This window comes from Ambystoma mexicanum, chromosome 11 (assembly GCF_040938575.1).
Source record: "Ambystoma mexicanum isolate Mex_15411 chromosome 11, UKY_AmexF1_1, whole genome shotgun sequence".
Taxonomy (NCBI): domain Eukaryota; kingdom Metazoa; phylum Chordata; class Amphibia; order Caudata; family Ambystomatidae; genus Ambystoma; species Ambystoma mexicanum.
This window is the reverse complement of record NC_090934.1, coordinates 410,058,957-410,131,045: the sequence shown is the minus strand read 5'-3', so window position 1 is coordinate 410,131,045 and position 72,089 is coordinate 410,058,957.

Genomic DNA, 72,089 nt, shown 5'->3' with positions numbered 1-72,089 from the left:
TTTTATGTTTCCAATATGCGGAGGTTTCACAGGCTTGGATCGGAAAGGGAAAGCTCACTTCTTGAACTGCCGTGCTAAATTAGCCCTCACGTCATGCGGTCTGCCTTGCTCATCCTGTGCTCTTGTGCTTCACCTTTTATCCCTATGGGGAAGGGAAAAGGGCTATCAGGTGTGTGTGGTTCTGCTCAATTGCCTGACTTTGCCTCCCCCTTGTATTGGGATATGTCAGGTAAAAAGCTCTAGTGTTAGTGCGTTATCTTTCATGTTGTGTGAAAGTGTTTGTGCCTGAAAAGGGGTGAGGGGAGTATTTTGGAATACCCTACATGGAAGGGCGTTGAAAGTAGGGGGATACCGCGTCTGACCGATCAGTGTCCCTCTCCCCAAGAACCCCATCCAGGTGATCTTCCCTCACTGTTCCACCCCCAGGAACAGGATCCAATAGCGATGGCTGTGTCCTGGCCATCAGGATGACAGATCCCCAGGGGCTAGCCCGGGAGACACCTTCAGGTTTCTCACAGCTGCTAAAGAGCTGAAAATCCAAGGTTGGGATAGTGGGTCTAAGGGGCACCCTAACATACAATGTTACATAGACCAATCTGCTGCTATTTTTGTGTGCTATAATCAGTACTATATATATTTAGAGGTAGATCAAGGCGTGTCCTACAGATAAGGGGCAGCTAATGATGAATTCATTCTTATATATTCTATAGGTATACATGTTCTGTTAACCAATCATTTCCTTCAATAGGTTTTATGATTTGCCACATAGAATGTCATAGATGATGCATATTCGAGTATAAGACCTCTCTGTAATCAAATTGGAGTGTGAGTGTGCATGCATATGTCCGATGCCTGTCAGTTCTCCATGCTTTATTAAATGAGAATAAAGTAGTATTTTGCCATTTTCCTAGCGTCTGTCCGGTCATATGGTCTGAGATTGTTATTTATAATTCCATCTAGCACAAGAGACGCTTCAAGGTGCTAGGGCACAGGACCTTCAAGGCAGACCCAGTAAGGTAAGGTCTAAAATGCCTAAGTGCCCAAATTATGCTAAAACACTCCTTTTCAACAGTGGCCCACCTACGTTCTCTACCCTTGTGTTGCCTATTGATGAAGATGATGGTGTGCTATCTCCCTTTGTTGTCCAACTGGGATAAGACAACTCCAATTTAGGTGTCACTGGCATCAGTATGCACAATAAAGGGTTTGCTGTAGTCAGGAGCACACAACGCAGGTGCCTTGAACATACTTTCCTTCAAGCCATCAAAGGCCCTCTGACAATATTCACTCCAATGAACCTTCTTAGGTTGTTTGGGTGATGTCAGAGGCATAGAGGTGTATTTCAAAGTTATAGGTATTTCCCAGTTTTTGGTTTTCAGGGGGACCAGTTTCAAGAAGGAAAGGAGTGAAAACCCACAGTCAATATAGAAGGAAACAAGTTAACCCTTCCTTTCACACTAACACTATTTGTGATTGCACCACATCTAGCTGAATATATGACTCATCATCAGCTTTAAATAACAGAGTATGTAGTTATTCAAAATTTGAATTTATAGTTTTTCCTTAAATTTTGTGATAGCGTACAAAAATGGGACAGTTCTACAAAAAGACTTGTTCATTACAACACTTCTTTCAACATACAACGAAACTACAAAAATGCACCTACGGGTTAGTACAAGGTGATCTATTAAATGCAAAACACCTTCTTTTAATGATAGATTTTGAAATTGTTCATAATGGAAAAAAAAAACACACGTCATCTGTATCTGTAACCGAAGAGAATAAAGCAAAGTTCAAAAACACTGACTATTCTTAAAAATGTTTTTTTTACAGAAAACTCTATTGTGAAAAAAACACAACAATGTTTATGTCCTTTGTGGAAGACTAGTCAGCCCTTGTTTCCTAGTCATAATGTTGTCGATGTGTGTTTCAGCTCTTCTGCTGTGGAACAATTTCCAAACATTCTCACTTGATTTTTTATTGGGCTTTCATCAGGTCGAAAAGTTGCTAGATGAATAAGTCAATCTGGTGTACTCCTGGTTACTCAACGAAGACACTAGAAAACAAAAACATATACCACTACTTAAACATGCTTAAAAACATACTCTGAGATTCTAGAGACAGTGCATTCAGTCTCTTTTTTTAACTGCAATCTCCTAACCCGAGTCTTGTTACGTGGTGTGCAGGGCGTGCTTGAAATCTTTGTTTATCAAGATATGACTATGTTCCACTCTGTTGAATAAACAAATAACACTTGTTATCAATGCTAGTTCAGTTAGCTTACTATCCAGGAGTCATACTGAATCGTGTCATACTGACCTGGGAGTGGAAAAAGTGCTTGTATTCCACTTATTAACTTTTTTATCAGTAAGTCGGTCACTAATGATTTTAAAACTTCCCTTTTCTTGAAAGCTTTTTCCTTTTTTCTATGATTGTGCAATGAGAAAAAAGGGGGTATATATCTATACTTCTTTACCTGCCGACGCGTGTGATTGTTTGTGTTTCAGGAACCGATTGTTACTGGGGATTTTACCCCGTTACTACTACATGGACATAAGTCTTAAGAACTGGTTACATCCAAATTCGGCCCGGATTTGAAAAAGGCTCAGTGGAGCCGAAACATGTTATCATTTATGGGCTCAACGGTCTTTGATGATTAATAAATCAGAAACTATGATTTAAACTCAACTTTATTTGTTGGCGCAGAGTCCTGTATTTTCATTAATTAATTTCTTCGGTGTATGGGACGGTTAGGCTTTTCACCGTCCTTATACAGTTGACCTGCGACTTCATTGACCGGATTTTGAAACTTTTATCTTGTACGTATAACCATTGGGATTGTAAGGAGTCGCCCTTGTGGAGCAAGGTTCTTCAAAGCCACAGTTTTTCAAAATATATATCTATACTGTTTTCAATCTTACGATATTTTAGTTTATTTATCCACGCACATTTGATTTTTCAGCTTTCAACAAATAGAGCTCCTGGGTTCCCATAATTATTCCACAAGAGCTAGTTTCTATTTATTTCAAAAAATGATATTCACTAAAGCCCATGCTTCAATTCACCATCTGTGTTTCGGGTTACCTCTATCATTTTCTCAGAGCACCCGGTGCCTGTGTGTAAACGCTTTCTAAAGTGACCACCACATCTATGAAACGCAATGCCACATACCGGCAAGATTTATACATTAAACGATTTCTGTACTGCTACACTGTTCCATTGTATTTGGACTCCACGGTTTCACAAATAATATGCTACTAAGGGTGATTACACTTCCCCGCGTTCCATTCTGCGTTGTTCCATCTCGCTGCATCTTCGAGAGAAGCAGCGTCAGCACTAGAAAAAGTGCTTGGAGCAGACAGTCTCTTATTTATAATGAGGCATTGGGCCTCATTACACGGTAGGCGCTAAGGGATTACCGGCACCAGTAAGGTCACTGGTACCGGTAATCCCTTAGCGCCCTACTACGAGGTCCCTCAGCGGGTTCCGTCCTTAACGCCTGGTCTGACCAGGCGTTAACTACGGGACCCGCTGAGGGACTTCAGAGCTAATAACGGTACCGCAAATTGCTCAAATGGGAATGGGGAAGGCTATTTGGAATGGGGACTTACCGGGTCCTCCAGGGTCGGAATGAACCGGTAAGTCCCCATACCGCCTACCCGGACCCGGTATGCGGTAAGGTAGTAGCCATGCCGCTAATAGTGGCATGGTTACCTCCTACCGTGTAATGAGGCCCATTGTGTGTACCCACGGGGGCATCTTAGAAGGCCTACTTCTTATAAGAGCCTCTTGCCTATAGAAGCGTTGTCTTTAATTTGATATTGTATTGAGAATGTACATACCAGGATGAAAGACCTTTTCACGGTCTTAACGCTTCATGTCTTATAAGACCAATTAAGTTGAAACGCAAATGTTTTATTCACTTCCCGCATCACAATATATGACTGTCATCATTGTGAAAACATGTAGGGTGTTAATCATTATCGTTCAAGGTTTCCAATTTTGTGCGAGCATTAAACACAATTCTGGGTGAGGCTCCTTCATCCAGTCCGTATACATAACGGCCCCCATCAAGGAGAATATTTCTACACATTACAGTGTATGTCTGTGGATCTTGCTATTCTTTGAAATTTCTGATCTATAGATGAAGTCTTTCTGATTATTCTTGTGACGAAACTGTCTCCATGCAGTCCGTTTGATCTTCCTATGGTTTTTCCTGTATATTTATTAGAGATGTTGTATTACAATTAATTCCATTGAATTACACTAAACTAAGCTGGTACTTTACTAGGGAGGGGTTGGATTGCATCTCTTCCTACCTCAATGACCAAGGTAAGTGACCTTCCCCTGGGCTTTCTGGCACTTGGTTCCCTTGATTGTGAGGATGGCCCTTTTCATAGCCTGCAACACCTTTTCCAAGTGTGTCAAATACTCTTCCCAGGTGGCACTGTAGACAGCAATGGCATCTAAGTAGGCAACACAGAAGCCTCTAGTCCACTGAGGGCATGATTGACCAACCTTAAGGTCATGCCAGTATTTGTTCAATTCTTGGCTTACCTTAAGATTGGCTGCTGCCTGGCCCATCATATGTGCCATTCTCCTTCTGAGATCTACCACATAGTTCCCCACTTGCTTGGCAGGACCTGGAGGGGTGGCTTCCAAACCTTCTTGTACTAAGGCCTGGGGCCCCCTCACTAGATTTCCAAAGAGGAGTTCAATGGGGCCGAAATCAACACCCTCTTGAGGCACCTCTCTGTAAGCAAACAGCAGGCATGGTAGGAGGAGATCCCATTTCTTCCTTAGGGGCTCTTCCAAAGCACCCAACATGCCCTTGAGAGTCTTGTTAAACCTCTCAACCAGGCCATTGGTCTGCAGATAGTAGGAGGTGGAGACCTTGTAAGTCACACCACATTCCTTCCACATAGCTTACATGTGTCTAGACATGAAGTTGGTTCCCCTGTCAGAGATCACCACTTTAGGAAATTCAACTTAGGTAAAGATGCACAGGAGAGCCCTGGCAACCATCTTGACTGTTAAGGTCCGAAGGGGTATAGCCTCAGGGTACCTGGTGGCATCATCTACCAGTACCAGGATGAACCTGTGCCCACCCAATGTAAGAAAGTCTCAGGGACCAACAATGTCGATGCTCACCCTCTCAAATGGTGTGCCAACCCCTAGAAAAGGCTGCAGTGGAGCAATGACAGTGCCTCCAGTTTTGCCAGACAACTGACAAGTGGGGCAAGTCTCACAATGAGCTTCCACTTCTACTCCCATCCTGGGCCAATAAAAGTGGGCTGAGAGCCTTTTCTCTGTCTTCTTAGTGCCAAGGTGACCAGCTAAGGGAACCTCATGTGCCAGCTGCAAAAGGAAGGGCCTGCATACCTTGCTATCTGTCAAACGTTTTAGGTTTAACCATGTCTTAGATGTTTTAGATGTCTATATGTTTATACATATTCTACATTTTACATGTTTATATATCTTATATGTCCTATATTTTCTTTGTGTTTTGTAAAGGTTCATATTGAATCAATACAAATAAATACATAAAATAAAAAAATATACCTTGGGCACAACCAACATCTTGACTGCACCAGGTTCAGGCTCAGTGGGCTCACTGTAAAGGAGCTCATCCTCTCAATAATTCTTAAAAGACCTAGGAACTTCACATTGTGCCTGGGCCTGTTTCCACAGACCCTCAAGAGACTCTCTGACCCTTACAGAAATCCACCTTAGAGGGCTCGTCTTCAGCAAACAAGCAACAGAGGTCAGAGTTATCCTCTGGGTGAGTACTTCTCATCGAGGAGAGTCCTCTGGCTCTTCTCCCACATGAGTTGAGTCTAGGGTTACCACTGGGCTCAGGAGCTTGGACCACAATGGGTGCTGCTGAAGCAACAGGTAGAGAAGGAGCCCCCTTCACAGAGGTGGCCTTCTTACTCTTTCTCTTTGCCTTGGGTTCCCCCTTTGGCTTGGGTAACTGACTTTCTCTTTCAGACCATATTTGGCTTGATACCTAGTGACTGCAGCAGCAGCAGTCAGGGGTAGCCCATCAGAAATTAACCCCAACTGAACTAGGTTGGATGCTGACTAGGGCTACATGAGAAGGTTTGGGGGGCCCACCAGCTAACCTGGTGGTTCTCAGAGGAGCACCTACATAGTCCTCTGGCCTGAGCAGGATCATGTCCACCACTGTCATGCTAGCCCCAGTGTCTCGCAAACAAGTGGAATGCTGCCGTTAATGAGGACACGTCTCACAAATCCTTGGGTGTTCTGTGGGATAGTAGCCAGTACTTCTGAGTACTGGTCTCAGGCCCCAAGGGACATTAAAGAAATCTCTACAGGAGCACCAAAGGTAATTCCTGTAGAGGTGGGGAGGGCAGTGACCTCCACCTCAGGCATAGGGAAAGGGTAGGTCAGGCTGGAAGCCTGGACACCAAGTGCTTTACTCTTACACTTGGGGTCACCCTCCTTGTGGTTCTGGGCAGCTCACTCCCAACAAGTGTTAGGAATGCGGGGAACTGAGTTGGATCCACTGGGAGCCTGCTTTGAAGCAGGAGAAGAACCATTCTTACTGTCACCCCCATGGGACTTAACCCTACTAGATTGTTGGACCTTATAGGGAGAATGCTTAGGCGTATTCAAATGTTTCTGCTTCTTGGACTCTTCAGCCTTCTGAGAAGTCTCTTTTTCTTTGTCCTTGTCCTTCCCACTGGGAACCTAAGGGGACACCTTGTGGGAGACCCATTTATCAGCCAATTTGGCCAACTTAAAAGGGGTTGAAGATATTCGGGTCAGCAATGTACTGACGCAGTTATGGTGAACAAGCCTCAGAAAAATGTTTAAAAAACAAGAGGTGACACAATTCCACAAAAGACTTCATTTTGTGACCATCAATCTACCCCATCATATTCATATGTGCAGCCCTCACCTAATCAAGCCAATACATATTCTCTCTCTTCTTATAATCCCTGAACCTCTTAAGGCACATGGTGCCTTGCCAAACTTGGCAATCAAAGCAGCTTTCAGACACTCATACAGGCCCCTCTCACCCACACTCAACTTCAGAATGCAGTCATAACCAGTCTGAGGTCCTGTGCTTAGCAAACACTTAGCCCAATCATGTTGGTCAACATTATTGATCTCACAAGCCAATTCAAATGCTACCAACCACTGGAGAATATTTCAAGTCTCCACACACATACCAACTAATTATTTAAAGAACTTAGCAGTAGAAGAGCTGACACGCTCCACCGTAGCTTTTTCCAGCTGGAGTATTTGACATTCAGTGACTCTGTATTTGAGCTCAAGGTCTCTTGAGTATACATTTCTGTGCTGACTCCTCTTTTTTCAACTCAGCTTCAGTCTCTAACTTTTTGTACTCAAAGGCTAATTTCATCTTCAATAACTCACATTCTAGGGTATTTCCCTGAGAAAAAATGCTGGGTTTGGGAATACAAGTGGCATGAGAGGTGGCAGTTCCATTAGTAGCATCTGTAACTTCACTAGGGGAAAGGTCCCCATCAGAGCCCTCCCCACTGTCATCACGTGTATCACAACCTGCCTGGAAATCCAGAAGGGTAGCTATACGCTCTGCCCTTGACTTATCCTCAAATACTATTCCTCTCACCTCACAAGCACTCACTTTGTAGAGCTTCTAAGCTCATTCTTGCCAATTTACCATTTGCAATAGGTTGCATTGTTTGTAGTGAAGTTATACTAGTATACACCACTAAAAGCAAAATTACCAGAAGTGTGGATATTTTGTAGTAGCAAGATTAAACACTTAGGGCCTCATTACACGGATGGCGGTAAGGATTTACCGGTACCGGTAAAATACCGGTACCGGTAAATCCTTACCGCCTTACTACGAGGTCCCTTTGCGGGTTGGGGATTTAACGCCTGCTTTTTGCAGGCGTTAAAAACCAACCCGCAAAGGGACCCAGGGAGCTAATTACGGTACCGCAATTTGCGGTACCGTAATTAGCGCCTTCCCCATTCCCATTGAGCCCTATGGGGCAAAAATGGGAATGGGGAAGGGCAATGGTGGAAGGGGGAATTACCGCCCCGCCAACCTTGGAATGGGGCGGTAATTCCCCTTTCCGCCAAGGCGGTGCCAGTATTTTACCGGCATGAACCATGGCGCTAATAGCGCCATGGTTCTCCGCCATCCGTGTAATGAGGCCCTAAGTCTTAACAACAGTGATCCCACTTCTGCCACCAGTGTAAAGACAAGAGGAGGTATATATACTTCTACCTTTATATGGTTGGGGTAGAGGCACAGAGCACCCAAACAAAGGCTCCCAATTGGTAAACATCGTGAGAAATCAAGGCTGAGACTCTCAGGAGGTGATGCAGGGTTGTTTTTAAGTATAGTGAATCGCCAAGCCCCCACAAAGGAATGTCCACACACTTTGCTCTGTGCTACCTCAGATGTTTTATATAACAAAAAGGGTTCAGATAAATATACAAATATAAATAACACACTTTGTAATCAGGCAACACTATTCTAATAATGGCACAAATATATATATACTCTATGTGTTATAACACTATACTTAGATTCATTAAAAATGCACCAACTGCTGACAGTTTTTAAAAAGCATAAGCATTTCTAAGCAAGGTGTAACTTCATAGATCACTGTAGAAAGGCAGGTTCATTCAGGAGCTGTGGCAGAATGCTTTTGTCAGACTAGATATGCAAGTATGTGTGAGGATCCCCACACTTGGGCAACCTGTAAGGGAAAAGTGAAGGTGTACTTTAGATTGTCTATTACAGCCTTGTCCATATATGTTCAATAATTCTCTGCTTTTCTTTCTACAGTTGCCACTACCCTAAAGCACCTGAGATGCTACAGGAGAACAGTATCCGAGATTAATCTGGGACCCCTGGGTGATTCCTGAGGATGGAAGATGCTCTTCCTCATCACAGTACCTTGGGTGCCTTGGAAGGTAAAGTGGTGGAGTTTATTGGCTTTACTCAATGACACCCCTCGAGGATGAACCCTCTTTGGAATAAGGAGTCGCTGGGACATCAAGGTCAAGAGAAAAGAAGGTACCAAGCAGTGTTGGAAAGGCAGAACTTCCGGTCTTCGAGGTGGTCTCCATTGCTGAGCCGTTACTCTGGCTGCGGATGTCCCATGAAGGGCCAACTAGGTGTGGACCCAGGAAGGCATGGCTGAAGAAGATAAGACCCTTGGCGGCCTTGGATGAAATTCGGTGGTGACGGGTGCACTGGCAGAAGTAGGTGTCAGGTTTCAGGATTTCACAGTTTACCAACTTTCGGTTCTTTGGTGCTGCAGCCACAGCACGGACCTATGGATGGCTTCTAGTGACTGGTCTTGACCACTGGACTGGACTGTGGACCCTCACCAAGTCTAGAACCTCAGGACATCTTTGGATTCTAGTGCCAGGAAACCCACCAGCAGATACTCCTCTTCACCCAGCAACCAAGGACCTTCTCCTGTGTGGAAAAGTGGTTCGATGTGGTGATCCTTGAAGGATTTTTCAATCAAATGGAACTTTTGCAGCTCCGAGTGTCAAGCAACACTTTGCAAGGGTATCCCCTCTTCTGGGCGACACATGACAATGTGGCTTCCAGCAGTCACAAATGCTCCTCCGGACCCTGGGTGACACAGTTGGACTTCTTCAGATCAAGATGTGCAGGCCCTCCTCTTCTGGACTCACAAAAACCCTTTCCAAGGACGGCAGATACACAGGACTGGCTTCCAGGGTACTTCGGTGGAAGGGCAGCAGTTGCACGACGATCCCTCGTAGCTCGGGAAGAGGTTGCCTCTCCAGGTCCTCTCTTGATTCCGTCCTTGGGTCAGCTCAGTATTCTTCAGATTCCTTGAAGAAATGCAGCCACAGACGACTTCTTCCAACTGAACCCAGGATGCAAGCTTCAAGGTTTGTGTCGTGAATCGACCTTATTTAAAGTCACGAAGACTTGCGATGGCCCCTCCAATCACTTGGAAGATTCCTTGGCGTCTGGCTCAATGCCGAAAATACATCGGTTCTGTGTGGACTGCAGCATCCAGCATTCCGTGTTAGTACTCGCATCAGGCGCTACGGTCATGTGATACGCACGGACCATCATTCACGTCTGTATGCGAGTACTACTTATTCTTGCTGCGCACACGGAACGGTGCTCCTTAACTGAGTTCTACAGCCAGTTTTGTAGTGTCCGTTTTCTGCAATCTTGTTTCTTGAACCTGTTTTGACTCCTTGGCCTGTTATTATGGATTGCCCATTTTGAACTGCCCTTGATTTCTGGTATTCGGCTCCTTCGGATTGATTCCTGTAACCCCTGACCCGGCATACGTTACCTGGACTCCCACTGCCTACCGTTCTGTTACGTCGCTACCCCGGAACTCTGCAACTCAGCGCTATCGCTCTGAAACCTGGTCAAGTACCTCCCGCTCCCGCTTGGACCCGCTTGGACCCACTCCTGTATTTTCCTCTCTTTCATTTCCATTCCTTTACTCCTTCTATCCTTGTTTATTTTGCCCCGTCCTCCATACCTTCATACACAGACTCATTTACCTGCACCCTGGGACGCTCTGCTGAACCACAAGGATTATTTCATTTGGACACAAGAGTGACTGTTGCGGACGCTCTCCTGTTTTCTTCTTCGGTCACTCCTTTTCACCAATTACCTGGATGCTCTGCAGTACGACAAGAACTATTGTCAATCCTTTCCTGTTGGGATTACGGGACTTCTCCTGGACCTTCTTTATTTGGTTCTTCATTCCATTTCCTTCGTTGTGGCCAAGTAGGTTTCGGGTCTTGTTCTTCACGGAGCAAGTAAGAGTGGGAAATAGGGGGTGGTGTCCGATACGGTTGGTACTTTTGATCAAAGTAGTAAACAGCTGTTATTGTTGTTTCCTCTAGCTCTGTTGCTGCTGCTCCTGCCTTTTCACTCAAGCCCCTAGTCTGTTAGGTACTTTCTCATACTCCTACAGACTGTGCTCTTGTGAGGAAAGTTTGGCTGCAAATTGGCTTCAGGCAAAGAGGGGGTTGTGACAAAGATTGTCTGGTTTTGACAGATTAAGGAGCCTTTATTATCATCCTGTGAAATGGATCTGGGGCCAGATCCAGTACAGGCGCTCATGCAAGCCTTGTCAGCCTTGCGTGCAGATATGGCATTGGCCCATACGACTTTAAACCAACATATGGATGTGTGCAGAGCTTCGTACAACCGTTACCTCCTGATGAGGAATTTGGTGAGGCTGCAGCAGTTGCAGGCCCCCCGACAACCCCAGTTGTCCCTCCTGCTCCGTCCCCAGTGGTATTGCCCGGCCCTTTTCCTCTTGCTCCACCAGAACGTTTTATGGGAGACCCTAAAACGTATCGCACTTTCGTAAACCAGTGCCGTTTGCATTTTCTTTGCCGACCCCTGGCGTTTCCAGATGCCACAACGAAAGCTGCCTTTGTTCTGTCCCATTTGAGTGGGACGGCAGCTGCCTGGGCTAACCCTCTTTTAGAGGGGGACGAGCCGGTGTTGTATAACTTTGACACTCTCATCCAAGCTATGGATGCAGTGTTTGACATGAGACACAAGGCACAAGCCTCTGATCTTGAATTTTTGGCTATCACTCAGGGAAAAATGTACCTCGTGACCTATCTTGCTCGCTTTAACCAGCTAGCGGTTGAAACCTCGTGGCCAGAACAAAAAAAAGCTGCTGTCTTTTATAAGAGCCTTTCCGACGAACTTAAAGATGCCCTAGCAGTATTACCAGCAGTACCGTCTGTTTTTTCAGAACTGGTAGACCTAGTCTTACAGGTTGATGCCAGACAGCGGCAGAGACGGGGTGAACGCAGACACCCGGAACTCTGCACCTCCGGCAAACCAGACACGGGTACTGCCAGTGCTTCAAGTGAAGCAGAGCCCATGCAAATAGGGGCTATCAGAGGGCCTTTGTCCAAGACGGAACGGGAAAGACGCGTGCTTCACAACCTTTGTTTTTATTGTGGCCAGGCAGGTGACTACATTCGTGTCTGTCCCAAAAGACCAGCTAAGTTGGCGGGAAACGCCAAGACTCGGCCTTAACTCGAGCCTGCAGGATGAGTCAGCAGATACAAGGCTCAGGGGTCAGTTGTTCTCCCTCTCACATATACCTTCATATGTCCTTTTCTGCTCCTGGTTTGGAGGCATTTTCCAGCCTTGTCATGATCGATTCCGGCGCAAGCGGGAATTACATGGACGTCCAGCTGGCTAATCGCCATGGATTATCCATTTTAATCAAAGAGATCCCAGGAAGAAGTACATGCCAGTGATGGTTCCCGTCTGATATCAGGTCAGATAATGGAACAGACGGGGCCTCTTCGGATGTCGACTGCTGAAGGTCACTCGGAGTACATTATGTTTGACCTTATTTCAGCTCCACAATCCGGGATTATTCTCGGCCTTTCTTGGTTGCGAACACATGATCCTGTTATTGATTGGTTCGAGCAAACAGTGCAATTCTCTTCCAAACATTGCTGCAAGCAATGTCTGGACTCTCCGGTTATTCCAGAGCTCTCGCCCTGCTTGGCTATGGTCGCAAATGTGTCCTCAGTTAATGCCACGTCGCAAACACCTACCCCGGAGTTACCTGAGATATACAAGCGGTATGTCGATGTCTTTGACAAGAAGTTATCTGAAAAGCTTCCTCCGCACCGAAATTATGATTGCCCAATTGATTTAGTCCCTGGGGCAGTGATCCCACATGGCAGGGTTTACTCCCTGACACAAAAAGAGGAGGACCACCTACGAGAATACGTAGACAATGCCCTATGGCTGGGGCATATCCGGCCATCTCGCTCTCCTGCAGCGTCCCCCATCTTTTTTGTGCCCAAAAAAGAGGGGGATTTACGTCCTTGTGTGGACTATACAGCTCTAAACCAAATCACTGTAAAGAATCAGTATCCACCGCCTTTGATATCTGAACTACTCGACAAAATGACCTCCTCCACCATTTTTACCAAGTTGGATTTAAGAGGGGCTTACAATTTGGTCAGGATGCGAAAGGGGGACGAGTGGAAGACTGCGTTTAAAACCAAGTTCGGTCTATATGAATACTGTGTGATGCCCTTCGGCCTTTGTAACACCCCAGCCACTTTCCAGCATTTTTTCAACGATATTTTCAGGGACATGCTGGATTGTTATGTAGTGGTATACCTGGACGATATCTCGATTTTCTCTGATAATTTGTCTCAACACGTTCAGCATGTTTGCTCCTTTTTGCAACGTTTACGAGAAAACTCCTTATATGCAAAATTGGAAAAGTGCGTTTTTCATGCATCCTCAGTTGAATTCTTAGGGTTCCAAATATCAGCAGAAGGAGTCCATATGTGCACTTCCAAAGTCCAGGCAGTGCTCGAGTGGCCTGTTCCTACTTCTGTAAAAGCCTTACAATCCTTCTTGGGTTTTGCAAACTTTTATCGCAGATTCATTGTTTCCTTTTCAGAAATCGTAGCTCCCCTTACACGTCTTACCAGCCCTACCGTTCCTTTTGTATGGAACTCTGATGCAGAGTTTGCCTTTCAAGCTTTGAAAGAGGCCTTTACAATAGCGCCTGTTCTACAACATCCGAACCCATCTCTCCCGTTTATTGTAGAAGCTGATGCCTCTGCTGTTGCTGTAGGAGCTATCCTTTCGCAAATCTGCCCTTCTACGCAACAGTTGCACCCTGTGGCATTTTTCTCCCGGAAATTGTCCCCTGCTGAACGCAATTATACAATAATGAACAGAGAGTTTTTGGCCATACGTGCTGCGTTTAAGGAATGGAGGCATCATCTCTTGGGTGCCCAACATCCGGTTACCGTTTATACCGATCATAGGAACTTGCAAGCTCTGTCACAGGCCAAGTGTACCAATGCTCGACAAATACGCGGGCACCTTTTCTTTACAATGTTCGATTTCACTGTGACCTATCGTCCTGGCCCCCTACATGGGAAGGCAGACGCTTTGTCCCGGATTGGCACCGATTGTACTCCCAACAAACCGGTAACATGGATTTTGCCGACTGGATCAGTAGTCTGTGTTTGTGCAGCCTCTCCATCGCTATTGGATCTGGTCCGGCGATGGGCCAAGGATCATGCCTCCTCTCTTGAAGAACTAGGGGCTACACAGGTTTGGGGTCCTTCCCTATGTTCATGGCCTCTTACATTTGCCAGACAACAAGACAAGGAGAATGGCTCTTGAATGGTCCCATTATTCTAAACTGTAGCACATCCAGGCCGGACCAAAACTCATGAGTTATTAAGCCGATGGTGTTGGTGGCCCAGGATGAAAAAAGAAGTCGATCTATATGTTGCCACGTGTGCCGTCTGTACCCAATGCAAGCGCCAACCAGGTAAACCAGTCGGTCTTCTGATGAATATGCCATTGCCTCCGCACCCATGGTACATGGTTACGCTTGATTTTGTAGTGGATCTTCCTATGGTTCAGGGTAGGACGGCAATCCTAGTAGTGGTGGACAAGTTTACCAAGATGGCTCGATTGATTCCGTGTCCTGGTATCCCATCTGCCTCCATATTGGCCTCTTTGTTCTTCTACAATATAGTCTGCTTTTTTGGACTTCCCACAGTGGTGATATCTGATAGGGGATCGCAATTTACGTCACGATTCTGGCGTGCATTAACCACTGCTCTGGGCATCGATGATCGTCTGTCTTCAGCATATCATCCACAGACAGACGGTCAAACGGAGCGTACTAATGCTACCATGGAACAGTACCTTCGCTGTCTATGTCTACAACACCAGTCAGATTGGTTGTCTGTGTTGGGGATTGCTGAATTTGCCTACAACAATTCCCGACATTCATCAGTGGGGTGTTCTCCGTTTTACGCCTTGTATGGCCTGCACCCGAGGACTCTTCCTGCCGTCCCTCCCTCTTTAGACCGGGTTCCTGCTGCTAAGATAATGAGGGATTCACTGCTCTCTATCCGTACCTCTGTTCTTTGCCACCTCCAAGCTGCCCAACATCGCACTAAGGAAAAAGCGGATAAACATCGCTCTCCAGCCCCTGTTTACACTCCAGGTGACCGGGTATGGTTATCAACCAAACACCTTACTCTTCGGGGCAAGAAGAAGCTTCTGCCATGCTATCTAGGCCCCTATGATGTTTCGCATTGCATCAATCCAGCTGCCGGGCGTCTACGAATCCCTTCCACTTGGCGTGTACACCCTGTGTTTCATGTTTCCTTACTCCGTCCATATGTTTCTGGCACTCGTCTCCCTGTATCCCCAGCTCCACTGAAAGTGCAGGGTGAAGAAGAATACGAGGTTAACGCAATTTTGGACACCCGAGTGAGAAAAGGGGTGCGCTCATATTTGATCGATTGGAAAGGCTTTGGTCCGGAAGACAGGACTTGGGAACCGGCTTCCAACCTACATGCTCCTCGACTTTTGCGCTCCTTTTGGCAAACACGCCTGCGAGATTCCAGGGAGCGCTGCCCTTTGCGGGGGGTACTGTCGTGAATCGACCTTATTTAAAGTCACGAAGACTTGCGATGGCCCCTCCAATCACTTGGAAGATTCCTTGGCGTCTGGTTCAACACAGAAAATACAGAAAATACGGCGGTTCTGTGTGGACTGCAGCATCCAGCATTCCGTGTTAGTACTCGCGTCAGGCGCTACGGTCACGTGATACGCACGGACCATCATTCACGTCTGTATGCGAGTAAAACGTATTCTTGCTGCGCACACGGAACGGTGCTCCTTAACTGAGTTCTACAGCCAGTTTTGTAGTGTCCGTTTTCTGCAATCTTGTTTCTTGAGCCTGTTTTGACTCCTTGGCCTGTTATTATGGATTGCCCATTTTGAACTGCCCCTGATTTCTGGTTTTCGGCTCCTTCGGATTGATTCCTGTTACCCCTGACCCAGCATACGTTAACTGGACTCCCACTGCCTACCGTTCCGTTACGTCGCTACCCCGGAACTCTGCAACTCAGCGCTATCGCTCTGAAACCTGGTCAAGTACCTCCCGCTCCCGCTTGGACCCACTCCTGTATTTTCCTCTCTTTCATTTCCATTCCTTTACTTCTTCTATCCTTGTTTATTTTGCCCCCTCCTCCATACCTTCATACACAGAATCGTTTACCTGCACCCTGGGACGCTCTGCTGAACCACGAGGATTATTTCATTTGGACACAAGAGTGACTGTTGTGGACGCTCTCCTGTTTTCTTCTTTGGTCACTCCTTTTCACCAATTACCTGGACGCTCTGCAGTACGACAAGAACTATTGTCAATCCTTTCCTCTTGGGATTACGGGACTTCTCCTGGACCTTCTTTATTTGGTTCTTCATTCCATTTCCTTCGTTGTGGCCAAGTAGGTTTCGGGTCTTGTTCTTCACGGAGCAGGTAAGAGTGGTAAATAGGGGGTGGTGTCGGATACGGTTGGTACTTTTGATCAAAGTAGTAAACAGCTGTTATTGTTGTTTCCTCTAGCTCTGTTGCTGCTGCTCCTGCCTTTTCACTCAAGCCCCTAGTCTGTTAGGTGCTTTCTCATACTCCTACAGACTGTGCTCTTGTGAGGAAAGTTTGGCTGCAAATTGGCTTCAGGCAAAGAGGGGGTTGTGACAAAGATTGTCTGGTTTTGACAGTTTGACTTCAGCTCCAGTTGCAGAACAACTTGTTGAGTAGGGGTCCCTAGTTATACACATGTGTTCCCCATTCACTCAGGCTGAACCAGGCTCATTCAGCCAATTACACACAAGTGCTTTCATGCAGGCAGGCAACCAATCGGGCTTATAGGCATTCTGGCCATTCACCCAAAACTAGACACCCATAACACAGAATGTGGATTGGAGTAACAACCTAGCCTTCCAGAGCACTACACTGCATTCATACCAGTTTCAGTCAGGGTTGGTTCAGGCATTGTGTCACACAAACAAAACCAGACACCCACAACACAGAATGGTAGTTGACCTCCTACTCCATTGATACAGGTCCCACCCAAGGGTGTACCCACAACACACAGTGCCTGGGAAGGCTCCAACCAGTCTGGCAGGAGGCAGCTCCAGAGCCATAAATGGTCCTTCCACCCAACAGTCACTCGTGGGGAAGGGGACAGAGACAGGTCTTCCCAGGACTTTGGGAAACAAGGGGTAAAGGCAATATAAACCAAGAGGCTACAGTGGCCATCTTACGTTTGTTTAGGAATCCATTGATTCCTATAGCAGGGCCTGAGTATCCCAAAAAATAGAGGACACTCAGACACTGTCAAGTGAGCATGTAGCGGCCACCAGCCCATACCCTGCTCTATGGGAAACACACAGGTGCCCATAAACACACACTAGGGGTACAAGGTTGTACCCCGACCCATGGTCTCCATAAGGGTTTACAATGGGTGCTGCTCACCAAAAGGAAAAATGAAGAGCTGCACTACCAGAAGTCCAGGCTGGACCTCAGTGCCAGAAAACATACAGAAAACACACACAGAGTAGTGGTAGGACAAGGACTGGGGGCCCTGTCCCTCCAAAAGGCATTTCCAGCACTTGACCTTTGGATCTGTGAGGGGGACGATCCATTGTCTTCATCTCTAAGCTACACTCTGTTCCGAAAGTCAGAAGTGGAGTTTGGGTTGACGAGTATTAATTCTACATCTCCACTATTGCTACTGGCCAGGGGATGCAGTCAGTAAAAATATCTCTTTCTGAGACCCTTTCTAAGGATGACATTTTGTGGTTATTACCTTGAGTCTCATTGTCATGCTCTTATTTGGTCAGTAGATTTAAACTTAACGATGCAAAGATAAAAATATACTACAGTGGCGGTTCTCCCTTTTTTTCCCAATACCTAAAGTATGGCACCTATCAGTACGTAGATAATTAAATGAACTGGGAAGGGATTTCTACCCTTTTAGCTTGCTAATTCTCTTTTGGCTCTTTTCATTTTCCTTTTCCTTGTCTTCTATCAAAATGCTTCCTTCCTAGGATTCATAGGAGGTTGTCACTATATCACCAGATCTACTTTTCTTGTCCATAAGCAGTGCCAACCTCCTATTTAATTTTGGCTTGGAAGATCCCTAGTTTAGTAGGGCATGACGATCTCTTCATGCATGGGAGAATGTCCTCCAGCTATAACTAGAGCTATAACTAGTGACATGTTCATTGCTGCGGCTGCAGTCTTCATGCTCATTACATACCAGAGAATGGTTGAGAAGATGGTCATTCAGAGACACCTAGGAACTGTAAATACAGACAAATGTAGGTTGAAAGCCAGGTATAACAACTTTCCACTAGGGGGTGGTATTCCACAGGCATGACCATGGCCAACACCCTGTGTCTGTCTGGGTTGACCTGTGGATAAGCAGCTTACAGTTACCCTAACTGGATGAAATACCATTTTGAAATGTCCTTATGCTTACCCAGGCAAGTGCCTCGCAAAGCTTTAGGGTTAAGAACAGCAGCCCCCTTTCCCTGTAAGACCTGTAAGTGGGGCTGCCACTGGCACAGTTCTAATAGCAACTAATGTCTGCCATGAGTGTGGGTAGCGTAAAACTGCACCCTTAAAATGTTACATTGTCCTTGGGACCAGCTCTGCTGAGGGTGAAACCCAACTAGGGGACAATGGCAAACCTGGTATGCACCATGATTGCCATGGGTGCTGGGATATATTATCCCCCTCTCCCACACACCAGTTCCTATCGTAGGTTTAGGAAGGCCAATTTAGGGCATGTATATGGTCCTTAGTGTATGTTATCTAGGTCACGTCTTAAGTATAAACTTCTATTGTATCATTTACCCTATTAGCAGGGGTTTACACACGCGTACACAGAGTTACCCCTGGAAATCCGCGTTGGTGCTCCATGGACACTGTAAAATTGATACCAGTGTGACATCTGCCCCCCCCCTCCCACCTAGCTACTGCTAGTGTTTGTGGCACTTTTGTCATTGAGGTAAACAGTGTCAATTGGTATTCTAATATCTTTTTACCTTAGTATTGTTACATTTAACAGCCCTATTTGTGATCCCTCTACAGTGACCAAACAAGGAGAGCTTGATTAGTAAGCTCCAATGGATGAACCCCACTTCGAAAGCAATCTGACTCGATTTACATTGAATTCCAATAGCCAGAGCTGTTTACAACCCGCTTCAGGGCAGAGTGAGATTTGCGCAGTAGAATAATAGAGTAGCTACATGACACAGGGCGTCACAGAGAGTTAAGTTAGGTTCCCAGAGTGAAACTCGTCTCTGCTCTTTCACACTGACAGCCTATTATTGTCAACGATAATTTGTCATTGGCTGACCGCTAAGAGCTCTAGGCACGAACTTACATTTGCAGACATTTGGCATAGGATGCCTCTTCACAATTCAGATTGGTGTTTATATATTTCTTACATCCTTATAGGTGTAAAATAGGTGCAAAATACAAGCAGCAACATACATATTTGAATACAGTACATAATTCCCATTATAATAAAACATGTACCAGAGTACAGATGTAAGATTCCTACGCCTAGAGTCTAGTGTGTGAAAGTAATTTTAAAATGACACAGCAAAGCTTACCCACATAGAAAAATGATTGCTGTTTCAAGTTGAAAGCATTTTTTCTGCAGCCTGTATCTCATTCCGTGAAGCAGTGTGGCGTCCTGGTCCATTAGCACAGTTCTCCTGGAACTCCCTTGTCATTATTCTCCCATAATCATCTATCGGTTCAAATCTGTTTTATGTGTAAGAGTCAATAAGGATGATATGGTATCTGTGGTCAGACCTCAGCACTCCTTTTGGGATTCAGACATTCAAGACCTTGCTGCTGAAGGCCACGCTGCAATGTTGTCAGCCATCTTGCTCTTCCAAGGAAAGAAGTTCAAGGTAGTATCCAGACGTCTTAAGTGGAATCCTGCCAATATATAATAGCAACAATACTCAGTACTCAAGGTGACTACAGTACATTATCTCACTTCCTGAGGTTATTCAAGTTCACATAGATAGAGTTTGACATGCATAACGTCAACAGACAGCGCTATGTTACAATTAAATACGTGTGGCCTGTTCTTTCATGACATATAAAACATGCAACACAGAATGCGTCATCATAATAATAAATGCAAACTGCATCGAACCAAGATAACATAGAAGGTTGTCGCTCTTCAGAGGCACATTAGAAAAACAATACGCTGTTCAACAACAGTGGGTAGTGCCACGGATAAAGTGATGCCTAGGTAACGGAACCGATTGCCATCAATCAGATGAGGTCAGCCCAAAATGAATGCTATTAATTATCAAGAAGAAAGTGAAGAAGATAAAGTATACAGGTTTTTCATATTTTATGAAATTGCAGTGTGCTGGGGAACTGTTCAAATGCTACAGAGATTTCCGATATACCTAAAGTTGAGTTGGGTGGTAGCCCGGCGCTAATTATGCTGGAATACCACCCAACGCTATTGGCATGACCGCAACTCAGTCATGCGCAATTTGCGCCAGATCCCGAGTTGCTGGGCGGGGAGGGTGGGCTATAAGTCCCCATTCCCCATTGGGTCCATTGGACTCAATGTGGTTGGGGTAGCGCTATAGCACCGATAATTGAGATTTCTGGAGGTAAAACTCCTGATAGGACCAGCCCTTAAATGTGGCGGTAATAGCGCTACTGCTGCATTTTAGGGCTACCACCCAACTCATGATGAGGTTATACCGATGTAACCAGCTCAACACTAGAGAAGTGTGTGGTGCATGGAAGAATCCCCCTAAAGTTGAAAGGCGTGTGTGATGACTGTGTAGTCGTCATGAGACTGATACATTAAGACATTTGTTTTAGTATGCAAACAACTTCATGGCCCTAGAATTGGAGCAATGTAGACCCTAGAATTGGAGCAACATAGAATTCATACAATAAATGGAACAGTAAGAATTTTGTTTTGGTGGCAGGGTCTACAAATGGAGCAATGTTCACGTTGTTAATATGTGGCACGCCATTACCTGTATATATTTAATAGGACACATGTTTTATAGTTTGAAGAGCAACACTTGCTGCTGTGTTTTGTAAGTGATTCAATCCAGCACTCCAACTAAGTCAATGCCTAGTATGCAATGCCCAATAGAAACCCTTATTTATATATTTTTATGTCAAAAGTTCATTTAATTCTGGATGATGTACCCTTATATAACGCCCCTCTCTTTAATCCCCCCGACCTCACTGAGTCAAGAAGTAGGTTTGTTTTGCAAATTGAAAGATTTATTTGAAGAATTGAACAATATATATAGATTACACTTTTATAAATATGAATAATACCTGAATATCACACTTATGAATATGAACAATGACCAGCAATGGGTAATATTACAATATTAACAATTTCTTTAATCAGTTAGGAGTAGGAATGGGAAAAATAATATATCAGAGAATACTTTGTATGGTTCAAGAAAATGCAATGATAGGAAAGAATGCAACACAGAATAAGACTTGAAATGATTTCAGTCAAAAGACAATATAATCCCTCTTTCCACCTGTTATTACTCACTCCCCCCAGTATACAATATGAAGAGGTGGAAGAGAGCACACAGGAATAACAATCAATAATGCAGTTCAATCCCGATCCCCCCAGCAAGCTTAGAGAGAACAGGTATGATTTTAAAACAGGTCAATCGCTTTTAAATGTGATTTGCAATGAATGGGAAAAATGCTAAAAATGATTTTAATTCGCTAAATGAGATTCAGAACTAGTGAGAGTGGCTTGGGATAGGTTCAGGTCAACACTAGCAATGATTGTAGAATGATTAGCAGATGGAAAATAAAAATTCAGAAGTTGAAATCAAGAAACAGCTGTTTTTCTATGAAGTGAAATTGAGCCAAATGGCAAATTCGTGGCACCATTTCCGCGTGCGGGAAACGCGATTACAGCAAAACTATAAGGAATTGGAATGTCGTTTTGGGTTTGTTGGAAAGCTGAAGATGTTACCTTTAAATTACATTTAAATAGGAACCAATATGGACTTATACTAAGGGGCTATGAAAGTACAAGGTACCCAATGGGACAACCACCAGAACAGGGCGCCTTCCACTCTAATTGTTGTGCGCCAGGGCACTTGACTTTCTTCAAAAATATCAGGACATACATGATTATCGCTACAATTATTACAGAATATATAATGAGAAGAATTCAGGATGGACGCAAGATTCTATAATGCAGTTCTGGACAGGTTGAAATGGATTGAATAGGATTACTTTAAACTAAGAGATGACTATAGACAGTTCTAGACTAAATACTCACTCCTAAGGCTTTAGAATGGAATGGACCCGTCAAAGATCTGGTCAAGGGTTTGGCTGGGATTCTCTCGCCACTGGACAGGATTCAGGGCACCTGGACTCTGCTCTCAGCAAGACACTCTGGTCGGCGCTGCCTCTTGGACTGGCTCTGACGGGTTCTGATTTACAGCTCTGCTCTGCGGATCTGGATCTTGGTTCTAGCGCCGGGTTCTTAGCTAGAATAGCAAAACAGCCCAGCCAGGCTGTTGGATTTTGTGGTGCCCCTTGGAAGTTTAGGGGTTAGAATTAGGTTGCTTAAGATTTTGAAGGCCAGCTGAGAGGAGTTCAGCTTTTGGGTTAGGCCTTTCTGCTTCAAAGTTCTAGAGTCTGGTTCTAGAGTCTGGTTTCTGGATCTATGTCTGGAGCATGGATCTTCCTGCAGGGTGCTTCGCCAAGAAATCAGTTGATGAGTGGAAAGTGTGTCTGTCTCTGGGTCCTCAACAGTCCCTATTTATCCATTTCCAAAGTGGGTGGGGAGGCTGATTATCTATGCCCAACCCTCTAAGGATCTGATAGGTCAGAGAATTCCCCCTCTCTTGATTTGAGACAGGTGCAGTGTGTCATATGTGTCAGAGTGACACAGTGTTTATGGCCCAAAGGAAATCCCTCCCCTTTACTTTTACTTAGGAAATCTATTTTCCCCAAAAACATATTTCCAAGATGCACAACTTGTTAATAATACATAATTACATGACATATTGCTTAAGGTACATTTCTGTTCAACTCCCATGTTCCTGCGAGCTATGGTTCATAAATCACAACTTTTTCACGCTTTTGGTGGGTTTCTCAATGTTTGTTCTGCTCCAATTTTTATACATGCATGCACGTCCCCTCTCGGCACATTCCTGTAATGTTTGATGTTCCTAACATAAACACCATGGCTACAATATGAATAATTTCCGGGGTTCAGTCTAGGAACATCGCACAGATACCAACTTAGTCTTAAACTGTGAGCAAATATTTCATTTTAACAATCTCTAAGTTTCATATTTTTGTCAGTTCAGTACACTTTGCTATAAGCATTTTTCTAAAACATACATTTACACCAACTTCAATCAACAATTTCAGTCTGGCCCGCCTCCAGAGCTGGGCTGAGTCAGAGGGTCACATGGCCTGCCTTCCTGCCAGAGCAGTTTATTGTCAGTCACACCCAAATTAGCATTCCTATTCAGCCCAAGGAATCCATTGCTTCTTGGTCTGGGCAGCAGGGGAAATCTCCTCCCCTTCTGATTAACATGCCAATGCGAAATGCTCTCCTTTTGTTGGGAATGAACACGGTGTGGGATTCTCAGGGGAAGAAGGCCTCTTAGAAGTTTTAACTGAATCAGGTTACCTTCTGGTCAGTTGTAACATAGTTCCTTGTGAAAGAAATACATTTATAAATTTAAAATAAGCAAACGCATCTTTACTTCCAGTCCTTTTTCAACATGAAAATCAATGTGTGGCACTCTTATATGGCATTTTGATGGAAATCTCTTCTTTCGCATAGTTTGAGTTCAAAGTTCAACTTTACACATGATAAGTTTTAAATCGCCGGCTTCTGACAGAGGTGAGTAACTTTACTACACCCTTTTTTGACAGCTTTCTTTGCATCAAGTATCTTTAAAAGAGGATTTTGTTCTGATAACATATGATTCTTGCTGACATTGTATTTATGTGGATTCTCGAAGTAGAATGATGTTCAGCACCCAACAAGGAGGTTGGATCTTTCAGGTGGTTTGTGAGCCATGATTTTTGCACATTTTTGACAATCAAGAAAACGGATTTCCAAACAGCTCTGTGTTTCTTTTTGGCAATCAGCATTGCTTTTTCAAGTGATTTCAGGCTACTTTGTGGGTAGCCCAATGGTGGGTTTTGGCAGTGGTCTCCTGTGTTACCACTGACATAGGCAAAAGTGGATGGCGGCCTATTTTTCAGATTTTTACTGCGTACTTTCTGGTGATTTTCAGCAAGCAGTATGCTTTCCGGCGGCCATTATGATGTTTCTGCTGCAAGCAATGCCCAGTAATGTTGCAGGGCTTGGACTAGTGGGTTGAGACATCCACAAGCCCCCCTCTTGCGATTGGTGTTGATCGTCCATCAATGGGAATTCGCAAGACTGGGATGTCAGCCTCATCTCTTCTGATTCCACAAATGGCAAAGTTCATCATCTTTTCCTCCATCGGGGGTGGATCGATCGGTTCTCCTCGCCAGTCCTGATGGGAGTATTCAGCCATACTCTGGGCCCCTCTGATCTTTGCTCCCGGTCCCCGGGTCGTCCTCCTTGGATAGTCTTCATGGTTTATCTCTCTCCTAGGATGACAAAGCAAAAACATATTTGTAGACATTTCCCCACCACTGTTAATGTAGTGGGGCGGACATATGCATTTTGAGAATCAGGAGACATTTGCATTATTGTACTTTATAGGCTATATGTGTAATATTTTAGAGTTGGAATTTTATGGATCTGGAGTGGACCCCACTGGGGTTCCAGAAGACTCCTCCAGTTGCTGCAGAGTATGCCTAGGATGGCAACACTTTAGTTGATTAATGTGGACCCACTTATCTTCTCCCTCTGCCAAACTGCCTTTGGGTATGCAGATCTTGTAGACGACTGGTGAGATCTTGTCTACAATTTTAAAAGGACCCCTCCAGGTAGGCAGAAACTTTCACTGTTTGGCCTAGTTCCTTTGGAAATTGTATAAGTAGACCCAGTCTCCTACATTGTATTCCTTTCTGGTAGTCTTTAAGTCATAGTGGGTCTTCATGCTGTCGGCTGATCTCTCTAGATTTCGCTGAGCATAGGGAAAAGCATGTTGAAGGTGTTTTCTTAGATTTTCAACATACTCATGAGTTGTGGAGGCATCGATCAATGTCTGCTCTTGGGTCCTGTAGAGCAGATGCTGGGGAAGCACCATCCTGTGTCCAGTCATCAGCTCAAACGGTGACATTTTAGGGGCAGATGAAGGGGTAGATCTGATGGCCATTAGGACAAGAGGTAATCGAATATCCCAACTTGGCCCAGAATCTGCCACAAACTTTTTTAATATGCTCACAATGGTTTTGTTGTATCTCTCCACTACACCACTAGAGGCTAGCCGGTAAGCAACGTGTAGCTTCCTTTTAACCACAAGTATCTCCCACATCTTTGTCATTACTTCGCTGGTGAAGTGGCTACCTCTGTCTGACTCGATCCTTTGGGGTAGACCAAAACACGAAAAGATGTGGTTGATCATCAGGGCAGCTGCTGTTTCTGCCTTGCAGTTTGGGGCCAGGAGACATTCCACCCATTTAGTAAACAAGCATGTCACGGTCATCATGTACTTGTCCCCCCTAGAGGAGCGAATCACAGGCCCAATGAAATCTACTTGCAAATCTGACCATGCCAGTGTCATCCCCCTCTTTTGGAGAGGCGCGCGGTGTGTGAGGGATGATGGCTGAAATTGTGCACACACAAGACACCCCTTCAAGTATTGGTCGAGGTCCTGCCCCATGTGTGGCCAGTATGGAACCTCTCTTAAGATTTCAAGTGTTGTATGAAACACCTTATGACTGGCTGTGGCCACATCATGGGCGTGACTTAACATCAGGCTTCGGAATGAGGTAGGAACCACCCACTGATCATGGCCAGCTAGCGATTTCCTCACCAACAAACTGTCTTGGATTCAAAACATTTTTGGACATTTCATCAATACTCTGAGGTCTTCTTTCCCTATGTGATCGGTATCCATCAGGGGAAAGTTCTCAGGGTCCTCAATGTGTTGATAAAACTTACCAATTATTGGATCCCCCTTCTGAGCCATAATCAAATCAGCATCTGGGGTCTTCTTACTCCATTGTGCAGTTGAGAGTTCATTGTGAGCATTTGTCTGGGACCTAGTGATAGCAGTGACCTGGATTTCCCCCAACAGGGACTCGATCTCTATTAGATCCCCTTGGATGGCCCCGGTTTTGGCCAGCTGATCAGCTAAGTCATTTCCAGTTTTGTCTGGTCCCTCTAGTTTGGAATGACCCTTGATCTTTTTCCAGTAGATGGTCATCCCATTCGAGGTGACCAGATCATCAATATTTTGAATTAACTTCCCATGTTTCAAGGGTTTGTTATTAGCACATAACATGCCTCTGGTTTTCCAATTAACCAGGTGCTCCACGAACCCGTTCCGTACATAATCTGAATCTGTGATTATGACCAGTTTGTGGAGTTGATGTTGGACAGCAGTGAGGATGGCTTGATGCACAGCCATCAACTCTGCCACTTGACTACTTCGGGGACCAATCTTGTACCCAGCGGAGGGTTCTGGGATCTCATTCACCCATGCATTCCCTACGCCAGCCACAAGTTCTTTTTCCCTGTTGTTGTCAACATGGCAAGAGCATCCATCCACATAGTCAGTGGGCATTCCCTCACACTTGTCTTCTTCAAAGACCATGTGTGGGGAATTAAGGTATGCCTCCATGTTGTCCTTGATTTTTAGACTTTCATCCTCGAGACAGTTTTCTCTGGCACAATCATGCAAGTCAGCCAGAACTTGCGCGAGGGGACTATTCTTGTTTTGGCCCTATCTGACCTCCACAGGAAAGCCTTGCATTGACAGAATCCAGGAAGTAATTCAGGAATTACTCACATTTCCGGCCCGGATTCTGTCACTTTGGAGATATTGCAGAGGCTGGTGTGGAGTCTCCACTATGATGTGTTCCCCCTGGATAAACGGGCGGTAATTCTTCAATGCCCACACCGTTGGCAGGAGTGCCTTCTCACAATCGTTGAATTTTTCCTCCACAGAGGATAAAGTTTTGCTCGCATAGGAGATTACTTTATTGACCTTGTCATGCTTTTGGTATAATACTGCAGTCAAGCATGTATTTAAGAACCCTGTCTCCAAGAAGAACTCCTTGTATCTGACAGGGTAAGCTAGGCAAGGCGCTTATGAGAGGCTTCTTTTGAGTTGTCCTACTGCCTCGGCTTGTTCTGGACCCCATTCCCACTTGACCCCCCTTCAAAAGATGAATCAGGGGTCTTGTGATCTCTGCATAGCCCTCAATGAACTTTCTACTGTAATTAGTCAGTGCAAGGAGGCGCCTGAGTTCCTGCAGAGTTGTGGGGTCTTTCAATTTCTGGAGGGCTTCCACTTTCTTTTCCTGGGGACAGAGACCCTAAGGAGTAATCCCATGCCCCATGAAATGTACACGGGTTCTACACCACTGTGCCTTTTGAAAGGAAAGTTTTGCTCGGCTGCCCTCAACTGTGTCAGAACATAACGGATCTCCACTATGTGTTCCTCCACAGTTGAGCTTTTGATGAGGACATCATTTACATAAGCCAGGTTACCCCTTTCACCCAGGTCGGGCATGGCCTTATGTACAAAAATGTTGAATTCATTGCCGGAGTTGAGGTATCCGAAGGGAGTCCGGGTCCATGTGTACTGCTGCCCCCCAAAGGTAAACGCCAGCTTGTATTGGTCCTCCCTACTGACAGGTACAGTCCAGTATCCATTAGTCTGGTCTATTGCAGTGAATACCTGTGACCCATGGATCTGGGCCAGCCCTTGGTCAATGTAGGGAAGAGGCCATCGGGAAGTGTGGACCCGTTTGTTGATCTCCCTAAGGTCGGCGCAGAGTCTCCACTGGCCGTTTGGCTTCAATATCCCCAGCACCGGATTATTGAAGGTGCTGTGGACTGGACGGATTATCCCACGGGACTCAAGGTTCTTAATTATTTCAGTAAGGGACTCCATTGATGCGAGAGGCAAGCAATATTGCTTCACAAACACTGGAGTCATGCCAGGGTCCGTGGGAATTATTGTTGTGTGGATGTCGGTGCGACCACAGTCATATGAGTCCACCACAAAGAGATCTTGAAAATCCAAGAAAACTTGTTTCAACCTTTGCTTCTGCTCCAGAGTCTCACAGGCATCAGCTAGGTTGACACTCTCTTCAACCATCTGCCTGAAGCCTGGAAAGACGTCTGGTTTCGCTATCTCAGCGGCCTCCTCCAGCTGGGTGGAGAAGTCCCTGGTCAAAGTGCTGATTTGGACTGGTGGCTTCAGGTGGGAAAGGCAGCCCTCATGGACCTGGAAAATCACCTCATCCCTCCTGAAGTCACAATTCACATCTTCCTTACCATAAGGGCAGGAAGTGTACACCAGAAAGTTCCCCCCATGCCGGGTAAAGATCTTGTCTGGTATTGTGTTGTCATCACTGTCACTGTGAAAACAGTCCTTGGGGATTGGTCCTAACAGTTCATTGCCTTAATCAATAGAAAAATGTCAGTCATCAACCGCCATTCCAATAATGGTGTCTACGGCTAGAGTGATACTCTTTAAGTCACTGTTATCCACCTCTATTGGAATGGTGTCATGTTCTATGTTGACTAGTGGTTTTGGGTTTACCCCCAACCCTTGCTGTTGGAGAGAAGCATTTAAATGAATATAAGCATTGGGTTTTTTCAATTTATGTCCTCTTTTAAGTTTCACTTCTAGGGAGAATTGTCGGGTCCTTTCTGGGATGGTGACTTCCTCTCCAATCTGAATTTCAACTGCATAAGGCAGCAGTTGAGCTGACCTAAATGCTTTCTCTGGATCATCAAAGCCTATGGGATTATCCGCTAATTGGGACCACGCTTTGAAGTTTATTAGGTCCAAACTAATGGCATAGCGATTGAGAATATCACTGCCTAAGTGTCATGATGCCTACCCCGGGGCATCCGGATCAAGCCCATCAGCCCCAGGAGCAGGCATCCAGATATTTAATAAAACCCCAGCAGCCCCGGCTGGGGGCTGTCTGGGTTCAGTCCTGGCACCTAAGGTGCCAGGCTCATAATAGAAATCAGTCCTGGCGCCATAGGTGCCAGGCTCATAGTCTTTACTTACCTCTTGCAGACCATGCTGTAAATGAATCCAAGCCAACGTGAGGCCTGGATGGGACTATTTTACTACAGGGACTATTTTTTATTCGGGTGTGGTTCTAGGGACTTCTTACCTGGAACTACTTTGGAGGCTATTTAAACCACACCCGAACAGCAGCACATGCTTCGCGTTATTCTGCATCCAGCAGCGTAACGCTCATCGTGCCTGCAGTCAGCATCCAGTCTTCAGCCACGCCCGTCTCGAATCCAGAGCTCCTAGCAATAGAAGAAAGAAGAAGAAAAGGTTAGAAAACAGATATTATTTCAATCCTTACCTGAATTCCGGATCCATCACGTCTTCGCACTTGAAAAGGACATTATTATACACGCGTCGCATCGCCAGCTGCAGCGCCGCACCATACTCACCAGTCCTCACAGCATTTTTTGATCCGGCGCAGCCTCCATCATTTTCTCTGCCAAATTCCACCATCTAGGGGACAAAAGAAACATAAGGTGAGCCGAAAAAGCCAACAAATACAACCTCTCCAGCATAGACTTACCTGATTAACAACCGGAGGCATTATTCTGTAACAAACTGCACCTGTAAGGAGAGAGAAACCAGCAATTTAAACACACGCACCTTTTGCCGGACAGTGTTGGGTAATACAGACTCTTACCTGAACACCATCAGCTGCCACAAGACAATCTTCCCTTGGACCCAGCTGCAACACAAGAAAGGAATGTACAAGAGTGAACATCAGACATATTGAAGTCTTTGAACTTTATACTTACTGGTTCTCGGCTGGAACCTCAGAGTCAATATTCATCCGGAACTCTTGCAACGCCTTCAAACCAGTGAAGTAACTGGTATCTACGCGCCCCTGCATTCCACGCAGGATGGAGAGCTCATCATTTACAAACATAAGGAGAATACTTCTACGGGTCAAGCAGACGAGGTTAGGCGGTCCAGTCCAGTCTGTCATCGCTGCACTACGCTTCACGTTGCAGGAGGTCGCAGCTGTCCGGGTTCGATCGACGCCCCTGTGGGAGCCAGGTGAGCGTAACACTAAGTAAAAGGCGGCAGTGGCGTCTCGCATGACCCAACAATTATGAACTATGCTCTTGTTGCCTATGGAGATTTCGAGCATACACCTGCTTGGCAGGAGATGTTTGGAGTTGGGTGTTTCCAGATCTGTTTCCCATTTGTCTATCAGTCTAAATGTCGGAATGGCTGGATCTTTTGGCAGTTGGCGGAACATGGCTTCACTGATGAAGCTCTTACCGTTGTTCACACACACTCGGGCGAGAACAGAGTCCTTCCCTTTATTTAACTGAACAGGGATGAACAACTGCTCTCCAATTTGCTGAATATCAGCCAGGCTCTGAGCTGATTTCTCATCTTTCTGGACTATGTGAGTGGGAATGTCTGATTGTGGATTGGTAAAGAATTTCAGAGTGTTTCCTTCCAGTGTGGAATGCCACCTTAGACTGGAAGGAAGGTTGATTTTCAGAAATAGAGAGGACCCCCCCCATCACGAGTCTGTCCTACTGCTATTACTGTCACGTCTGGAATTTGGTTGTTCTGAAAGTGAAATTCTACTTGGTCAGATTTTTGTTCAACCATGTGGCAGGTGCTGTTTAAACTAACATGGTTGACACTCTGTTTTAATTTTATTGGTCAGCTAGTCTGGGTCCAGAGGACCTTGTTTATACAGTCTATTAGGGGTGACAACCTTCTCAGGAGGTCATTCCCTAGTAAACAAGGGGTTCCCCCTGGAGTCACAACTATGACCGGGTGCTTCACCTTGTGTCACCCAATTTTAATGTCTAAATCCGCAGTCCCCTCAACTGGAATTTCCTTCCCGTCAAAGTTCTGAAGTTGTCCAGGAAGAGAGGTGAGAGGAATTTGGTAATTCTCCCCCCTTCCTGAATTCAGTTCATCAAAGGCCTTTTTGGACAGAGGAGTAGCTTGGGATCCAGTGTCCACCAGTGCCATAATTGTACCCTGCCCCTGTACTTGAACCGGGGCATAGTATCTTCCCTCCTTCTCCGCAAGGGGGCACAGATAATGTACATTTCTGGACAACTGGTGGGTTAATTTTCTAGTTTTGGACATAGAGAGAGAAGAGATTTGGGCAGAATTCTGTGGGGAGTCTTGGGAATCTGTAAGAAAAAGGTGGCAACTAGAAATGGAAGAAGTTTTGAGTTCCCCTGGTTCTGGTTCTGGGCCGCCCCCCCCTTTCTGGAAGCAGTCGCCAGGATGGGTTTGAACCAGGGGATTTTCATGCTTTTGGTTCTGGGGTTGGATGATGGGCGGCGCTAGCTCAGTCCCCAAATCTACCCAGTCTGGATTTGAATCCTTTGGGACCCATTTTTCTTTGGGAGGAGTTCCCCCATCTCTGAAGGAGAACATCATTTTACCAGGATCCTCTGAGGACCCCTCTCCTTCAAATTGGAAGATCTGTACCTCCTACACAAAATGGGTCTGTTTGGGTTCTTTGTTTCTCCTACCCCCCCCCTCTGCTCCTTGGGTGGCAGGCTCTCAGGGCCAGGAGATTTTGTTTCCGGTTCCTGGGTTTCCAGGGGCTTTTTACAAGTGGGAAGGAAGCTTCCTGAAAGGCTTTACACCCCCCTTCCCCTTGTGCCTCCTCCCTGGGAACCGTTGGGTTGTCGGGGTGCTGCTCCCGTCATTGTTCTGGAGCACCAGGTCTAGAGTTGGAGGCATTCTGTGCCGGGATGCTCATCGAGGGTTCTGCTGAGCCCTCAGCATGCGACCCAGGTCCTGTGCCATGTTTTGGATCTGGCGCTCTAACTGTGAAACCCGCTCAGGCTGATACGGGGTTCTGTTTTCTCCCCTGGGCTGATCCCGGGAAGGGTAGCTATCCCTTCTCTGGTAGTACCCCGGGTTGGGAAGATTTGGGTACCCCTCCACCCTTGGCCTTCCCTCTCCTGGATTAGGTTGTCTGGGTTCAGGAAAGTGGGGAAAGAAGGATGGATTGTTCTGGGGTTGGAAATTTTGTGGATACCTGGGGGAAAAGTTCTGCCCAGGATTTGGGGAATGTCTGCCCTCCTGGGGGAAGTTAGGAGGGAAGTTCCCTGGGTTAGGTGCCTGGTTGGATCCTCCCCCTTGGGCTGGAGGAGTCCACACATAACCCAGGATGGGTCTGTTCCCCTTGTAGCGGGGACTTACATAGTCAGGGGAGTGAGGGATCCCATTTCTGGGACTACCTCCTTGGCTCCCTGTCTGTGACTGGCCCGAGGGCCTTCTGGGCCTGGAATTATTCTGCTGTGCAGGCGGGTTTTTAGGCCCCCCCATCTCCAAATCCAAAATGGGGGCAACCTTTACCTCTGCCACCTTAGCAGCAGCAGGCATGTTGGTTGGTTTGGGGCTTTTCTGAGCATTTTTGTTTTCTATGGGCTTTTGCACCTCATTGATCCGAGTGGCCTGTTCAATGACGCAGTCTAGTGATCTTTTCTCATGAAAATCTCTCACTAGCTGGGTCAAATTCTGGGGATTTCTGTGAACAGAAAAATGCTTCAGGATGGCCACCCTATATGTGGACCATCTTGAATGATTTTGGTCCTCCAGCCGCGCAAAGAAACTGGAGTATTCTGGTGAGAATGTCCATTTCACATACTGAATGCAGCTACTACTGTCTTTCAAATGGAAAGTTTCCATCATCTGCTCAAAGAGCCCTAAGTGCTCCCAAACAGAATACTTAGCGTTCTTATGATAAGGCGTGATGACGCTCCTTATTCTCTTGATCTGTTTTAAGGGGTCCTTAAGCAAGGCCCTGTTTGCCTTATTGGCCTTCTTCGTTCGGGTAACCCTGGTCCATTCATCCTCTGACTCAGAGGCACTGCTCCCAGAGGTGCCCGTCTGATCTTCTAGGTTCTCCTGGATTCTGCGAGCCTGGGAATGGCTGGCAGGATGTGGGGACTTAGTCTCCTGTGTCCTGGGGGCCTCAGAGGAGTCTTCTGATTCCTCCTTGCTCCCAGAATTTGATGGGTACCCCCTGCACTGTCCTAGCTGGGCAGAAGTTTTCAGGATGCCCTTAGTGGGCCTACTCTCCTGGAGTTCCCCACTAAATTTCACTGTACTTGGGTACCCATAGCCAGATGCCCGCCCATCCATTCCTGGGAGGTGCTGGTCTATGAGTCCCCTACTTCTGACTGGATAGTAATCTGCCATCCCCGTGGCCCTGGGCTCATGTGTGCCAGGGGACATGCGGGTGGCAGAGTCCAGGGACTGGGAGAGATGAAGGCCTCTGGTACTAGGGTTCCTGAGGTTATGCTCAGATGTTTCCCTTTCCCAGCGAACCTCATCTCTATCAGTCCCGGCTCCTTGTTGCCATGCAAGAACCTGAGCTTTATGTTCCTCAATCAAGGCCTTACTAGTCTCTATCAGTCTCTCTTGCATGGCTACCTGCCTGTGGGGCTTGTCATTATTCTCACAGAGAGCCTCATTTTCTCTTTGTGCTTCCTGGGTTGCTTTTGAGCACTGGGCCAGTCTTTGCTGCAGGAGGGTTACCTCCTGAGTCCCGTCCTTACTGGCCTGCTCCTTTCTTGTCAGAGCATCTTCCACCCTCCTGGTGTGCTCTAACAATCTATCATGCTATTTTTGGAGGTCACCCAGTACCTGGAGGGCCATGTGATTTTCTTCCAGTTTCCCTTTTAAGTGACAGACTTCCTGGCCTAAGGTGTCCCTTTCCTGAGCAAGAGCCTGCCTCTGTGCCATCAGGTCATCCCTCTGTCTTTGAAGGGCACCAGCTTTCTGGCGCTCTTCCTCAAACTCTGCCTGGGTGTCCAGGTCTTTCAAAATCAATGTATTGCTCTCTGCCTTCTCTTTATCTAGGTGGCTCTGCAGGGTGACTACCTGCCCTGCGCATACGCTGTTGAAGTCCAGTTGTTGCTCCAGCTTTTTCTGGCTCTGCAGTAGGGAGTCCAAACCTTCTTGGTACTCCTTCTGCAAGGCCAGAATTCTGGTATCCTGGTCTGCCTTTTCCTGTTGCAGGATACCCATATCCTCTTTCATTTTAATTATATACTGCCTGCTTTCATTTTCCGACTCCTGGCTCCTCCACAGCCTCTGCTCAGAAGAGTCCAGATCAGATTTGCCCTTTTCTAAAGCCATCAGTTGCCTACTTGCCAGATCTTGGCCTTCAGAATATTGATCCTGTATGGCTCCCATAGATAAATATAAATATGCCGCTATCTTGGCAATCTTATTTTGCTCATCCTTGGCCTTAGGGGCCATATATAGTTCACTCAGGGCCACATGTAAGGGACCCTGGTCTCTCCATATATCTGACCCTGTTGCAGTGATCTGTTGTGTGATTGCCTGCAACCACACATTCTGGTCCTGCTCAGTCCACTCACCTCTCACAAATAACTTATGTAAAAGGTGCTCTCTAGCTATCTTGATGTCTACCAATGTCGCCATTCTGGAAATTGATTTCCTTCCTGACTTACAGAAGTTTATTATTTTATGTTTGCAAAACAGACCGTTTCCTAGAGCATTCCCTTTTGAGGGGTGCTTTTACAGCATAACACAGCGTGGTAGCCCAACAGGATGTATGTATCCTGTCAGTTAGCACACTGTATTAAGCTGCACAAGTGGTAGTTCTAATCCAGAAGTCCCGCTGCAAGCCCCCAATCTGTAAGTGATTTCAATCCAGCACTCCAACTAAGCCAATGCCTAGTATGGGATGCCCAATGTAAACCCTTATTTATATATTTTTATGTCAAAAGTTAATTTAATTCTGGATGATGTACCCTTATATAATGCCCCTCTCTTTGAATCCTCCCGACCTCACTGAGCCAAGAAGTAAGTTTGTTTTGCAAATTAAATGATTTATTTGAAGAATTGAACAATATATATCGATTACACTTTTATAAATATGAATAATATCTGAATATCACACTTATGAATATGAACAATGATCAGCAATGGGTAATATTACAATATCAACAATCTCTTTAATCAGTTAGGAGTAGAAATAGGAAAAATAATATATCAGAGAATACTTTGTATGGTTCAAGAAAATGCAATGATAGGAAAGAATGCAACACAGAATAAGACTTGAAATGATTTCAGTCAAAAGACAATATAATCCCTCTTTCCCCCTGTTATTACTCACTCCCCCAGTATGCAATATGAAGAGGTGGAAGAGAACACACAGGTTTCAGGAATAACAATCAATAATGCAGTTCAATCCCAATTCCCCCAGCAAGCTTAGAGAGAACAGGTATGATTTTAAAACAGGTTGATCGCTTTTAAATGTGATTTGCAATGAATGGGAAAAATGCTAAAAATGATTTTAATTCGCTAAAAGAGATTCAGAACTAGTGAGAGTGGCTTGGGATAGGTTCAGGTCAACACTAGCAATGCTTGTAGAATGATTAGCAGATGGAAAACGAAATTCAGAAGTTGAAATTAAGAAACAGCTGTTTTTCTATGAAGTGAAATTGAGTAAAATGCCAAATTTGCAGCAGCTTTTCTGTGGGCGGGAAAAGAGATTGTGGCACAACTATAAGGAATTGGAATGTCGTCTTGGGTTTGTTGGAAAACTGAAGATGTTAGCTTTAAATGACATTTAAATTTTGTTTCTAGGACGTGCGGTTCAAAAGTTACAGAGGTTTTTGTGAAGGTAGATTTTTCAGAAACAGAGTCAAGATTTCAAAAATGACAGATGCACTTTAAAGATTTAGGAACCAATATGGACTTATACTAAGGGGCTATGAAAGTACAAGATACCCAACGGGACAACCACCAGAACAGGGCGCCTTCCAATCTGATTGTTGTGTGCCAGGACACTTGACTTTCTTCAAAAATATCAGCGCATAGATGATTATCGCTACAATTATCACAGACTATATAATGTGAAGAATTCAGGATGGACACAAGATTCTATAATGAAGTTCTGGATAGGCTGAAATGGATTGAATATGATTATTTTAAACTAAGAGATGACTATAGACAGTTCTAGACTAAATACTCACTCCTATGGCTTTAGAATGGAATGGGCCCGTCAAGGATCTGGTCAAGGGTTTGGCTGGGATTCTCTCGCCACCGTACAGGATTCAGGGCACCTGGACTCTGCTCTCCGCAAGGCACTCTGGTCGGCGCGGCCTCTTGGACTGGATCTGACGGGATCTGACGGGTTCTGGGTTACAGCTCTGCTCTGCAGATCTGGATCTTGGTTCTAGCATGGGGTTCTTAGCTAGAATAGCAAAACAGTTCAGGGATTTTGTGGTGCCCCTTGGAAGTTTAGGGGTTAGAATCAGGTTGCTTAAGATTTTGAAGGCCAGCTGAGAAGAGTTCAGCTTTTGGGTTGGGCCTTTCTGCTTCAAAGTTCTAGAGTCTGGTTCTAGAGTCTGCTTTCTGAATCTATGTCTGGAGCCTGGATCTTCCAGCAGGGTGCTTTGCCAAGAAATCAGTTGATGAGTGGAAAGTGTGTCTGTCTCTGGGTCCTCAACAGTCCCTATTTATCAATTTCCAAAGTGGGTGGGGAGGATGATTATCTATGCCCAACCCTCTAAGGATCTGATAGGTCAGAGAATTTCCCCTCTCCTGATTTGAGACAGGAGCAGTGTGTCATATGAATCAGAGTGACACAGTGTTTATGGCCCAAAGGAAATCCCTCCCCTTTACTTAGGAAATCTATTTTCACCAAAAAACATATTTCCAAGATGCACAACTTGTTAATAATACATAATTACATGACAGATTGCTTAAGGTACATTTCTGTTCGACTCCTTTCCTGCGAGCTATGGTTCATAAATGACACCTTTTCGTGCTTTTGGTGGGTTCTCAATGTTAGTTCTGCACCAATTTGTATACATGCATGCACGTCCCCTCTGGGCACATTCCTGTAATTTTTCATGTTCCTAACATAAACACCATGGCTACAATATGAATAATTTCCGGGGTTCAGTCTCAGAACATCGCACAGATTCCAACTTGGTCCTAAACTGAGAGCGATTTTTTCATTTTAACAATCTCTAAGTTTCATATTTTTGTCAGTTCAGTACACTTTGCTATAAGCATTTTTCTAAAACATACATTTACACCAACTTCAATCAACAATTTCAGTCTGGCCCGCCTCCAGAGCTGGGCGGAGTCAGAGGGTCACATGGCCTGCCTTCCTGCCAGAGCAGTTGGTTGTCAGTCACACCCGAATTAGCATTCCTATTCAGCCCAAGGAATCCATTGTTTCTTGGTCTGGGCAGCAGGGGAAATATCCTCCCCTTCTGATTAACATGCCAATGCGAAATGCTCTCCTTTTGATGGGAATGAACAAGGTGTGAGGTGCTCAGGGGAAGAAGGCCTCTTGGAAGTTTTAACTGAATCAGGTTACCTCCTGGTCAATTGTAACATAGTTCCTTGTGAAAGAAATACATTTATAAATTTAAAATAAGCAAACCCATCTTTACTTCCAGTCCTTTTTCAACATGAAAATCAATGTGTGGCACTGTTATATGGCATTTTGATGGAAATCTCTTCTTTCGCATAGTTTGAGTTCAATGTTCAACTTTACACATGATAAGTTTTAAATCGCCGGCTTCTGACAGAGGTGAGAAACGGTACTACACCCATTTTTGACAGATTTCTTTTGTCATGATTCCTGCCCCTCATGTGCCCAGCCCTCCAAGTTGTCAGGCTGGAGCCAGGCCACGATCACCTACATGGCCCTTGAGGGCCTCCAAAGACCCACTTGGAGTCAAACTTGGCACTTGTGGCACCAGACTCACTCACTCCCATAGGATAACATTGGGGATTGGACTTGTAGTGCATTGATGGGGACTAGATGGATGCCCCCACATATTTCGGTTCCCAGAACTGCATGTGCAGTCTAGTCGTTTGGGTGTGGTTCAGCCCAGAGACACCTGGGATACCCAGAGACTATTTAAGCCACGCGCAGGCTGAGAAACATGCTTTGTGTTTTCTGCACCTGCAGCGTGACACTCACCGTGTTCGGATCGGTCTCCAGTAGGCCTGCATCTTTCTTCTGCGCTCAGCTCCTGCAAGAACAAGAACACCGTTAGGAACAGCCTTATCTTGTGGCGCTTCTGCCCATCATTCATCGCTCCTTCTGTTCTACGGGCATATTCGGTGGTGTCATTCCCATCCCGGCATGCCGCTTCATAAGGAAAAGGGAAAAGAACAGAAAAAAGGCATTAGTAAGCATTCAGCAAATCGTTGCTTATTTTTTAAAGACTGTACAAGCTTCAAACGCTTACCTGAATCCCAACCGCTCTGGGGGAACTCTGTCTCTGGAACTTCTCATCCATCTGCAAGAGGGAAAAGACACTGCAGGTTAGCGTGGAAACATCTGGAGGTCGCCGCATACCGTGCTTACTCACCACATTTCTTCTTCATAACCGGCATCCACGCTGAAAACATCGCGTCACCTAAAAGACACAGAAAAAGAACTCAGTTCAATACAAATACAAAAGGGGCGCATCGCGCATCACGCTCTCACTGACCTTCAGCGCTACTCATCTCAGCAGCACGTCCCCATCCCCGGACGCTGGCCATCATCTAAGGAAGGAAAGGAACGAAGTTAGAGAACTGTTCAAAAGACTCATTATACTTACCTGTCGGACTCTTGCCAGTGAAGTAACTAAGCTGAAAGCAGGACAGAGAGCACACTTTCCAAGAAAACAAGGTAAGCTGTGGATCAAAGGGAGGGGTTGGACCCCGGGGAAGAAGGGGTTCAAGCACACAGAGACAATAGGGAGTTAATCTCTACCAATCCTGTGTTTCAGGTCCAGTCTCCAGTCGAGTAGACGCCAGGGAAGGGTTCGAGGTCGTAAGAGATCAGAACAGGCTGAGTGACGTCCCCGTGGATACCAGGTGAGCGTTACATCTTTCCATCAAGTATCTTTAAAAGAGGATTTTGTTCTGATAACATATGATTCTTGCATTGTATTTATGTAGATTCTCGAAGTAGAATGATGTTCAGTACCCAACAAGGAGGTTGGATCTTTTAGGTGGTTTTTGAGCCATGATTTTTGCACATTTTTGACAATCAAGAAAACGGATTTCCAAACAGCTCTGTGTTTCTTTTTGGCAATCAGCATTGCTTTTTCAAGTGATTTCAGGCTACTTTGTGGATAGCCCAATGGTGGGTTTTGGCAGTGGTCTCCTGTGTTACCACTGACATAGGCAAAAGTGGATGGCGGCCTATTTTTCAGAATTTTACTGTGCACTTTCTGGTGATTTTCAGCGAGCAGCATGCTTTCCGGCGGCCATTATGATGTTTCTGCTGCAAGCAATGCCCAGTGATGTTGCAGGGCTTGGACTAGTGGGTTGAGACATCCCACAGTTTTTCCTCGTTTCCTATTTTTTCTCTACCTGTTGGATGTTATACTATGCAGTTTATTTATTTTACTGTAGGTCTTTTCATTCATTTTAAAATGCTTTATTCGGTTAAACCATTAGCAAACATACAAAACATAGATGGTCAATTCAGAGAAGAAATAATAAATACACAGGCATGGTATACGATATCACAAGTACTGAGCGCAAAGCAAATTGGAAAAAACATTTAAAAGACAAAGACTTCTTAAAATGTAAGGCTTCCAGACAGGGGAGCTCCTGAAAGGAGAGCAAGCTTGCAGCCCCTCAAAGAGCCCCACCTGTTACTCATGCGCTACTCAGTACTCTGTTTCTAAAAAGCCAAGCATCTTGCTATCGAGAAGATAACCTTCCAGTCCAAAGAAAAGGAAAAAGCAACATGGCATTGCATGTGATTCTTATGTGCAGAAACAGCAAGATGGGTCTCAGATACCTGAGCCTCGTGGGCAATACAACAGAACATATTAGTGTCAAATGCAGCAGAGATTTGTCAGCTGCATTACAAAGGGGGCACACACCAGTGTTAAGAACAGACCAAGATCGAGTATAACACACTGTGGGTAAAACTCCAAGTCTAAAACGCACATAAAGAGATCCCTCGTATGAGGGCTGGATCTCATCCAGGATATTTTAAAATTCCCCAGCATATTAATATGCAAGAATTCCGGGCCATTCTTCAGGTCAGAAGCTGTAGGTCTTTTCAGTTTGATATAAACGTAGACAATAAACAATTTTTCAAATATGCCTGTCCCTGTGCAAATTTCACCAGAGGGCTATGCACCCCAGAATGCATTATTTTATGCGGTGTAGACACCCACATAGTGTACTCTCACATCCGAGAACGGATTATGAGAAAGTCCAATCAAGGTTCTAGAAAAATGTGATCTTTAATAAAAACTATTAATGCACACAACTCATTAAAGACACGAATACCCACACCTGTACAGGAAAACACAGAATGCAGACTTGGAGGATAAAGGACACTCTGAGTTGAGAGGGGGGGTGGTCAGGCAATAGATTTCAGCAGCAATGTCAATGTTCAAGAATATGTATTTAAAAGCCAAATAAGGGGGGCTAAAAGAAATCACTATGGTCCCTGAAGGAAGTCAAGGCCTTTTCAAATACCTTATGTTCTTGACTTTGGGGGACCAGCATTGTTGAGCCATGCTTCTAGGAGCTCCCTGAGGTGGTGATTTGGCATAAGACTGGTGAGCTGTCCAACAGAGTCCAACATGAAGTGTGTTCCAAGCAGTAACAACGGCACATGGCAAGAAGAATGGGACAGGCGGGTCATGTCAGGGTTGGTGTAGCTCACAAGCAGAGCCAGGTGTAAACCAGGGCCTAGAGCTGTTCATTTACTTCTTTTGGGTGCTGGGAGGCTCAATCCTGGCCTCCAGGGGCAAGAGGAGTCCTTTCATCTACCCTTCCCAAGCAGAAAGGTGTGTAGTGATCACTTGGGGGTGCAGTGTTCTGTCACATGCAGTGGTAGGGTCCTGGGTAGCAGTGACCCTGTTTCAGTAGGTCTTGTCTTCACAGCAGTTTTACCCAAAAGGTGCCTTTTGAATATGTACAGAGAAGAGTGTTCCTCTATCTTCCTCTATCTTGCAGCCTTCTGTCTTCTCCTTTGTTGCAGAGGACTTTGGAGTATACTGCATGCCCAACAGAATTTCTGGTGAATCCGTTTCCAAAGATGAAGCAACCAAGAAGAGGGTTTGCTCTCCCTGTAAAGGTCAAATGTTACATGGGATAAATGAATAACAAGCCTGTTGGAAGGGGTCCAATCCAGCTGTTCTAACAAGTGTCCTTTGCGTTCTGACCTCATACCCAGAGTGCTTTGTCTGCAGGAAATAGGGAGGGCAGGATGTTGTAGATCCCTAGCTGAAACCAAGATGAGTGAATCTGTGGATTTTCATGCTTTGAAACACTTGTGTATAGGGCGTTATAAATGCCATATATGATATGATATATGATATGATATGGCATTTATAACGCGCCTATACACAAGTGTTTCATATCATATCATAAGATGGTGGGTCCCCTTGCTCAGTCTAAATCTCTCCAATGGCTACTCTAACTCTGCCTTGTCTGTTGGTTTCAAAGGGGCCACAGTTGTCAGCATCCTGATTTCAGCGTGTCTTTGTTATGTCAGTGTTGCCTTGAAGCCTCGGACCCAGGGTACCGCATGGGGAGGGTTCCAGTTCCCTGGAAGGAAGGTGTTGCCCGTGCCCCAGGTGAATGAAAATGCAGCTTCCTGGACATTGTCCTACATGTCTATTGTGGAGACACCTGGGCCAGACAGCTAATACACAACCATGTCATAGCTAGCACCGGTCACCAAGTTGATACTATTATGAAATCAAACGGCTGTAGCTGTATAATTGTGTGACCAGAGTAGCCACAATGTCATACACAGGAATGGCTTAGATTTATAGTTGTACATGCCACATGTCTGACTCGGATGCACAATTATTATGATTTGAATTAGAGATGCAGATAATTAAAAGACACCTCTGTCTTTGGGAACTTTGTGCACATGTGACCTTTGAATCTGCCCGGTTTCCACTGTAGGGCTTGTGCTGGGGGCATCAGGAGAATATCTCATCAAATGAACATTAGTGCTCTATAATTATGGCATGGAGCATGATAAAGAGGGAGTGATCAGCAGACCTCCCCTTCAGAAACAGAATTACCCACATAATTTTATTAATAATTTAAAAAAGCTATGGATTTTACACCCTCTGATATGGCAATCTGTCACACACCCTCAGCCAAAAAAGGTTGCGCACCACCCTTATAAGGGTCTGACTCATTTGAAAGGTACAACTACCTACTGAGGATATCTGCATTGTAGTTTTGCAATCCAGGTTAATGGTGGATATCCATATTCAGTCCCTGTAGGGATATGGCAAAGTGCAGCAACATGGGATTCTCTACCCTCATGGTCCTAAACCACACGAGAGACCTGTGGTCACTCTGGGTGGTAAAATGAGACCAATAACTGTATGGTTGCAGATTGCGAACTGCCCAAACTACAAGCAATGCCTCTTTCTGATGTGGTTCAGTTGCACCTTCTTTCAGTCATTCACCTGCTCATTTAGCAATAGGTTATTCAACCCTTTTCTAGTTTAGCTGCATTAAAACTGCTCCAAATACAAATTCAAAAGTGCCTGTCTGGATAATGAATTCCTGTCCATAATCCAGGATCTTTAGAACTGTGGTCCTGGACAAGCCATCTTCTAAATTTCTGAAAAGCGATTTGGCAGGCAAGAGTCCAAGTGACTTTCCTTGGCATCATTTTAGATGTCAAGTCACTCAAGGGAAGGCAAATGATACCATACTTATTGATAAACGATCTGAAGTACCCAGTGAGGCCCAGGTAGGCTCCGACCTGAGTCTATGTGTTAGGGATGTCCCAATCTCGAACCACTTAAAGTGAGGATTGGAGATTGTTTATTACTACCACATACTTGGTGTCATAGGTAAATAACATTACCCTGCACTAGCAGTCACATTATAGCCTTGATAGTTAAGCCAGTATTCTGCATGGCTTGAAGCGCCTGCTTCAGCTTGGAAACATGGTCTTCCTAGGTGTGGCTAAAACTGAAACATCTTCAAGATATGCAATGAGTAAGTTTTCTAGGCCACCAAGTACCTAGTTTACAAACCTCTGAAAGGTAGCAGGGGTATTATTTCATTCAAAAGTCATAAGGGGGAACTGCAAGTGGCTTTCTGGGGGTAAACATGTGGACTTCTCTTTTGCTCTGTGAGTTAGACCAAGCTGACAGTACCCGACAGTACCCGACTGTGAGGCAAAAGGCACTCCTGCACTTGTCAGAGCCTAATTTATCAATACTTTCATCTGCACAAGGTATGGGGTGAGCATCTTCCTGTCACAGAATTGTGCCCCCTATAGTACACACAAAAGCAGACTTCAGTTTTCCAGTTGCTGGACCGTTTAGGAGACAGCACCACAGGGCTGGCCCTTAGGCTACAGTAAAGCATAATAACCCAACATCTTGGAGACTTCCTCAGTGTCCCCTCACCTTGTCAGACATCCAGTGAATTCGGCTCTTCACTGGTTTACTGTCACCTGCGTCTATATCATGGTCACATCAGTCTGTAGGACCTGTGTCAGTGAGAACAGATTTGCGATCTTACCCAGCAGCCACTGGCAGTCACACAATTGCTGTTCTTTAAGGTTAAAGGAATCTTGTACCCCTTCTTCAGACTCATCAGTGGTTCCTGAGTGCAGCATGTCTGCGAGACAATCTGACTCTGCTTCAGACTCACTATCTGTCACTAAAGCCAATACCAAGTCAGCCCTGCTGTGATGAGCTTTCAGCCATTTGACATGAAAGACCCAATGTGTCTGCCTACAAGCCTTTGTATCTAAGAAGCAGGTAACCTCATTGATCTTCTGCAGAACCACATAGGACCCAGTCCACTGATCTTGAAGGGTACTGGGCTTGACACGTTCCATAATTAAGACCATCTGTCCTGCAGTATATCCGGTTACTATGGCTTTAGCTCATGCAAGTACTTCGCCAGCTTCTGGCTTGCCTTGAGATTCTTGGTATATTGTTCCATGTAATTGGCCATCCTGAATCTGGTCACAAGTACATTATCCACTACATTGTGCGAAGGACTTCAGGATTTACCCATCCATCCTTAATGGCCAAATTTAAGCTCAAAGGGACTGAACCCTTATTAGTTCTGTGGCACTCTCTGTGGCCAAACCGTATCCATGGCAGGAGAATATCCCACTGTCTCCTCAGTTACTCTTCCAAGCCACCTATCGTGCTTTTCAGAGTCTTGTCAAAACGCAAAACAAGCCTACTGGTGTGGGGATGGAAAACTGGAGAGAACTTGTAAGTCACTCCACACTACTCCCACATGGCATTCATGTATGCACATATACATTTTGGGCCCCAGTTAGTTATCTCTTCTTTAGGGTACCCTACATGACAGAACATCTCCATAAAAGCCTTTGCCGCCACAGAGGCTTTGATGTTCTTCAAGGGTAATGATCGAGGGTACCGGATGGTGTGGTTTACCACAACCAAGATGTACTAGTTCCCTGAGATGGTATGGGAATTGTGAGAAACCTGAAGGTGTCTCCCTAGCTAGTCCCCGGCGATCTGTAATCCAGGTGGCCAGGACACAGCCATCGTTAGTAGATCCAGTTCCTGGGGGTGAGGCATCATCACCTGGAAGGGGGGTCCTTGGGGAGTGGGACACTGATGGGTGAGACACGTGAGCTGGGTGTTCTCAAACAGCACTTTAAGATGAGTAGCAATACCCAGGAGATGGATGGGGATGCAGATTGTATTCATACATCAAAAATCAAGACAACACAAATAGCTTGGCAAAGTTCGTCTGTTTTAATGTCAAGTATCTAAAACAGGGATTACAACGAACATTAGCAATCACTCGATACTCTAACGGTACTTACTTCATAAAAAAATTGGCTTTTGTACCCAAAATTGGTCATCATTGACTTTTTTTTTCTTTTTTTAAACTTTATTTATTGAGCTTGACAATACAACGAAGAAGCAAGCAACCACAACATCTGGCAGTTAGATCATTAGTACATAGACAATAACTATGGCATATACACATTAATTGGGGCTCAGCATCAGAAAAACGGACAATGTCGGAACACAGCCTGCAGGAATAAACCAGACACCAACCAAATTAGGGCTGTGAAGGGAGGGGGGGGTTGTCATCAGCATCAGATGTTAGGGAGGCGATATAGGAGCCAAATGGGGACCAGATGTTCCTGGATCTCGACGCATGTGATTGCTGCTCTGTCCACATTTCCTCAGTGTCCGAAGCCCAAGTTACGGCGCAGAGCCATTGAGTGTGTGTGGGGGCGCCAGCAAAGCAAGATGCAACGCGCCGCCAGGGGCATACATAAACCTGCCAGTTTCCTGGAATCCCGGCCGAGGCCGGGGAGATCATGAAAGAGGCATTTCAGCAGGGATGGGGCGATAGGATAGTCTAGAATGTCAGGCACAGTAGAGCAAACCCTCCACCAGAACTGGGAAAGGGACGGACGGACCATGTGCAAATATGTAGCATCCGCTGATCCACATCTGGGGCATCTGGGGGATGGTCATGTGACATATGGTGTAGTCTGATTGTGGTGTAGTGGAACCTATGGAGGACTTTAAATTGGATTAGCTTAAAGCGGGAGTTGAACGATACAGCATGAGTTCGAGAGCACATCCTCTTCCAAAGTTGATCAGTTATTTCAGTGCCCAGATCTTCACACCAAGAACCCTTGAGTTTGTTAAAGGGGGGGGGATGCTTTTGGATTGTAATAGGGACTATAGTCTGGAAACCACCCCACTGTGGGTCGTGATATCTAGAATTTCGGTAAGTATAGGGTCATCAGGGGGGACTACAGGGAAGTCTTGGTATCTTTTCCTGAGGGAGCGGCGAAGGCCAGAATACTGAAGCCACACTGATGATTTCTTACGCAGGGAGGCCGCAGATCATCCCATTCAATGAAATTGCCTTGGTCGAAGACATCTTGTAGGGTTCAGAAGCCAGGATCTGCCAGTGAAGCCTTACTGTCGGGGGGATAACGGGAGCCTGTGGTAGTAAGTTCCAGAGAGGGAGGCTACCATGGAAGGATTGAGGAACGCCGACCAGTTTCCATATTTTAGACAATGCCAATGATGTAGAACCTATGGGGTTGAGGCGTTCTAAGTGGACCCCCTGGGGAGAAAGAACCAGGGAGCGAATATCTCATTGCTTGAGTCTGACGTGCGGGGTTGGGTTTATCTGGTTAAACCAGTATGAAGCGTATTGTGCTTGGGCTACCAGCCAATAATATTTAAAGTTGGGGGCTCCGATGCCACCCAGTAGCCAAAGTATCTAGTTTATGATGAACCGCCCCAGAGTGCCATAGGAAGGTGTTGACCGTGCGATCAAGTGTATGAAAAAGACATTACCAGGCCACAAGGGGGCATTAAGGAACCGGTACAAAAGTTGGGGAAGCACGACCAATTTTAGAATGCCAATTTAGCCCACTAAGGAGATCGGTAGTTTAGCCTAGCCCAAGCATTTCTTGCCAAGCGTGTGGAGGTATTTTTGGAAGCTAGCTGCATAGAGGAGGTCAGGCTGGTGTGTAACCACAACTCTGAGATAAGTGAACTCTGTTTGTACCCAAGAGAACCCGAGGGAGTCTGGGGGGGGAACTGTAGCCTCGGTGAGTGGGAAAAACAAAGATTTAGTGCAATTCACTCTGAGACCCGACATCTGACCGAACAGGATGACGTCGTTCAAAATGGGGGCAAGGTTAGCTCCAGGGGAGCGAATGAACAGTAGGGCATGTCGGCATATAAAGAGATGATGTCAGGAAGGCCAGTCAATCTCAGCCCCCGGTGTGAGTGCATTTGACGAATTCTATCCGCCAGAGGTTCCATGTCTAAGGCGAAAATCAGGGGAGAAAAGAGCCAACCCTGTCTCGTGCCCCTGGCTATTTGGAATAGAGGTGAGCATCTATCCTCGGTGCGGACCCTGGCCACTGGATCAGAATAAATAAGTTTGACCCAGGATTGAAATTGGGGACTGAAGTTGCATTTCTCCATGACCCGCCCCAGGAGACAGAATCGAAAGCCTTTTGCATGTTGAGGGCTGCCGCCACTGCTTGCATGTTCGGGTCGATACGGCTAATGATGTTAAACAGTCGACACAGGTTAAGGGAAGTGGAACACCTAGGAATGAATCCGGACTGGTCTGGATGAATTATATATGACATGTATGGAGCCAATCTCAGGGCCAGCGCTTTAGCGAAGACCTTAACATCGCAGTTAATGAGAGAAAGGGGTTGGTATGAACCGCATTGAGTGGGGTTTTACCAGGTTTAAGTAGAACCGAGATTGTGGCCTCTCTAAGAGTGGGAGGGAGAACACTCAGCTTGCAAGCTTCCTCCCAGAGAGCGTGAATGTGGGGAACCAGGCGAGATTTGTATTGTTTATAAAATTCGATTGGAAGGCCGTCCGCACCCAGGGCCTTACCAGAGGCCAGGGAGTCAATGGCCCTGGAGGTGTCATCATTGGAAATAGGCATGTTGAGGCAGTCTCTGGTCTCTGCGGAAAGGATGGACAGTGAGAGGCTATCTAGGTAAGCGTTGATCTCGGCTAAAGGGACACTGTCAACATTAGAGTAGAGGGACTCTCAGAAAGATTGGAATTCGGCATTAATTGCTTGAGGGGATAGGGCCCAGGTGCCATCAGGCTTCTCTATGGCCGGGATATGGGGGCAGCCAGATTCCTGATGGAGGAACCATGCTAGCATGCGGCCAGGCCGTTCACCTTCGCCATACTTAGGGGCAGCGTGGGGGTTAACCAGCAATGTCCGTTCCCGTTCCGCGTGGATACGGAATGTGTCAAGTTCAGCAACAATGCTGGAAAGAATATCAGGGGATTTTGATAAAGCGTATTGTGACTCAAGGGATGAAAGTAGAGATTCACTTTTTGTGATGTCCCTACGGATCACTCAGAGAATCCCAGATTCCTTAGCGATTGCTATGCCCCGTAAGTAGACCTTAAAGGATTACAAAACGGTTGCTTGTAAGCGGACCGACCCTGTGTTCCGCTCAAAGTAGTCGTCTATGGAGGTCTTTAGTTCGGACTCAAAGGCGATGTCTAATAGGGAATGCAGCTTTAGTTTCCATGAACGTGCCCTATGGAAATCAGTACCCCAAATAAGGGAGAGCAACACTGGGGAATGATCCGAGAATGACCTGGGGAGGATCAAAGTCTGAGTAATAGTTCTAAGAAGGATATCCGATACGAGCCAGCTGTCGATCCTTGAGTGTGATTCATGAACTGAAGAGTAAAAAGTGTACGTGCGAGATTGTGGGTGCAGGAACCGCCAGGCAACGGTAACCGTTACCTGGGTCTGTATGTCAATGATGGCTCTAGCCGCTCTGGAGAGCTGATGGGGTCTGGAGCACAATCTATCTAAGTCCACGTCAAGGACGGTATTAAAGTCCCCACTCCACAGTATTGTAACTAGGGGGAAACCAGAGAGCAGGGAAGCCAGATGAGTATAGAATAGAGGGTCATCAATGTAAGGACCATATGTGTTAAGGAGCACTACTTCCTTGTTCAACAGGGTGCCAAAGATCAGAACATAGCAGCTGAGGGGGTCTACATGGAACACCTTATGCTGGCACTTAACACTCTTATGTATCAGTATCATGACTCCAAGATTCTGAGTGGAGTACTCAGTGTGATATCTCTGTGGGCCCCATGACTTTGAAAATCTCATAGAGTCCCAACTCAGGGCATGAGTTTCCTGTAAGAAAAGTACTTTAACATCATGACATTCGATGTATAGCTGCAATGTACGCATCTTCACATAGCTACCTAGCCCTCCAATGTTCCATAAAGACTAGTGTATCATCAGCTATTAGGGTGGGTATCAAATGTGAGTAACATAACATGTTGAGCCGGAGGTTGGGGTCCCGTGTCATGGTAGGGGAAAATAGGCTTCAATCTTATACATGTAAACCCCAGTCTGTTAGCGTTCTCCACTCCCTCACTGCATGCCAAGCATTTTATAACATAACACCCCACCCAACAATCCCCCACCCCCAACCTTCTCCCAATCAGAGGGATGAAAACCTGAAAACAATCAAACAGACCCATAAACAATGGCATCAGCGCCTGGGGGGCTGCATGTAAGCCGTGAGAGGCGAAGCCTCCAACCTGGGGACAGCTTAAACATATTCATGGAGAACAGCTTGAGGAGCAGTAGTAATATGCAAACAAAACCTACCAGCACATCCATGTAGGGGGCTTGGGCTAAATAGTGACTTGGCCTAGGGCCGAAACAAGGCCAGTATACCCAGCAAAAGCATGACCCGGTATACAGTAGTAGCCGTTATGATATTACTGAAAGCAATGCAAAAAAGACCAATTTACGGAAGCAAGGACAGTCAACCAGGAAAATGTTTGTCTATAAATTTGGAGGCCTCTTCGGGAATGGTAAAGAAAAAAACTTGATTTGAATGCTCAATCCTGAGGTTGGCAGGGTACAACATCGAATATTTAACTCTGAGGTCCCATAGTATCTGCTTGCCAGCTAGGAAGGACTTGCGTTCCAGCTGAACAGATACAGAAAAGTCAGGGTACAGATGGATTCTGGAGGATCCAAGGAAGAGTTCGCCCTTAGCTCTCGCCGCCTGAAGCAGAGAGTCACGATTTCGATAGTTCAAAACTCTCACAATAATGGAGCGAGGGGATGCACCCGGCTTTGGCTTTGCAGTCAGGGCGCGATGGGCCCCCTCAATTGCAAATTGTGGGGAAAGTTTCAGAGAATCCAGGAGCATGAGCAAGGTGTTTTCGACAAAGTCCTCCATTGAGCCATCAATTTTATCCTCTGGTAACCCCACAATGCGAATATTATTGCATCTACAGCGCGATTCAAGGTCTTCATTTTTCTTACAGACATTCACCACTCGCCTGGAAAGCGCAGATACCTCAGTACTCAGGGCCACTATGTCGCCTTCAGCCACCCCCACCCTAGTCTCCACCTCTGTGACCCGGCCATCTGCCTTTTCTATGTGAGCTTTAATCGATGAGATGGTGCCGTTCATATTATCAAGTTTGGAGTGAAGGGCAGTGAACCCTTCTCGCATATAGTCCATCATTGTCTGTGATTCGGTGGGATCAGGAGGGGATGAAGTGGCGGGCTCCTGATCGGGAAGAAGGCCTGCTTACTTAGATGAGGTTTTCGCAAACATTTTGATTGAACTCTGCTTTTTGTTTGCTCCTTTAGTCATATGAACAGTGAATTTCAGTATACAGTTATTGGTAACAGTGGGACTACGGCGCCACAACAGGAGTAATCAGGCCACCAGGTCGAAAATCACTTCCAAGAGGGCAGACCAGTACTGTTTAAGGCAAAAAGAGGGTGAAGACCGAAAGGGTATAGGGGCTGCCGTACACTAGCCTGTAAGTGTTCCACCAGCATGGTCACAAGTGCAACAGATCAGTAAACAGACTTGGATGAGACTACTGGGGTTGACTGACCCACTGTGAGTAGACTGCAGCCTCCCACGTAGTTTAAGGCAGTGGGTAGAATTCAATTACCTAGTCATCGCGCATCAAGTTCCTGGAGTTTGCGGCAGGCAGAGGCCAAGTGGACAATTGGGTCACCATATGAGTGAGTGTGGCCATCAATGGGACCCCTTACCGGCACAGTAGGGGAGGAGGGGGAAGCTCCTGCAGGAGAGCACTGCCAAATTAGTGTGGGAAGGCAGCCCAAACCCGGGACCTGTTCGTATGGCAAATCAGTGTTGTAGTCGCCCCACACCCTGCTGCCTGCAGCCCGCCAGTAATTAGCATGCCAGTCAGAGCTAGGGAGGGCTCGCGGCTCCAGACCCCGGCCAGCAACAGCTCAAAGTGGCCCAAGGGTGAGCCAATGTTGTGCAGTTCAAAACTGAGCAGTGCCCCCTGCTGGCATTCCCCAATGAGAAGGGACCTTGGAAATTGCAGCGTTCACCGGGTTGGGGCCTGAAATATGGCGGGGGAGAAGCATTGAAGCCGGACAGGGCCTGGGCTCGCCGGGCTGTGAGAGACAGTACCTGTTATATGGTTGCTGGAGACTGTCAAGGATTGTGTCTTCCGTTGGATGGGTATCGCGGGAGTCCAGACAGTGAATTTTGGGGGGTGGGGGCAAGATCATTGGAGGCCCCCGGCAAAGTCCACGGTCTGACATGCCCGGGGATGCCGAGGAGAGCCTCCAGTCAGCGGCGCCGGCCGTAGTTCTATGCAGCGCCACCAAGTAGGGGTGGATGCCGCTGAGTGTAAGTTGGGGTCGGCTGTCTGCACCCACGGACGTGCCACGGCAGTCACGTCGCTATAGCAGTATAGGGGTACACCGCATCCAGCCCTCGGGGGCACAAAGAGTGTCGGGCCGGAGCGCAGATCCACGTCTTGCGGGTTGCCGTCACTGTGCCCATCACGGAACTCAATGCAGGCTTCAGGAAGAGGCCGGCCAGCCTCTCGAGAATAGCGTCTCGCGTTACACAGGCTTTGCGATGGTGCACTTCAGTCGGTCAGAACGTGCAGGCTAGTTTACTGGATCAGCCGGTATGTTTATAAGTTGAATCCGCTGCACTCCTGCGCTAGTAAATGTTGAAAGGATCTTCCCCAACATGGAGCAAGCGCTCAGGCAGCCATAAACATTGAGCGCAACAGCGCCCCCATCATTGACATTTTGACCTGCGTCATTATCAACGTCATCCTACGTGGCAAACTACACAAACCTAACGGAGGGTGTCACTGGGTCTAAGTGAAGTTCTAAGTATAAGCTCTATATCTGTATGGAGTAACGAAAGAAGGTGGTAGGATAATTAACATCAGGTGGGGCAACTAAGCCCTCCCCTTAAAATAGCCACTATGAACGTTACTAAATGTACGACATCCCATTGGCTACACAAGCTATAGGACCCCCAACTACATGGTCCCCTACAATTGGTTAGCTCCTAACCCCCGTCAGTACTTTTCCACCTACGTCTAGCAGCATGCAGACTGAACAATCAGGTGCGGGTGAGCTCGTTTTAGCACCAGCTTCCCACCAATTAGCATATCATCCATCATCATCTCATTGGTCCAGTGTTAATAGTGCTTTGAAGTTGGCCTTGAGTTTGTACTGTTCTCTGAGAATTTTTTAAGGAGTATGAGCGCCAGCCGGCCTCTGTGCGTAGGTGTGATCATCTCGTTCGTCCAACTTCCTTCTATCACATGACTGGACACCATGAAATTGAGCCTTTTCGTGTATTTGATTTTATTCTTCAATAGTCCTCTGACTTCTTTTGTTTTTGCTCGGCCTCTCTGAACAGAAGGCCTCTGTTCTTTCACGTTAATTGTATCCAATGTCAGCCAATTCCAGTTTGATAAGACCTTGGCTTTCTTGGCTCAGTCAACTCCTTAGCTGAGCTTTTATTCATTTTAATTCAATTGCTTTTCTTAACTGTGACAGTGAAATGAGGCCTTCTTGATTGTTCAGTACTACTTATATGCGTAGTGGAAACATCCATCCTTTACTTGTCCATATGTTTCTACATATGTATATGATGGCGCTTGCCGCGGTCTTACCATTCAAAAGCATGTGGCTAGCTTCATGATTGCTTTGCTGCTTGCGTTTTCTTTCATCTGTACATGTTTAAACTAACTAAGTATTTTCATCAGGTTTGTGGCATAAGTCTCTTCATCTTTATCCCAAGATGTCACTTATCCTTGGTACTTCTTTGTGTTTCATAAATCGTCTGGTTATCATTCTATATGGGCGTTGATTCAACTTTGTATGACGTCACCATTCATATTTGCCATTTAGTTTCTCTGCTTCTTCAGGAATCTCATTCAATGGCCATCATATTGTCTTGTTTGCAGGTTTGGTTTCCTCAATTGGTACTTTACCTCCCATAGGGCCTCATCACGAGTTTGGCGGTAACCCTTAAATCCGGGGGTCGCGCTATTACTGCCGGATTTAAGGGTCCGCCAAATCAGGGCTTCGGCGGATTTCTCACCGAAAATTTGCGCTATTACCGCCGGCGGAAATCCGCCGGCGGTAAGAGCGCAAAAATTCCCCATTGAGCCCAATGGGGAATGGGGCATTCCCGAATGGGCTCAGTGGGGAATGGGGAATTCCTTTACCACCAAACCCATGATCCGGCGCTAATAGCGCCAGGGGGTTTGGCGGTAGGGATAATACCGCCAGCGGTAATACCGCCGGCGTTAACGCCCAACTCGTGATGAGGCCCAAAGTCTCTTAGGTATAGGTATTCTAATGGGTACTGCACAGAGTCCACGCTCTTCTCTTTGCTGGTTTAATTGTTCAGTATACGTCGCATACTTTGTTTCATATTTTTCAGGTAATGTAGGTGGGGCAGTTGGAGTGGGGTGCTTGGCTCCTCCTCTACACTCCCCCCTCTGGGCGATTTATCGACCACTCTCACATCATCTTTTATATCTAGACCTCCTGGTCTGAAGAAATGCTTCTTAGGGATCCATATTTGTATGACTCCCTTCAAGCATCCAGATGATTTCACATGCTCATCCTTGTTCCATGTCATGAACATGCATTGTCCACTTGGATTGCATTAGATCCATCTTCACACATACTTCTTATGGTCCTTTGGATTCAGGATCTGTGTTCCCTCAGGTGCATGAATACTGGCTTTTACAAAGTCTCTGATTTCTTCATCAGTCAGATCTTTAGGCTTCCATCCTGGTTCAACATCAATCATCATTTTCACCCCTATGGCTTTCTTTGCTGTCTTCTTGCACTGTGAGATTATTATCTTGATCACACAGAATCCAAGCATCACTAATAATAACAAAGCTCCAAGAAATTTGAACATATCTGCCATCCATTGTGAAGAAGAAGAAGAGTGATCCAAACCAGCTGTCATCAGCAATGTCTTCTACCTCTTCTATCATCTGGCCATAGTGTTTCGTCAGCATGTCTATGGCCTCTGTGAAGGTTCCATTCACGTCATCATGAGAAGGTATAAATGTGCAACATGATTCTCCAATTTTGGCCCAAACACCTCCATCCATAGCTGTGATCATGTCCAGGGCGTGCCTGTTCTGGAGAGTCATCAGTCGTATGGCTCTCATCTCTTCTCTGATTGCATTGAATCCCTTTATGGTAGTATTAATCATCTACAGCAATTTCCATGTGGTGATCTGAAGGCACTTGGTATTTGCTCCAACCTGGATCCTTGGCATGAAGATCAACGTGAAAACGGAAGAGGTCCAGCTGAACAGTCTGTGTTCATATGGAATAGCATCAAAGGCTTCTATTGATTTGGCAGAGAAGTAGTTTTCTCTCTTTATACGATTTATCAGCTCCACAGATCTCTTCTTCCTCAGATGAGCATCTGCTTTCGGGAAACTATTAATATTCAGGTCACCTTTAGGAATCACCAACGCAGGAACATGGATATTCACCAATGTGCAGATTCCTCCCAAATCTTTAGGCAGTCTGATGTAGGCTTTGGATCCACAAGTCCAATAATGATCCATGATTACTGCTGTTCCGATATTCATTCCTGGTGCATCGAAGATTCGCCCACAGTTCTGATTCTCCCACAATTTTCTTGTACCATTATTCCTGAAGCATAATTTAGAACTCTCCAATGGTACTATTTGCAGGGGTTATCCTCTGTCCTCGACCGTTGTCAGTAGTTTAGCAGGTTTTGTTCATAATGGTTTACACAACATTTGTACATTCTTGATTGTTGGTTGGTATTGACCCATTATTACCCAGTCTGTGCAGATCACTACTCCTTCTTCCAAGCCATCTGATAGAACAGTTCCCAAAATCTGCATCTGGCCTCCGTTTTTCGATCTACGGATGTCTTCTGTAGATTGTCCTGGAACTTTCTGTTTTTTTAATTTAATTCTCTTCTTATTCCAATTCCTTTTACTCCAGGTTTCTCGTATCTGATCACAAGATTCTTTGTCTTGGCATTGTTTCTTGTCTTTATATCTTGAACATAGTCATCTTCATTTGGATCTGTCCATTCAGTTGCCCATTTGAGAGAGGCTGTTTGACCCATGAACTGGCCTCTTGTACTAGAGAAAGCTAGGTGCACTATGCAGTGTGCAGTTAGGAAATCTATTTCAATAGCTATGAAGATCTTTGGCTTCCACATGCTATATGGCAGGCGTGCACATACGAAGGATTCTTCATCTGACGTCCTTCTTCCAACGTCTTTCATGTGTGGGTACCATATGTTGTTTCCCAAGTGTGCTGTGCTGTCCAGATAATCATTTAGTTCATCATTATCTTCTTGGGTGTTTCTTTTGGTTCTCAAACTCTTCAAGTAGTTTTCTATGACTACGTCTCTAAAGGTATCAACATAGCTTCTTCTGGCTGATATGTTTGCAAGAGCATCCATCCGGGTTCCCTGTGGAGAAGAAAGTTCAACAAGTCGTTCTCTATCCATCTGTCTTTTTCTAGAAGCAGCTAATGATGGCCATAAAGATTCTACTATAATCTCTATGCGTGACTTTTCTTTGGGACTTGTACTTGGGCCTCTTGTCACTGGACCAGGTGTGTCTGCATGCATTATCTGTGTAGGCCCAGCCTTTATTAACTCCTTACTTTGCCTGATCCGTCGGCCCTGTCTCCGGCGTTTAAAAGCATTTTCTGAAACAAGTGTTGTGTGTGATTGATTACTAACAACATCCATTTCAAGCTCACGTATCTTCCCCTCTTTTCTTGGGACAGGAATAACTATGCAGGGTCTAGGCTGCCTTGTAGTTGCCACACTCACATTTTCCTTCTGCTCAGACACATATACAGGAGTCTTGGCCCCATGTGCTCCTATATAAAATGCAGTTCTCCATGTCAGTGAAAGCAATATGAGTATAAATATAATGCATGTGTAGATGACACAGAGGTATGTCACTTTACAACATCTGCTTCTTGGACAATGTGTGCGTCTATCCTCATGGGGCAACACAACGTTACTTTTGAAATTCCCCATCTCGATCCTTTGATGCTAAAGAAGGAAAAACAAATTTTAATGGCTCTGTATTTTTAGATTGCTTTCTGGAACCAGTTTTTCCACCAGTCGGGATGCAAATGTTCCTTTATTGTGAAGAAAAATGACCTCTGAGCTCCCAATCGATGCCTCAAATCTGCTTCAGTCCAGATGACATGTTGCTTCCCTGTCAACATGATCAAAAGGTTTTGTCTTTTATTCACTTCCTCGATCTGTCCCTCAGAGGAACGTTTATACACCGCTCTGTGATTTCTTTCAGAATAGATGCTCACCTGGATGATGATACCTACCAAGATTACATTCAAGTTTGCAGTGTTTTTTGGATCTCTCAGAAAAGTTACCACATCTGTGTGTCTTCCAACAAGATGTGGGTATTCTTCAATTAGACGAAAGAACACCACACTGACCAGTCTTTGTGCTGTGTCGGCTGATACGGGCTATTTGTGGTTTCTTCACTGTACTCAACTGTACGCAACTTCAAGAATTCTTCAGTGATGATTATGAGCAATCTTCTTATGATTTTCTCATTATCAGGATCTCGAATGAAAGCTGTAATGCGGCATGTTCTCCCCACTAGTGACGGATAGGAACGTAATACCAACTCAAAATACGTAAGTATGTTCCTGGAAAGGTCATCACTGGGTAACACCATGGGTAGATCCAAACAAGAACTCTGTGTGGAAAGAATCGGGGTATTGTACCCTCTTCCAATTGCTGTATTCACGATCAGAATCTGGCATATTCTTATTCTTATCAAGGCTTTAAGTATGCCTCAGTCCAAAGTCAATAAACCTTTCTCACTTTTCTTGTTATCAAGGCTTAAGCATGCCTCAGTCCAAAGTCAATAAGCTACTGTGGTTTTTAAGAATGTAGATCTTCCCCTAACTTGGCAACTAAGATGCACAGAGTGTTCAAATGTGTCCTTTGATCGTTTTATATCTCAAAAGGGAGTGTCCAAAATCAAGCCACAGTCCAACTAAAGGGTTCTTTACACTTTACACTTGTCAGGTTATGCTTCCTTCTTCTTCCTCATATATCTTGTCTGCATATGCTGTGGTTCTTCACCGATGATTGTAGCTTCTTTACGGAGGGGTGTAGGCAGAGGGGTTTCTCCAGAGTAGATCTTTATATCTCCCAAGAAGATCCAAGCGCACCTACCCTGTAATTTGACAGCAGATGGCGTTACGTCCTCAACAACAAAAGGACCGGAACCTGGGCTTGTCCCACTTTTTCATTGTGTGGTTACGAACTAGGACCGCATCTCCGGGGTAATGTTGGGGAAGATGAAATCCCAGAGATTGGGTTGTTGAAGCATCTCCTTCTGTGTTCGGTACTGCCCTACACCCTCGTCTCTGCAACTGTCCTGAAATTACATAAAAATTGGAAGTCATACAGTTCAAATAGTTTTCCAATTCCAATCCTAAAACTTCGGACGTCGGCTGAGCATCACTTCTAACTCGGGATGGCGGCATTAGGGGTGTTGTCATTCGCCTTGATGTCACAATTTCGTGAGGCGTAACATGGTAGTCAGAACCTGGTTGGTTCCTCAATGCATATAATGCCAGTGGTAGGCAATGCAACCACCCTTTCTTCAGAGTAGGCTTCAACTTGGCTATTTTTTCTTTTAACAGGCTGTTGAGCTTCTCACAGATCCCATTTCCTTGTGTATGATAAGCCATAGAAAACGTGTGCTTTATACCTAGCAACAAGCAGATCTTCTCAAAACCTGTATTAACAAAATAAGGTCCATTATCTGATCTCATTACCTCGCACACTCCCCATCCGGGAAACACTTCTCTCACTAAAAATGTTGCTGCACAGGTAGAGTCTGGGTGTGTGCATGGACCTGCCTCTATCCATCTAGAGAAAGGACACACTAAAAACAAGCAAGTATCTACATCCATTGCATACTTGTATCATGTCGACATAGTCGATGTGCAAGTGCTGAAAAGGGCGATTGGGTCTTGGAATGACTCCCCTCACTATGCGCAGTGTATGCCCAGCCGTGAATTGTTGGCAAGCAATGCAATTTACCATAAAAAATGCAACATGTTCCATTAGGTTTGGCATGAACCAATCCTCGCAATAGTTGCTGGGTAGTGTAGATGGGTAGTGTAGCTGTTCTAGCGCCACCCTTAATAAGGCTATAGGCATCACTGGTTTATCAGTACTGTCTTGTCGCCACAATGCTTCAGAGGGGGTTAAAGAACACCCTCTTCGCGTCCACAAATTATTTTCCTCTTGCAGTGCCTCCCCTTGGAGCTCCATTATCTGTGTTTTAGGCATATGATTATATCCTTCAACCAGAAACATCCTTTCATTCACATCAAAGGTCTCAACATTCATCATCCCTATGTTTGTATTTGCTATGCGCTTGGCTTCAGCGTCTGCTGCTTGATTTCCGTGCAAGATAAAATCTGTCCCTTTCGTGTGGGCTGCGCATTAAACGACTGCTATGCCCACTGGGGGTTGTAGTGTCTTAATAAGCCTGTCCAATAAGGCTGCATGCTGCACTGGCATGCCATCCGCTCTGAGGTAGCCCCTCCTTTTCCAGCAAGCTAATCTTGCCTGCACAGTCGACGTCACATAGGCAGAGTCGCTGTACACTGTAACTTCCTGGTCTGCATGATTCGCGATCGTGAGTATCAACAACAATAATTCTGCAGCTTGTGCTGAATAATGTGATGGCAATCGAGTACTAACGAGCACTTGAAATTCTCATTTTGCCAGATGTTTCACCACAGCGGCACCTGTGTATCATTTTGATCAATTCTCGAAGACCTGTCAATGGAAACAATCTCTCCCACTGTTTGTTTGTCTGTTTGTTTTATTATTTATAATGCGCATCATACCTGGGGGTGACAGGGCGCAGCAGTTACAAGTATGTGCAAGGCCTGCTAGTGCATTCTCCTTTATTCTAGGGAGCTCATCACAGAACTCTTCATAGTTTGCGCAATCATGCATGGGCTCTCCTTCTGTGATTGGCTCAGCTATAAAAATGACAGGGTTCACTATTTTACATGAAACTATTTTAATTGCTGGATTTGATATGACTACCACATAGGCAGAAGCCCTTTAAGAAGTCAACGTGCCTTTCGGTTTTTCCAAAGTGGCAAATAGTGCGTGTTCAAAAAATAACGTCATAGAACATCCCATCACTATGCTTGTAGCCTTTTCTATGGCGAACGCGGAGGCTGCCAAACTTAGTTTGCATGGAAAGTGACCTCTCATTATTGGGTCTAAGATTCCACCGTAATATACAAGGGGCTTGTACCTCAATGTGGTTCTCTGTGTGAGTACTGCTGTTATAAAAGTACCATCTGTGTGCGAGAATAAAAATAATTCCTCTGCGTAATTGGGGATCACTAGAACTCGGGCTGTGCATATTGCTTTTTTCAATTAATCAAACCCTTCTTCCATTGCCTTAGTCAACACAATTTTTTCTTGCGTTGCCTGTGCTTTCTTCAAGGCCTGTAAGAGAGGCCGTGTATACAAGCTGTAGTCAAAGACCCATGCCCTGACATAATTACATAGTCCCAGAAAACTCTATATCTGTTTAATCGTGTGTGGGGTGACCTTCTTTCCCTCATGTGAAATTAATTGGCCTATGTACAACACTTTTTGTTGACAATATTGTAACTTTTCTTAGTCAAACTTATATCCTTTGTCAGCAAGTAAAATCCTCAGCTGAAGAGAATCGCGTCTGCACTCTTCCTCTGTGGTGCTACAAACTAAAATGTCATCTACGTATTGCAGCACAACGCTTTCTAAAGCAGTATTGCTCAAGTCCATCTGGAGGATTCTGTTGAAAATTGATGGAGACTCACAGTACCCCTGGGGCAGCCTTGTGCTTTTTAATCGCACTTGCCAAAAAGTAAACTATGTCAAATCTGACGAGTCTTTGTGCAATGGGATTGAGAAGAATGCATTTTTTAAGTCAATCACAGTGAAATATTGTGCGTCAACCGGTATATTACATAGAATTGTAGCTGGGTTCAGGACTAGAGGGAACTCGGCCTCTACAATTTGGTTTATTGGCCTCAAATCTTGTATTAAACACCACGACCCGCCCTTAGATTTCGTGATAGGATAAACTGACATATTACAGGGTGATTCAGATGTCACTAAAATACCTTGGTCCATCATGGCGGAAATCGTCTTGAAAATGCCTTCATCTGCCTCTCGAGACATGGAATGTTGGCGTGCTCGAGGTAAAATTTCTCCTGTGTCAATTTAATCTTCACCTCCCCAACCCCTTTCAGTAAGCCTACATCATAGGGGCCAGTGGTCCATAATGAAACTGGCACTTTCACCATATCTTCATAAAAATATTCAGGACGCTTCTGTGCTAGCATCATGTTATGTGGAACTTCTCTCTTGATCGCCTTTACCCAATAAATAATGCACATTTCAAATATCACAAAATCATCAGACAGGTAATCTCCAAACAATTCTTCATTAGTGACATCAGTCACTCTGCAGTCCTCCTCGATGGCAATTATTGTGCTCCATCGTCTACCCTTCTCAGTTGCATCAAGTAAAGCCATATTTCCTAGGACTATAGCTGCTTCGACGTCTAAGGGAAAAATGTGCCTCTCCTCTTCATCCAGGGGTATCTGAGGCCTAAAAAGAAACTCATCGGGTATCCTCATGGTTCTACCTACTAGACCTGGTAGCCATGTTAACAGAATACGTATGCCATATTGGAACACCTCAGGTTCAAGCGGTATTGCCCTAGGAGCTATCTGCCCTGCGAATGTCATGATCATTTTGCACACGTTTGAATAATGCATTCCCGGTGTTGAGCATACTATGCCTTCGTCTGTAAACAAAATAGTCATATTTAATTTTGTCATCAAATCCTGTCCTAATATGTTGACAGGTGTTTGCCTCGAATAAAACAGTGGCACCTTCATATCGCATTCTCCTATGGGGACTGGTAATTCTTCTGTGAAAGGAACTCGACTCGTTGCTCCTGTAAAACCCTGAGTATTCATCGCATTGCTAGACATAAAAAATGTGCCCTCCTGTATACACGAGCATGTTGCACCCGTGTCCACTAAGAACGAAAAAGCTTTGCCGCCTATATTTACGTCTATCACACATCAGGTCTCCCAGTGAGCTGTCCTATTGCGGGTACAGTCTCACTTCATCACTCGTGAATGGATTTCCTCCATCAACAGTGACACCTCCTATTCTACGAGTCATTGGCGCTTCTGTGTTTGTGTTCTGCTGAAGTTGCACAGGAGATTGCTGCGATTGACCTTGTGGTTGGTTACCTGCCATTTGCTGTGATTGCAAGCCTTGTTGTACTCTCGGCGCTTGCTGCTGCACTGTTTGATTTTGCGCAAATCCATTTCTGCTCTGCTGCGAATATGCAGGTGGATTTGGCATTCCCTGTCTCGAAAACTGATCATTCTGCACCATCGCTTGACTTCTACTCATACGAGCCATGTGCCCTGTCATTCCACATGTCCAACATATAGGTGGTGGTCTCCCCATCTGCCCATATTGTATATTCTGATTACCGTTTTGCATATTCTGAAAACTTCCCTGACTATTCTGCCAATTCCCTTGATTACCTTGCCAACCTCTTCCTCGATATCCCCTTCCTCCTGGAGCATATCCACTATTTGTCTGATCAAATTGTCTTTGGTTATTCACTTGTGGCATGTTCATTGCCTGCTATGAATTTGATCCGTCTACGCTAGTTAACATTGCCCCTTCAATGGCGTACTTGGACAGTTTTTACGGAACCAGTTTTGCTTACTCACCTTTTTCGCGTATCGTCTTTTTTGCGATTCTTTTCCTGCAGGAGTCTGCAGTAATGTGCAATGGTTAACAGGTATGTCCCATTTCCGGTCTCTCTGCTCCTTTTTTCACCATATTTACCGTCTTGGGGCAGCATGCTCTAAGTGAGCCAACAACTCTCTACAGCTCCCAAAGTTCCCATTCCCTTTCACTTGCTGGTCCATCCCACAGCCGATAGGGCGTTGTTATGCTCTATACTAAGCAACTTTTCCCAATCTTAAAGGCCATTACCATTGTGGCCACCGTAGAGGTCACAGCTCTACTTATGGATTGTCAAAAGGGGAAATCCCACTTGACATAGGGTCCACCTCCAGTTCCTTCCCCTGCACCCTGTGTGATGGGACTTACTATCTTTTGGGGTCGGTGTTGTCCTTCGCCTGCTAGCTGTCCCTGTGCCTCCTGCATCCCCCGCAGCCGGTTCCTTTGCCTTCCTTTCCAGTCTTAAGCACGTAGGTCCAACTTTAAAAGACATCCTCGTCGCCAATGAAAAGATGCTGTCTCGAGGCACTTTAAGAATACTGCAAGCAGGTTTATTCCAGCTTCTTAGTTTCGGTTATATATACAGGACATTTAAGGAATACACAGGACATTAGCTAGGACAACACCGGATTCCATCACCCAGACAGGCCAGCTGTAACTGCCTCCACTCAGAACTCTCACTCAGAACATTCCATCATTCACTTGTCAACATTCCACGTGACATCACTAGCTTCATCATACCAGACAGACACTACACAACACACCTCCCTCCTTTACCCAACCACACTTACACTGAGCACATCACATACAAGCACTACACAACATAAATGTATAAATAAAGTTTTGGAAAAAAAAGAAAGCAAAATTAAGACTGTAAAGGAATGACTGGAGCCGAATTAACAGAATGCACAAGACATACAAACTGTCAATAACACATGAGATTGATGTCAGATCACTGAACCAACTCCCACGGTATCTTCAGCAATTTACAGAACGAGCCATGAGGGACACCTTTCTGAGAATGTGCCTTAACATACTTCCAACCAGAAAGATTTTGACAAAGACAAAATAGTTGCCGGAATCCCATGCCTATTGTAGATTCTGTAAACTTGAAAACCAGATGGAGACAATATACCACATCATCATGCAATTCCCTTCTCTAGACGATAAAAGAAATGTGTTCAGAGACATGCTGCCACAATCGGAAATTCAATAGCACCCGAATCAACAATGGTCCTTAATATTGGCAGGAAACGACAATCCGTTAATCTTCCGAGTATCCAACTCTGGAATTCAATAATGGACTGAAATGAATTGGAATTGAAACTAAACCTAAGGAAATGTAAATGTGAATCAAAACTAGTGTTTTCCTCTTTAACTTTTTAATGGACTAAAATGAATTGGAATTGACACCAAATCTATAAAACATAAGAAAGGAAATACAAATGTGAAGCTAAACTAGTTTTTTCCCCTTTTTTGTAATTTTGGTATTAAAACTTGAGTGAAAAAGTTCGTAAAAAAACTAAAAAACATTCAATTAAAAAAATGTATATCACGCTCCTGGGGCAAATCTGCCCCTTCCTAGATGCAAGCAGCTGTGCAACCCTGGCGTGAGCCATCATTGGATCCCACTTTGTTCCAGCCCTATACGGGGGATAGTTCAGGGGGAACTGAATCACTTCCGGGTTGTGCAGAACAACGCCATCAGAGTTGTTTGTGGCCTGCATAAATCAGACCATGTATCTGTAGCAAGACAATCCCTGCATTGGCTCCGTATTAGGAAGCGCATTGTCTTCTGCACGCTGTGCATTGCTCAATCTTGTCTTTTTGGCAAGAGCCTAACCTACCTTTCATCTATGTAGGGATGGCTCCCAGCCAGATGCATATTAAAATCCAACAACTCAGGTTTCCTTCTGATCTCAAAAGCTAAACTGAATATGGTTAGGGAAGGCTGCTTCCCTGTGGCAGCCCCTCGACTTTGGAATGCACTGCCGCCAGATCTGAGATCCTGCTCCTCCCTGACATTGTTCAAATGTAGGCTGAGGAATTCCCTATTTGAATGCTAGACCCCCCTCTGCTTTTCCCCAATGATAGGTCATGTTCTTCTGCATTTTCTGTTCGTAGGTCCAGTCCCGTGCTTCCATGCCTAAAGGCCTAGTTCCAGCACATCACAAATAAAATAAATAAATAAACCACAAGTCGTTCTCCTCCTGTGGGGCTTGTCCCTGCAATTCAATTAGCTGTGCAATCGGTAAAGAATTGTAGGAGTGTGGCAGTTGTTCCCTGCTCCGCGCCACCACTGGGTACTCAGGGACACTCAGCACCCGAAAATATGCTGCTTGCTTGGCTGCTGCATCCGCCATAGCGTTACTGAGTGAGACCTTGTCTGCATCGTTAGTATGGCCGATGCATTTCACCACTGCTGTTAAGGATGGTTGTGATAGTGCGACAATTAGTCTATCTAGCAGTGCCGCATTTTGTACCATGGAGCCTGTCATCCCTCCTTAATCCCCCTCCTCTTCATCCTACGTGCACCGTGGTGGTGACGTAGGCTGAATCAGAATAGATGGTGTCGTGGCACTCTTGAGACGCCAGAAGTATCTCAATGAGCGCTATAAGCTCTGCTGCTTGGGCCAAATAGTGCATGGGTAATGGGTAATGGTAATCTCTTTTGCAACAATACCATGTAGACCCCCTCCACTAGGTAGACTACTGCTGCCCCAGTATGCCTCAACCCTGTGTCCTAGTCGATAGTTGCTGACCCATCAACGAAAAGCACCTTCCCCCGAGTGGGCTATCTCTTGCCTTCGGGATGTCATCCTCCTCCCCCTCCAATGTTACACAATCAGGTGCTGCAAGGTCTTCTTCGGTACACTGTTTTGTCAAAAAGGTGGCAGGATTGACAGTTTTACAGCTCACAATATGTATGTTCGGGCTGGACAGATGATCTCACATGTGGATGCCCACTGTGTGGTCAAAGTCAATTTGGAACGCTCCAAAATTACGAACAATGCATGCTTTATGTACAGTGTTACAGAGCACCCCTTGAAAATTGTGGAGCTCTTCTCAATCGCAAATGCAGCTGCAGCAAGTGCTTCTTCGCATGGGAACTGGCTCTGCATCACATAATCTAGCAGTCCACTGCAGTAGGCCAATGGCTTGTGGCCCGTTGTACATTTTTGTGTCAGTACTGCGGTCATCAATTGGACATGTGAATGGGAAAAGAGATACAACGCTTGTGTGTAATCAGGGCTAGCCAGCACTTGGGCAATGAAAATCACTTCTTTCAGGGCGTTAAAGTTGGTGTGCATGTCCTCCATCCATGCAATCTTATGGTCATTCTTGTGAGCCTCTTTAAGGCCCTGCACAGGGGCCTGGTCTATACTGCATAGTCTAGAATCCATGCCCTACAGTAATTACACAACCCTAGAAATGCTGCATCTCTGATGTTTTGGGCTGGGGAGTGTTGCGCACTGAGATTGGGTATAGTTTTCTTCTCATGAGCACACATCAACTGGCCTACATAGAGCACTTCTTGGAGGCAATATTGCAGCTTTGCCTTAACTACCTTGTGCCCCTTGTATGCCAGCAGCTGCAGGAGGGTCATAGAGTCCTTCAGGCACTGCTGCTCCCTGTCACTGCACACCAGCAAATCGTCAACATACTGAATAATGTGCTGGGCAATTGAATGTTCCCTAAGTCAGCCTGCACTATCCTGTTGAAAATGCTGAGGGACTCGCAGTACTCTTGGGGCAGTCTTGTGTGCTCGTAATGCATCTCCCCATGCGTAAACGGGATGAGGTACTGCAAATCTGGGTGCAGGGGTAGTAACCATTGACATCACTAGGGAGGGTCTGGGGGGTCAGTGCCCCCCCTCTGACATGCTGTGCCCCCTCTTGTGCCCCCTCTACCTAAGGCGAGCAGTGACTGTGTTCTCTGTTTGTGGTGTTATTTATGACACTCACTGAGGCAAATGTCTCCTTTTGTCTCAAAGCGAGCAGTGATCGAGCTGCTCGCAACCCCTCCCACCAGAATGTAGTCCACAAAACTGCTAATGAAGGGCCATTAGTCACTGAATGGTTTCGTGCCTACATTCTGATGGGAGGGGAGGTACAGCGGGGTGTGGGTAATTGGTGTGCACAAAAGCCTCTGCAGGAGTGCTTGTGTGATATCACACATTACCTTTCATAGGTGCCCCACCCCACTTTTGTCTGTGCCCCCCCTACTTTAGTCTTTAGCCCCCTCTGTGCCCCTCCTAAATTTGATTCCTGGCGAGGCCACTGGTAGTACCGTGCTCTAGCCAGGGGCGTGGAATTCCCCCTTGGGTCTCTACCACCCACTGCTTATGGTACTTCTCCATCTTAACCTTGTACAGTGACAACACATTATACATGTACTCCAGCTGAGTCATTACCCCAGATTAACAATGGTATATTCAACAGAAGCTTCTAGTTGTATGTCACTCACAGTGTTATTATAACCGTCACTATCAGTCCTCCATTCCCACCTCTGAGTCGCCCACTTTTCATGCCCCCCCCCTTCTTGCACACTTCCACCCTTCTCACTTCTCACACTCACAACACTTCCACCTCCCATTCCTCGGCCTGCACTAAATTCACAATAATAATTCAATACACTAAAAAAATTAATTCAAAATATAAGCTAAAACAACTACCACTACTCTGCCTCCTTCCTCCACCAGGAATGTATTGGGCACAGGAATCTGTGTTCTCTAATTGTACAGAGCTCCTAGTTTTGTATCCTCCTTATCACAATAGAAAATTGTGCCACCGTCTTCCCTTACCCCAGAAAGGATTCCACACTCCTGTTTTCCTCTTTGTGTAACGCTCACCTGGTCTCTGCGGAGGCGTTGGGGCATGGTTGCAGCCCTCCCAGGGGTAAGGTCGCTTGGCTCTGACTTCGCCCTCTGCACTTATGTCGTGACTGGTGGTAATAGGTGATGCTGCTCGGGACTGCTCTGTTGATTAGTTTTGGCGAGCACTCTGTCCTGCTGCTTCTGGCAGGGGTGCTTGTATGATCTGGACCGAGTTCCTTCACTGGTCCCTGGCACGTGGTAGTCCAGTCCTGCTGCGACTAAGCCACTATACTTTAGGTAAGTGTTCCTGTGTGCCTTTGTCTTTCCTCGTCTGTTTTTGTTGGATTGTAAAATTTGTTGTCTTGTATTGCTGTCCGTTCCAATTTTGATGTTTGCTCTTTTGCTTTCTTCCCTTGCAGGTGATGTTGCCGGCCTGGCAGAAGCTGGGGAGTTCGTGGTGACAGCCGGAGGGAATGGAGAACGAAGCTGCAGCGGTATAGTAGCTGGTAAATTGTTAACTAGGGGGCGCGCAGGGTTCAAATACGGGGCGGCCCTCGGACGGATGTTCTAACCTTGTATTTCCTCTTCTTCACAGGGCCTGAGTTCGTGGATGCGGAGTGCGGTGCTGCGGCGTTGGAATCAAGATCACTGGATGTCAGGAGATGAGTCTGCAGAAGAAGCAATGAAGCACCGGTTTCCTGGAGGTGAGTATGCAGGAGAATGCCTGGTTTCAAAGGTAAGTAAACTGGTTCAAGCGGCGGTGAGCGTCACGTTGCATGCGAGTGCACAATAACACAAAGCACCGGCTTTAAAGATGGAGCAGCTTATATAGCTGAGCTTCTGAAGCCACGCCTACCAGGTTCAGCCTGCCACACCCTGTCACACCCTGCCACACCCGATGAGTCAGCACATGAAGACCAGGCCTGTTCTCTGGAATAAAGGCTTTCAGCTCCTGGAAAGTTCTTGTAAAGTAAAAGCACTCCTACATTGAAATAAGGTGTTCCTGCTCACATCTCTATATGAGCCTGGCGCCAAAGGTTCCAGGACTGAGTCCAGCCAGGGCCCCTGTGTTTATAGGTCCCAAAGGGACATAAGTGAGTCAAGTGACCCATTGCACCCATCACTAGATCACTAGATGGTGTGGTTTTTGTGTTCTGGGGCCTTTGGCCATAACAGCACTCCCCCTCAAGGCCCCTCTCATGGGTGGTTCCCCCCCGGCCCTGGTTTAGTGGGGTTATTGCAGTGGAACTGCCTGATTAATCGTGGAGCGTGGACATGCTCACTGGGTTCCCAGGTCCGATCTTGGGGTCCATAAGCTTTCCAGTCTATAAGGTAGTATAACTTGGACCGGGCCATTTTAGAGTCTAGGATCCTTTTAACTTCGTATTCTGGTTCTCCTTCAACTATTTCGGGATCCGGTGGAGTATCGATTTGTGTACCTGGTCTCAATGGTTTTAGGAGGGAGATATGAAACACCGGGTGGATCCGCATGTGGCCCGGTAATTCTAATTTCATGGCCACAGGGTTGATCACAGCCTTGATAGTGTATGGTCCCAGATAGCTGGCACGGAACGCCCGTGGTCCTTTCAGGGGGATGTTTTTGGATGCTAACCAAACCTTGTCTCCGACTTGGTAGTTGGGAGCTTCCCTTCGGTGTTGATCCGCAAACTGCTTCTGTTTCTCTTTGGCTCTGGCAAGCTGCGCTGCTGCTTCCTTAAAAACCTGGGTGATGGTTTTGTGTAAGGTCGTTACAGCGGGCATTTCTAATGATTCGAGTGGGTCGAGAACGGATGTCCATGGATGTCGATCGTACACTATGTAGAATGGGCTTTGTCACGTACTGGTGTGAATGGAGTTGTTATATGCGTATTCTGCTAACCAAAGTATGTACTTCCAGGTATCCTCGGTTTGTTGCAGCATACACCTTATGTATTGCTCGAGTGCCTGCTTAGTCCGTTCAGTCTAGCCGTCGGTTTGGGGGTGATGGCTTGTAAATAACCATGGGTCGATTTTGGCAATTTTACAACACCTTTTCCATAAAGCAGAGACAAACTGGGTTCCTCGGTCTGATATCAATATTGATGGGAACCCATGTAGCCGGACAATCTGTTCCAAAAACACAGTAGCCAGAGTAGAAGGAGTTGGGAGACCTTTCAGGGGAATAAAGTGGCCCATTTTGGAAAAAAAGATCTACGACGACTAAGATGGTATTGTATCCGTTACAGGAGGGAAGGTCTGTAATAAAATCCATTGATAGCGTATGCCAAGGTGCTGGGGGTACTTCTAAAGGCCGCAGCAGACCTGAAGGACTTTGTTTTTGGGACTTGTGTTGTACACAGATGCTACACGTTGCGATGAACTGGACAATGTCCTTTCGCCAAGTTGGCCACCAGTAATTTTTCTTTATTTTCGCTTGGGTTTTGGCTATTCCTGGATGCCCTTCTGCTAATGAATCATGATAGTTTGCGATGATTTGATTCTGTAATTTCTTATTCGGGATGTACTATCGTCCTTGGTAGTATGGTAGGTTGTCCACGATCGTATACCGGTCTCCCTTCCCTAGCCATTCCTGTTGCTCTGGTGGACTCATCAAGTGTTGCAGGTCAGATTTTAAGTTGTCTAGAGTGGTGGTTGCGGCAATCATGCCTTGGATTCGTCTTTCAGGGATGATGGCCACGGGGTCTGGTGTAGAGAATGCCTCTTCTCCCTCACTCATGCGAGACAGGGCGTCCGCTTTCCCATTGTGTACTCTGGGTCTATAGGTGATGACGAAGTCGTATTCTGCAAAGAAGGGAGCCCAGTGGAGTTGGCGTGATGATTGCGCTTTAGCGGTCTTCATATATTGTAGATTGCGATGATCTGTGACGACAGTGACTGTATGTCTAGCTCTAAGAAGATAATGTCTCCAGGCTTTGAACGCTGCCTTAATTGCCAGCAGTTCTTTAGCAGTGATTACATAATTCAATTCAGGGGCTGAAAACATGCAAGACCAGAATGCCACGGGATGCAACTGACCTGTTTCGGGGTCTCGTTGTGACAGGACTGCTCCCATTGCTATGTTGGAAGCATCAGTTCCGACCACGTATGGTAGTTCTGGTCGAGGATGCTGTAGAATTGGTGCTGTGGTACATGCTTGTTTTGGTTCCTGTAAGGCTTTCTCTGCCTCTGCGGACCAATTAAATTGTTTATTTTTCGGTACTAAAGAGGTGATTGGGTGGACGATCTGGGAGAACCGGGAATGAACTGGTGATAAAAGTTGGTGAACCAGGGTACGGTCTGTACTCCCTTTATGGATGTCGGTGAGGGCCAGTTAAGGGTAGCGTCTACCTTGCGCGTGGTGTGAGAATAAAGCCGAGGAATTCTACCTCTGTCACATGAAAGAAACATTTCTCCAATTTGGCATATAGCCAGTGTTGCCGCAGTTTCCCCAAAACTGCCCGGATATGGTTGGCGTGGTCCTCCTTGTTGGTCGAATAGATAAGAATGTCATCAATAAAGACAAGAGCGCAACATCCAAGAGGGGGTGAACAAAGGGTTCCTTAGGTTCTACAAATGCCTCTATGAAGACACGGGGGAGGTACCAGAACGGGAAATTCAGGAGACACTGGAAGACATAGGATTACCCAAACTAAATGAGGAAGAAAGGGATGACCTGGAGGCCCCAAGCACGATAGAGGAACTAGAGACAGTAGTACTACACCTACCCACTAGCAAAGCCCCAGGGTCTGACGGGCTCCAGAGTGAATTCTACAAAACGTATAGACAAGAAGTGCTCCCCCCGCTGTTGGCTATGTTAAACGAGGCGTTCGAGAGGGGAAGGTTGCCAGAATCCCTAAAGGAGGCGTGATTATTCCGCTCCTCAAACCCAGCAAGCCGAGCACAGGATGTGGGTCGTACCGACCCCTTTCTATGCTAAACTAGGATGGCAAAATCCTTACAGCGGTGCTGGCAAATAGACTTAAAAGTGTAATTAACAAACTCATACACCCCGACCAAACTGGCTATGTCCCGGGCAGGAATATAACCGACAACCACAGGAGACTCCACCACATCATAGAACAAACAGAGGGCGACCTTAGTGAAATGGCGATAGTCTCGCTGGATGCTATAAAAGCCTTCGACTCAGTGAGATGGCCTTGGATGATGTCGGCCTTGAAAGAATACGGGATGGGACCAGGGTACTTGAGGTGGGTGAAGATGGTATACAGCTCCCCAACAGCGAGGGTCAAAACGGGTGCAATAATCTCAGATAAATGGCAACTCAGCAGAGGCACAAGACAGGGCTGCCCCTGGTCCCCCATGCTATATATCCTGGCATAAGAACCATTAGCAATCTGCCTCAGACAGCAGTACGGGGAGATCGGGATCCACACGAAGGGGGGACCGCACTTGATATCACTGTACGCTGATGATATGTTGCTATACCTGAGCTTCCCAGAGGAAAACTTGCGGTATGTCCTGGAAGTGATTGAACATTATGCAACCCTTTCGGGCATAGCAGTAAACCCCAAAAAGTCAAGCATGTTCCTTCTGGGGAGAAATAGAGGGGTCCCACAGGGGAACCTACCTATCCTACAGATACCCTGGCAGACTAGAACATTTAGATACTTGATTAATGTATACCATACAATTGCAGACAAATATATATACAACAGAGAGGGCGGTGGAAGGAATCAGGAACAGCATGAAGTTCTGGGTGAAGCTCCCCCTGGCCATGGTGGGTAGGGCGGCTTTGCTCAAGATGGTGGTCCTGCCCAGGCTTTTACACTTCTTTATGAATATCCCATACATGCTCCCCAAACGCTTTTTCACAAAACTCCAGAGTTTATGCAGGGGCTTCATATGGCATAATACCAGAACTAGGGTGGCCCTATGGAAACTGCAGAATCCATACGACAAAGGGGGCATAAACCTGCCAAACTTCGAGATGTACCACTTAGCGGGGCAGCTCCAGTACATGGCCAAATGGTTGTCGGAAGTAGAAATGGCAGAAGCCAGATTGATAAGTAGGGACTGTACCCCATTCTTTTTAAAAGAACTGATATGGCTACCCAAACCAAAGATGCAAGGACGAGCGAGATTGCTGGAATTAGGTTGGAAAATATGGCGCAAAGCGTGCCAAGGAGTGGGAAACCCGACCCCAGGCTCCCCGCAGATACCACTTGTGGCGCTATGCGGAGAGGATTAGCAAATGATAAAGGGGATTCGCAAATTCTGGGAAACGGTGGGCCTCGCGACCATGGGAGACATATGGCAAGAGGGGAAGATATCGGACTTCCAAAAGATAATGGAGGAAACCGGAGTACACATAGGACAACACATTACATACATCCGAATCATCAAACGAGTGGGAGAAAAGTGGCCTGAGATACTATCAGAACAACCCGATATGATTATTGAAACAATGTATGATATCTCAGAGGGCGGGCACAAAATATCCCAAATTTACGAACTATTGATGTCCAGAGTGGGCAAGGAGTTGCTCCAACTGAGGAGGGACTGGGAGGAGGAGATGGGAGAACCTATGC